This window comes from Meles meles, chromosome 9, assembly GCF_922984935.1.
Source record: "Meles meles chromosome 9, mMelMel3.1 paternal haplotype, whole genome shotgun sequence".
In the NCBI taxonomy this organism is placed as follows: Eukaryota; Metazoa; Chordata; class Mammalia; order Carnivora; family Mustelidae; genus Meles; species Meles meles.
The window spans coordinates 116,085,377-116,154,851 of record NC_060074.1 but is presented as its reverse complement, the minus strand read 5'-3'; positions in this window follow the sequence as shown (position 1 = coordinate 116,154,851).

Genomic DNA, 69,475 nt, shown 5'->3' with positions numbered 1-69,475 from the left:
ACTCGGTGTAGCCAACAGGCTTCTAGTCCGCCCCTGTTCTAAGGTCTTTCCTCCCCTGGGATCTCACGGCCCCCCCCCCCCAGGAGACGTCACCTGAGGAGCGAAGATACGTTTTGGAAGCAAAAGGGGACCTGGGGTGCCCTGCCCTGAGAGTGTCCAACTTGCCTCCAGTGCGGCCTTGCTCTAAATTCTTTCCGCAGCAGGGAACACGCTGCCACATAGGAAACTTCACTTCAGGTCGAGTTTACGTTGTGGAAGCCTAAGGGTCTGGGCCTGCACTTAACTCGCAGTGTGCAACTTGCCTAGGGTGGGCCCCAGGTTCCAACTTCTTTCCACAGCCGGGAGCAAACTGCCCCTTGGGAATCCTCCCTTTGAAGGTCGCGTTCACGTTTTGGAAGCCGCAGCGTCTTTGCGTGCCCTTAACTCGGAGTATCCAAGAAGCTTCTAGTACGCCCTTATTCTCAAGTCTTCCCTTCGCTTGGGAACACACTGCCACTGAGGAGACTTCACCTGAAGCGCGATGACACGCTTTGCAGCCCAAGGGACTGGACGGGCAACTTAACTCAGAAGCTCCAACTGCCTTCTAGTCGGCCTTGGTTCTAAGTTCTTTCCTTCCTGCAATGGGAACACACGGCCGCATAGGCCTCTTGGCCTTCGGAGCGTTTCTACGTGTTGGAAGCAGCAGGGCCTTAGCCTGCACTTTACGTAGAGCTTGCAACTTGGCGTAGAGTCCGCCTTGGTTCTAAGTTCTTGCCTGAGCTGCGAACACGCTGCCGCTTATGAGGCTTCACCTGAAGAGCGAGGCTACCTTTTGGAAGCCTAATAGACTTGGCGTGCACTTGACACAGAGAGTCCAAGTCGGCTTCAGGCCGCCCCTGTTCTCACTTCTTTCCTCACCTGCGAAAACACGGCCCGAAGGCGGTTGCGTCGTACGCGGCGCTTGGCGTTTTGGACGCAGAGGCGCATTGGCGAGCACTTCCCTCAGAGTCTCCAACCTGCCTTGGCGTCCGCCTTTGTTCTAACCCCTTTCCGCAACTGGGAGAACACTGCCCTCTAGCAGTGTTCGTCTTCGCTGCGTCTGTAGGTTTGGGAAGCCTAAGGGCCTTCCCTGGAACTCAACTCGGTGTAGCCAACAGGCTTCTAGTCCGCTCCTGTTCTCAGGTCTTTCCTCCCCTGGGATCTCACGCCCCCCCCCCCCAGGAGACGTCACCTTAGGAGCGATGATACGTTTTGGAAGCAAAAGGGGACCTGGGGTGCCCTGCCCTGAGAGTGTCCAACTTGCCTCCAGTGCGGCCTTGCTCTAACTTCTTTCCGCAGCAGGGAACACGCTGCCACATAGGAAACTTCACTTCAGGTCGAGTTTACGTTGTGGAAGCCTAAGGGTCTGGGCCTGCACTTAACTCGCAGTGTGCAACTTGCCTAGGGTGCGCCCCAGGTTCCAACTTCTTTCCACAGCCGGGAGCAAACTGCCCCTTGGGAATCCTCCCTTTGAAGGTCGCGTTCACGTTTTGGAAGCCGCAGCGTCTTTGCGTGCCCTTAACTCGGAGTATCCAACAAGCTTCTAGCACGCCCTTCTTCTCAAGTCTTCCCTTTGCTTGGGAACACACTGCCACTGAGGAGACTTCACCTGAAGCGCGATGACACGCTTTGCAGCCCAAGGGACTGGACGGGCAACTTAACTCAGAAGCTCCAACTGCCTTCTAGTCGGCCTTGGTTCTAAGTTCTTTCCTTCCTGCAATGGGAACACACGGCCGCATAGGCCTCTTGGCCTTCGGAGCGTTTCTACGTGTTGGAAGCAGCAGGGCCTTAGCCTGCACTTTACGTAGAGCTTGCAACTTGGCGTAGAGTCCGCCTTGGTTCTAAGTTCTTGCCTGAGCTGCGAACACGATGCCGCTTATGAGGCTTCACCTGAAGAATGAGGCTAACTTTTGGAAGCCTAATGGACTTGGCGTGCACTTCACACAGAGAGTCCAAGTCGGCTTCAGGCCGCCCTTGTTCTCACTTCTTTCCTCACCTGCGAGAACACGGCCAGAAGGCGGTTGCCTCGTACGCGGCGCTTGGCGTTTTGGACGCAGAGGCGCATTGGCGAGCACTTCACTCAGAGTCTCCAACCTGCCTTGGCGTCCGCCTTTGTTCTAACACCTTTCCGCAACTGGGAGAACACTGCCCTCTAGTAGTGTTCGTCTTCGCTGCGTTTGTAGGTTTGGGAAGCCTAAGGGCCTTCCCAGGAACTCAACTCGGTGTAGCCAACAGGCTTCTAGTCCGCCCCTGTTCTAAGGTCTTTCCTCCCCTGGGATCTCACACCCCCCCCCCAGGAGACGTCACCTTAGGAGCGATGATACGTTTTGGAAGCAAAAGGGGACCTGGGGTGCCCTGCCCTGAGAGTGTCCAACTTGCCTCCAGTGCGGCCTTGCTCTAACTTCTTTCCGCAGCAGGGAACACGCTGCCACATAGGAAACTTCACTTCAGGTCGAGTTTACGTTGTGGAAGCCTAAGGGTCTGGGCCTGCACTTAACTCGCAGTGTGCAACTTGCCTAGGGTGCGCCCCAGGTTCCAACTTCTTTCCACAGCCGGGAGCCAACTGCCCCTTGGGAATCCTCCCTTTGAAGGTCGCGTTCACGTTTTGGAAGCCGCAGCGTCTTTGCATGCCCTTAACTCGGAGTATCCAAGAAGCTTCTAGTACGCCCTTATTCTCAAGTCTTCCCTTCGCTTGGGAACACACTGCCACTGAGGAGACTTCACCTGAAGCGCGATGACACACTTTGCAGCCCAAGGGACTGGACGGGCAACTTCACTCAGAAGCTCCAACTGCCTTCTAGTCGGCCTTGGTTCTAAGTTCTTTCCTTCCTGCAATGGGAACACACGGCCGCATAGGCCTCTTGGCCTTCGGAGCGTTTCTACGTGTTGGAAGCAGCAGGGCCTTAGCCTGCACTTTACGTAGAGCTTGCAACTTGGCGTAGAGTCCGCCTTGGTTCTAAGTTCTTGCCTGAGCTGCGAACACGCTGCCGCTTATGAGGCTTCACCTGAAGAGCGAGGCTACCTTTTGGAAGCCTAATGGACTTGGCGTGCACTTCACACAGAGAGTCCAAGTCGGCTTCAGGCCGCCCTTGTTCTCACTTCTTTCCTCACCTGCGAGAACACGGCCAGAAGGCGGTTGCGTCGTACGCGGCGCTTGGCGTTTTGGACGCAGAGGCGCATTGGCGAGCACTTCACTCAGAGTCTCCAACCTGCCTTGGCGTCCGCCTTTGTTCTAACACCTTTCCGCAACTGGGAGAACACTGCCCTCTAGTAGTGTTCGTCTTCGCTGCGTTTGTAGGTTTGGGAAGCCTAAGGGCCTTCCCTGGAACTCAACTCGGTGTAGCCAACAGGCTTCTAGTCCGCCCCTGTTCTAAGGTCTTTCCTCCCCTGGGATCTCACGGCCCCCCACCCAGGAGACGTCACCTGAGGAGCGAAGATACGTTTTGGAAGCAAAAGGGGACCTGGGGTGCCCTGCCCTGAGAGTGTCCAACTTGCCTCCAGTGCGGCCTTGTTATAACTTCTTTCCGCAGCAGGGAACACGCTGCCACATAGGAAACTTCACTTCAGGTCGAGTTTACGTTGTGGAAGCCTAAGGGTCTGGGCCTGCACTTAACTCGCAGTGTGCAACTTGCCTAGGGTGCGCCCCAGGTTCCAACTTCTTTCCACAGCCGGGAGCAAACTGCCCCTTGGGAATCCTCCCTTTGAAGGTCGCGTTCACGTTTTGGAAGCCGCAGCGTCTTTGCGTGCCCTTAACTCGGAGTATCCAAGAAGCTTCTAGTACGCCCTTATTCTCAAGTCTTCCCTTCGCTTGGGAACACACTGCCACTGAGGAGACTTCACCTGAAGCGCGATGACACGCTTTGCAGCCCAAGGGACTGGACGGGCAACTTAACTCAGAAGCTCCAACTGCCTTCTAGTCGGCCTTGGTTCTAAGTTCTTTCCTTCCTGCAATGGGAACACACGGCCGCATAGGCCTCTTGGCCTTCGGAGCGTTTCTACGTGTTGGAAGCAGCAGGGCCTTAGCCTGCACTTTACGTAGAGCTTGCAACTTGGCGTAGAGTCCGCCTTGGTTCTAAGTTCTTGCCTGAGCTGCGAACACGCTGCCGCTTATGAGGCTTCACCTGAAGAGCGAGGCTACCTTTTGGAAGCCTAATAGACTTGGCGTGCACTTGACACAGAGAGTCCAAGTCGGCTTCAGGCCGCCCCTGTTCTCACTTCTTTCCTCACCTGCGAGAACACGGCCCGAAGGCGGTTGCGTCGTACGCGGCGCTTGGCGTTTTGGACGCAGAGGCGCATTGGCGAGCACTTCACTCAGAGTCTCCAACCAGCCTTGGCGTCCGCCTTTGTTCTAACCCCTTTCCGCAACTGGGAGAACACTGCCCTCTAGCAGTGTTCGTCTTCGCTGCGTCTGTAGGTTTGGGAAGCCTAAGGGCCTTCCCTGGAACTCAACTCGGTGTAGCCAACAGGCTTCTAGTCCGCTCCTGTTCTCAGGTCTTTCCTCCCCTGGGATCTCACGCCCCCCCCCCCCCCCCAGGAGACGTCACCTTAGGAGCGATGATACGTTTTGGAAGCAAAAGGGGACCTGGGGTGCCCTGCCCTGAGAGTGTCCAACTTGCCTCCAGTGCGGCCTTGCTCTAACTTCTTTCCGCAGCAGGGAACACGCTGCCACATAGGAAACTTCACTTCAGGTCGAGTTTACGTTGTGGAAGCCTAAGGGTCTGGGCCTGCACTTAACTCGCAGTGTGCAACTTGCCTAGGGTGCGCCCCAGGTTCCAACTTCTTTCCACAGCCGGGAGCAAACTGCCCCTTGGGAATCCTCCCTTTGAAGGTCGCGTTCACGTTTTGGAAGCCGCAGCGTCTTTGCGTGCCCTTAACTCGGAGTATCCAACAAGCTTCTAGCACGCCCTTCTTCTCAAGTCTTCCCTTTGCTTGGGAACACACTGCCACTGAGGAGACTTCACCTGAAGCGCGATGACACGCTTTGCAGCCCAAGGGACTGGACGGGCAACTTCACTCAGAAGCTCCAACTGCCTTCTAGTCGGCCTTGGTTCTAAGTTCTTTCCTTCCTGCAATGGGAACACACGGCCGCATAGGCCTCTTGGCCTTCGGAGCGTTTCTACGTGTTGGAAGCAGCAGGGCCTTAGCCTGCACTTTACGTAGAGCTTGCAACTTGGCGTAGAGTCCGCCTTGGTTCTAAGTTCTTGCCTGAGCTGCGAACACGATGCCGCTTATGAGGCTTCACCTGAAGAAGGAGGCTAACTTTTGGAAGCCTAATGGACTTGGCGTGCACTTCACACAGAGAGTCCAAGTCGGCTTCAGGCCGCCCTTGTTCTCACTTCTTTCCTCACCTGCGAGAACACGGCCAGAAGGCGGTTGCGTTGTCCGCGGCGCTTGGCGTTTTGGACGCAGAGGCGCATTGGCGAGCACTTCACTCAGAGTCTCCAACCTGCCTTGGCGTCCGCCTTTGTTCTAACCCCTTTCCGCAACTGGGAGAACACTGCCCTCTAGCAGTGTTCGTCTTCGCTGCGTCTGTAGGTTTGGGAAGCCTAAGGGCCTTCCCTGGAACTCAACTCGGTGTAGCCAACAGGCTTCTAGTCCGCTCCTGTTCTCAGGTCTTTCCTCCCCTGTGATCTCACGCCCCCCCCCCCCCCAGGAGACGTCACCTTAGGAGCGATGATTCGTTTTGGAAGCAAAAGGGGACCTGGGGTGCCCTGCCCTGAGAGTGTCCAACTTGCCTCCAGTGCGGCCTTGCTCTAACTTCTTTCCGCAGCAGGGAACACGCTGCCACATAGGAAACTTCACTTCAGGTCGAGTTTACGTTGTGGAAGCCTAAGGGTCTGGGCCTGCACTTAACTCGCAGTGTGCAACTTGCCTAGGGTGCGCCCCAGGTTCCAACTTCTTTCCACAGCCGGGAGCAAACTGCCCCTTGGGAATCCTCCCTTTGAAGGTCGCGTTCACGTTTTGGAAGCCGCAGCGTCTTTGCGTGCCCTTAACTCGGAGTATCCAACAAGCTTCTAGCACGCCCTTCTTCTCAAGTCTTCCCTTTGCTTGGGAACACACTGCCACTGAGGAGACTTCACCTGAAGCGCGATGACACGCTTTGCAGCCCAAGGGACTGGACGGGCAACTTCACTCAGAAGCTCCAACTGCCTTCTAGTCGGCCTTGTTTCTAAGTTCTTTCCTTCCTGCAATGGGAACACACGGCCGCATAGGCCTCTTGGCCTTCGGAGCGTTTCTACGTGTGGAAGCAGCAGGGCCTTAGCCTGCACTTTACGTAGAGCTTGCAACTTGGCGTAGAGTCCGCCTTGGTTCTAAGTTCTTGCCTGAGCTGCGAACACGCTGCCGCTTATGAGGCTTCACCTGAAGAGCGAGGCTAACTTTTGGAAGCCTAATGGACTCGGCGTGCGCTTCACACAGAGAGTCCAAGTCGGCTTCAGGCCGCCCTCGTTCTCACTTCTTTCCTCACCTGCGAGAACACGGCCAGAAAGCGGTTGCGTCGTACGCGGCGCTTGGCGTTTTGGACGCAGAGGCTCATTGGCGAGCACTTCACTCAGAGTCTCCAACCTGCCTTGGCGTATGCCTTTGTTCTAACACCTTTCCGCAACTGGGAGAACACTGCCCTCTAGTAGTGTTCGTCTTCGCTGCGTTTGTAGGTTTGGGAAGCCTAAGGGCCTTCCCTGGAACTCAACTCGGTGTAGCCAACAGGCTTCTAGTCCAACCCTGTTCTAAGGTCTTTCCTCCCCTGGGATCTCACGCCCCCCCCCAGGAGACGTCACCTGAGGAGCGATGATACGTTTTGGAAACAAAAGGGGACCTGGGGTGCCCTGCCCTGAGAGTGTCCAACTTGCCTCCAGTGCGGCCTTGCTCTAACTTCTTTCCGCAGCAGGGAACACGCTGCCACATAGGAAACTTCACTTCAGGTCGAGTTTACGTTGTGGAAGCCTAAGGGTCTGGGCCTGCACTTAACTCGCAGTGTGCAACTTGCCTAGGGTGCGACCCAGGTTCCAACTTCTTTCCACAGCCGGGAGCAAACTGCCCCTTGGGAATCCTCCCTTTGAAGGTCGCGTTCACGTTTTGGAAGCCGCAGCGTCTTTGCGTGCCCTTAACTCGGAGTATCCAACAAGCTTCTAGTACGCCCTTCTTCTCAAGTCTTCCCTTCGCTTGGGAACACACTGCCACTGAGGAGACTTCACCTGAAGCGCGATGACACGCTTTGCAGCCCAAGGGACTGGACGGGCAACTTAACTCAGAAGCTCCAACTGCCTTCTAGTCGGCCTTGGTTCTAAGTTCTTTCCTTCCTGCAATGGGAACACACGGCCGCAGAGGCCTCTTGGCCTTCGGAGCGTTTTTATGTGTTGGAAGCAGCAGGGCCTTAGCCTGCACTTTACGTAGAGCTTGCAACTTGGCGTAGAGTCCGCCTTGGTTCTAAGTTCTTGCCTGAGCTGCGAACACGCTGCCGCTTATGAGGCTTCACCTGAAGAGCGAGGCTACCTTTTGGAAGCCTAATGGATTTGGCGTGCACTTCACACAGAGAGTCCAAGTCGGCTTCAGGCCGCCCTTGTTCTCACTTCTTTCCTCACCTGCGAGAACACGGCCCGAAGGCGGTTGCGTCGTACGCGGCGCTTGGCGTTTTGGACGCCGAGGCGCATTGGCGAGCACTACACTCAGAGTTTCCAACCTGCCTTGGCGTCCGCCTTTGTTCTAACACCTTTCCACAATGGGAGAACACTGCCCTCTAGTAGTGTTCGTCTTCGCTGCCTTTGTAGGTTTGGGAAGCCTAAGGGCCTTCACTGGAACTCAACTCGGTGTAGCCAACAGGCTTCTAGTCCGCTCCTGTTCTCAGGTCTTTCCTCCCCTGTGATCTCACGCCCCCCCCCCCCCCCCAGGAGACGTCACCTTAGGAGCGATGATTCGTTTTGGAAGCAAAAGGGGACCTGGGGTGCCCTGCCCTGAGAGTGTCCAACTTGCCTCCAGTGCGGCCTTGCTCTAACTTCTTTCCGCAGCAGGGAACACGCTGCCACATAGGAAACTTCACTTCAGGTCGAGTTTACGTTGTGGAAGCCTAAGGGTCTGGGCCTGCACTTAACTCGCAGTGTGCAACTTGCCTAGGGTGCGCCCCAGGTTCCAACTTCTTTCCACAGCCGGGAGCAAACTGCCCCTTGGGAATCCTCCCTTTGAAGGTCGCGTTCACGTTTTGGAAGCCGCAGCGTCTTTGCGTGCCCTTAACTCGGAGTATCCAACAAGCTTCTAGCACGCCCTTCTTCTCAAGTCTTCCCTTTGCTTGGGAACACACTGCCACTGAGGAGACTTCACCTGAAGCGCGATGACACGCTTTGCAGCCCAAGGGACTGGACGGGCAACTTCACTCAGAAGCTCCAACTGCCTTCTAGTCGGCCTTGTTTCTAAGTTCTTTCCTTCCTGCAATGGGAACACACGGCCGCATAGGCCTCTTGGCCTTCGGAGCGTTTCTACGTGTTGGAAGCAGCAGGGCCTTAGCCTGCACTTTACGTAGAGCTTGCAACTTGGCGTAGAGTCCGCCTTGGTTCTAAGTTCTTGCCTGAGCTGCGAACACGCTGCCACTTATGAGGCTTCACCTGAAGAGCGAGGCTAACTTTTGGAAGCCTAATGGACTCGGCGTGCGCTTCACACAGAGAGTCCAAGTCGGCTTCAGGCCGCCCTCGTTCTCACTTCTTTCCTCACCTGCGAGAACACGGCCAGAAAGCGGTTGCGTCGTACGCGGCGCTTGGCGTTTTGGACGCAGAGGCTCATTGGCGAGCACTTCACTCAGAGTCTCCAACCTGCCTTGGCGTATGCCTTTGTTCTAACACCTTTCCGCAACTGGGAGAACACTGCCCTCTAGTAGTGTTCGTCTTCGCTGCGTTTGTAGGTTTGGGAAGCCTAAGGGCCTTCCCTGGAACTCAACTCGGTGTAGCCAACAGGCTTCTAGTCCAACCCTGTTCTAAGGTCTTTCCTCCCCTGGGATCTCACGCCCCCCCCCAGGAGACGTCACCTGAGGAGCGATGATACGTTTTGGAAACAAAAGGGGACCTGGGGTGCCCTGCCCTGAGAGTGTCCAACTTGCCTCCAGTGCGGCCTTGCTCTAACTTCTTTCCGCAGCAGGGAACACGCTGCCACATAGGAAACTTCACTTCAGGTCGAGTTTACGTTGTGGAAGCCTAAGGGTCTGGGCCTGCACTTAACTCGCAGTGTGCAACTTGCCTAGGGTGCGCCCCAGGTTCCAACTTCTTTCCACAGCCGGGAGCAAACTGCCCCTTGGGAATCCTCCCTTTGAAGGTCGCGTTCACGTTTTGGAAGCCGCAGCGTCTTTGCGTGCCCTTAACTCGGAGTATCCAACAAGCTTCTAGTACGCCCTTCTTCTCAAGTCTTCCCTTCGCTTGGGAACACACTGCCACTGAGGAGACTTCACCTGAAGCGCGATGACACGCTTTGCAGCCCAAGGGACTGGACGGGCAACTTAACTCAGAAGCTCCAACTGCCTTCTAGTCGGCCTTGGTTCTAAGTTCTTTCCTTCCTGCAATGGGAACACACGGCCGCAGAGGCCTCTTGGCCTTCGGAGCGTTTTTATGTGTTGGAAGCAGCAGGGCCTTAGCCTGCACTTTACGTAGAGCTTGCAACTTGGCGTAGAGTCCGCCTTGGTTCTAAGTTCTTGCCTGAGCTGCGAACACGCTGCCGCTTATGAGGCTTCACCTGAAGAGCGAGGCTACCTTTTGGAAGCCTAATGGATTTGGCGTGCACTTCACACAGAGAGTCCAAGTCGGCTTCAGGCCGCCCTTGTTCTCACTTCTTTCCTCACCTGCGAGAACACGGCCAGAAGGCGGTTGCGTCGTACGCGGCGCTTGGCGTTTTGGACGCCGAGGCGCATTGGCGAGCACTTCACTCAGAGTTTCCAACCTGCCTTGGCGTCCGCCTTTGTTCTAACACCTTTCCACAATGGGAGAACACTGCCCTCTAGTAGTGTTCGTCTTCGCTGCCTTTGTAGGTTTGGGAAGCCTAAGGGCCTTCCCTGGAACTCAACTCGGTGTGGCCAACAGGCTTCTAGTCCGCCCCTGTTCTAAGGTCTTTCCTCCCCTGGGATCTCACGCCCCCCCCCCCCAGGAGACGTCACCTTAGGAGCGATGATACGTTTTGGAAGCAAAAGGGGACCTGGGGTGCCCTGCCCTGAGAGTGTCCAACTTGCCTCCAGTGCGGCCTTGTTCTAACTTCTTTCCGCAGCAGGGAACACGCTGCCACATAGGAAACTTCACTTCAGGTCGAGTTTCCGTTGTGGAAGCCTAAGGGTCTGGGCCTGCACTTAACTCGCAGTGTGCAACTTGCCTAGGGTGCGCCCCAGGTTCCAACTTCTTTCCACAGCCGGGAGCAAACTGCCCCTTGGGAATCCTCCCTTTGAAGGTCGCGTTCACGTTTTGGAAGCCGCAGCGTCTTTGCGTGCCCTTAACTCGGAGTATCCAACAAGCTTCTAGTACGCCCTTCTTCTCAAGTCTTCCCTTCGCTTGGGAACACACTGCCACTGAGGAGACTTCACCTGAAGCGCGATGACACGCTTTGCAGCCCAAGGGACTGGACGGGCAACTTAACTCAGAAGCTCCAACTGCCTTCTAGTCGGCCTTGGTTCTAAGTTCTTTCCTTCCTGCAACGGGAACACACGGCCGCATAGGCCTCTTGGCCTTCGGAGCGTTTCTACGTGTTGGAAGCAGCAGGGCCTTAGCCTGCACTTTACGTAGAGCTTGCAACTTGGCGTAGAGTCCGCCTTGGTTCTAAGTTCTTGCCTGAGCTGCGAACACGCTGCCGCTTATGAGGCTTCACCTGAAGAGCGAGGCTACCTTTTGGAAGCTTAATGGACTTGGCGTGCACTTCACACAGAGAGTCCAAGTCGGCTTCAGGCCGCCCTTGTTCTTACTTCTTTCCTCACCTGCGAGAACACGGCCAGAAGGCGGTTGCGTTGTCCGCGGCGCTTGGCGTTTTGGACGCAGAGGCGCATTGGCGAGCACTTCACTCAGAGTCTCCAACCTGCCTTGGCGTCCGCCTTTGTTCTAACACCTTTCCGCAACTGGCAGAACACTGCCCTCTAGTAGTGTTCGTCTTCGCTGCGTTTGTAGGTTTGGGAAGCGTAAGGGCCTTCCCTGGAACTCAACTCGGTGTAGCCAACAGGCTTCTAGTCCGCCCCTGTTCTAAGGTCTTTCCACCCCTGGGATCTCACGGCCCCCCCCAGGAGACGTCACCTGAGGAGCGATGATACGTTTTGGAAGCAAAAGGGGACCTGGGGTGCCCTGCCCTGAGAGTGTCCAACTTGCCTCCAGTGCGGCCTTGCTCTAACTTCTTTCCGCAGCAGGGAACACGCTGCCACATAGGAAACTTCACTTCAGGTCGAGTTTACGTTGTGGAAGCCTAAGGGTCTGGGCCTGCACTTAACTCGCAGTGTGCAACTTGCCTAGGGTGCGCCCCAGGTTCCAACATCTTTCCACAGCCGGGAGCAAACTGCCCCTTGGGAATCCTCCCTTTGAAGGTCGCGTTCACGTTTTGGAAGCCGCAGCGTCTTTGCGTGCCCTTAACTCGGAGTATCCAAGAAGCTTCTAGTACGCCCTTCTTCTCAAGTCTTCCCTTCGCTTGGGAACACACTGTCACTGAGGAGACTTCACCTGAAGCGCGATGACACGCTTTGCAGCCCAAGGGACTGGACGGGCAACTTCACTCAGAAGCTCCAGCTGCCTTCTAGTCGGCCTTGGTTCTAAGTTCTTTCCTTCCTGCAATGGGAACACACGGCCGCATAGGCCTCTTGGCCTTCGGAGCGTTTCTACGTGTTGGAAGCAGCAGGGCCTTAGCCTGCACTTTACGTAGAGCTTGCAACTTGGCGTAGAGTCCGCCTTGGTTCTAAGTTCTTGCCTGAGCTGCGAACACGATGCCGCTTATGAGGCTTCACCTGAAGAGCGAGGCTACCTTTTGGAAGCCTAATGGACTTGGCGTGCACTTCACACAGAGTGTCCAAGTCGGCTTCAGGTCGCCCCTGTTCTCACTTCTTTCCTCACCTGCGAGAACACGGCCTGAAGGCGGTTGCGTCGTAGGCGGCGCTTGGCGTTTTGGACGCAGAGGCGCATTGGCGAGCACTTCACTCAGAGTCTCCAACCTGCCTTGGCGACCGCCTTTGTTCTAACACCTTTCCACAACTGGGAGAACACTGCCCTCTAGTAGTGTTCGTCTTCGCTGCGTCTGTAGGTTTGGGAAGCCTAAGGGCCTTCCCTGGAACTCAACTCGGTGTAGCCAACAGGCTTCTAGTCCGCTCCTGTTCTAAGGACTTTCCTCCCCTGGGATCTCACGCCCCCCCCCCAGGAGACGTCACCTTAGGAGCGATGATACGTTTTGGAAGCAAAAGGGGACCTGGGGTGCCCTGCCCTGAGAGTGTCCAACTTGCCTCCAGTGCGGCCTTGCTCTAACTTCTTTCCGCAGCAGGGAACACGCTGCCACATAGGAAACTTCACTTCAGGTCGAGTTTACGTTGTGGAAGCCTAAGGGTCTGGGCCTGCACTTAACTCGCAGTGTGCAACTTGCCTAGGGTGCGCCCCAGGTTCCAACTTCTTTCCACAGCCGGGAGCAAACTGCCCCTTGGAAATCCTCCCTTTGAAGGTCGCGTTCACGTTTTGGAAGCCGCAGCGTCTTTGCGTGCCCTTAACTCGGAGTATCCAAGAAGCTTCTAGTACGCCCTTATTCTCAAGTCTTCCCTTCGCTTGGGAACACACTGCCACTGAGGAGACTTCACCTGAAGCGCGATGACACACTTTGCAGCCCAAGGGACTGGACGGGCAACTTCACTCAGAAGCTCCAACTGCCTTCTAGTCGGCCTTGTTTCTAAGTTCTTTCCTTCCTGCAATGGGAACACACGGCCGCATAGGCCTCTTGGCCTTCGGAGCGTTTCTACGTGTTGGAAGCAGCAGGGCCTTAGCCTGCACTTTACGTAGAGCTTGCAACTTGGCGTAGAGTCCGCCTTGTTTCTAAGTTCTTGCCTGAGCTGCGAACACGCTGCCGCTTATGAGGCTTCACCTGAAGAGCGAGGCTACCTTTTGGAAGCCTAATGGACTTGGCGTGCACTTCACACAGAGAGTCCAAGTCGGCTTCAGGCCGCCCTTGTTCTCACTTCTTTCCTCACCTGCGAGAACACGGCCAGAAGGCGGTTGCGTCGTACGCGGCGCTTGGCGTTTTGGACGCAGAGGCGCATTGGCGAGCACTTCACTCAGAGTCTCCAACCTGCCTTGGCGTCCGCCTTTGTTCTAACACCTTTCCGCAACTGGGAGAACACTGCCCTCTAGTAGTGTTCGTCTTCGCTGCGTTTGTAGGTTTGGGAAGCCTAAGGGCCTTCCCTGGAACTCAACTCGGTGTAGCCAACAGGCTTCTAGTCCGCCCCTGTTCTAAGGTCTTTCCTCCCCTGGGATCTCACGGCCCCCCCCCCCAGGAGACGTCACCTGAGGAGCGAAGATACGTTTTGGAAGCAAAAGGGGACCTGGGGTGCCCTGCCCTGAGAGTGTCCAACTTGCCTCCAGTGCGGCCTTGTTATAACTTCTTTCCGCAGCAGGGAACACGCTGCCACATAGGAAACTTCACTTCAGGTCGAGTTTACGTTGTGGAAGCCTAAGGGTCTGGGCCTGCACTTAACTCGCAGTGTGCAACTTGCCTAGGGTGCGCCCCAGGTTCCAACTTCTTTCCACAGCCGGGAGCAAACTGCCCCTTGGGAATCCTCCCTTTGAAGGTCGCGTTCACGTTTTGGAAGCCGCAGCGTCTTTGCGTGCCCTTAACTCGGAGTATCCAAGAAGCTTCTAGTACGCCCTTATTCTCAAGTCTTCCCTTCGCTTGGGAACACACTGCCACTGAGGAGACTTCACCTGAAGCGCGATGACACGCTTTGCAGCCCAAGGGACTGGACGGGCAACTTAACTCAGAAGCTCCAACTGCCTTCTAGTCGGCCTTGGTTCTAAGTTCTTTCCTTCCTGCAATGGGAACACACGGCCGCATAGGCCTCTTGGCCTTCGGAGCGTTTCTACGTGTTGGAAGCAGCAGGGCCTTAGCCTGCACTTTACGTAGAGCTTGCAACTTGGCGTAGAGTCCGCCTTGGTTCTAAGTTCTTGCCTGAGCTGCGAACACGCTGCCGCTTATGAGGCTTCACCTGAAGAGCGAGGCTACCTTTTGGAAGCCTAATAGACTTGGCGTGCACTTGACACAGAGAGTCCAAGTCGGCTTCAGGCCGCCCCTGTTCTCACTTCTTTCCTCACCTGCGAGAACACGGCCCGAAGGCGGTTGCGTCGTACGCGGCGCTTGGCGTTTTGGACGCAGAGGCGCATTGGCGAGCACTTCCCTCAGAGTCTCCAACCTGCCTTGGCGTCCGCCTTTGTTCTAACCCCTTTCCGCAACTGGGAGAACACTGCCCTCTAGCAGTGTTCGTCTTCGCTGCGTCTGTAGGTTTGGGAAGCCTAAGGGCCTTCCCTGGAACTCAACTCGGTGTAGCCAACAGGCTTCTAGTCCGCTCCTGTTCTCAGGTCTTTCCTCCCCTGGGATCTCACGCCCCCCCCCCCCAGGAGACGTCACCTTAGGAGCGATGATACGTTTTGGAAGCAAAAGGGGACCTGGGGTGCCCTGCCCTGAGAGTGTCCAACTTGCCTCCAGTGCGGCCTTGCTCTAACTTCTTTCCGCAGCAGGGAACACGCTGCCACATAGGAAACTTCACTTCAGGTCGAGTTTACGTTGTGGAAGCCTAAGGGTCTGGGCCTGCACTTAACTCGCAGTGTGCAACTTGCCTAGGGTGCGCCCCAGGTTCCAACTTCTTTCCACAGCCGGGAGCAAACTGCCCCTTGGGAATCCTCCCTTTGAAGGTCGCGTTCACGTTTTGGAAGCCGCAGCGTCTTTGCGTGCCCTTAACTCGGAGTATCCAACAAGCTTCTAGCACGCCCTTCTTCTCAAGTCTTCCCTTCGCTTGGGAACACACTGCCCCTGAGGAGACTTCACCTGAAGCGCGATGACACGCTTTGCAGCCCAAGGGACTGGACGGGCAACTTAACTCAGAAGCTCCAACTGCCTTCTAGTCGGCCTTGGTTCTAAGTTCTTTCCTTCCTGCAATGGGAACACACGGCCGCATAGGCCTCTTGGCCTTCGGAGCGTTTCTACGTGTTGGAAGCAGCAGGGCCTTAGCCTGCACTTTACGTAGAGCTTGCAACTTGGCGTAGAGTCCGCCTTGGTTCTAAGTTCTTGCCTGAGCTGCGAACACGATGCCGCTTATGAGGCTTCACCTGAAGAGCGAGGCTACCTTTTGGAAGCCTAATGGCCTTGGCGTGCACTTCACACAGAGAGTCCAAGTCGGCTTCAGGCCGCCCTTGTTCTCACTTTTTTTCCTCACCTGCGAGAACACGGCCAGAAGGCGGTTGCGTCGTACGCGGCGCTTGGCGTTTTGGACGCAGAGGCGCATTGGCGAGCACTTCACTCAGAGTCTCCAACCTGCCTTGGCATCCGCCTTTGTTCTAACACCTTTCCGCAACTGGGAGAACACTGCCCTCTAGTAGTGTTCGTCTTCGCTGCGTTTGTAGGTTTGGGAAGCCTACGGGCCTTCCGTGGAACTCAACTCGGTGTAGCCAACAGGCTTCTAGTCCGCCCCTGTTCTAAGGTCTTTCCTCCCCTGGGATCTCACGGCCCCACCCCCCAGGAGACGTCACCTGAGGAGCGAAGATACGTTTTGGAAGCAAAAGGGGACCTGGGGTGCCCTGCCCTGAGAGTGTCCAACTTGCCTCCAGTGCGGCCTTGTTCTAACTTCTTTCCGCAGCAGGGAACACGCTGCCACATAGGAAACTTCACTTCAGGTCGAGTTTACGTTGTGGAAGCCTAAGGGTCTGGGCCTGCACTTAACTCGCAGTGTGCAACTTGCCTAGGGTGCGCCCCAGGTTCCAACTTCTTTCCACAGCCGGGAGCAAACTGCCCCTTGGGAATCCTCCCTTTGAAGGTCGCGTTCACGTTTTGGAAGCCGCAGCGTCTTTGCGTGCCCTTAACTCGGAGTATCCAAGAAGCTTCTAGTACGCCCTTCTTCTCAAGTCTTCCCTTCGCTTGGGAACACACTGCCACTGAGGAGACTTCACCTGAAGCGCGATGACGCACTTTGCAGCCCAAGGGACTGGACGGGCAACTTAACTCAGAAGCTCCAACTGCCTTCTAGTCGGCCTTGGTTCTAAGTTCTTTCCTTCCTGCAATGGGAACACACGGCCGCATAGGCCTCTTGGCCTTCGGATCGTTTCTACGTGTTGGAAGCAGCAGGGCCTTAGCCTGCACTTTACGTAGAGCTTGCAACTTGGCGTAGAGTCCGCCTTGGTTCTAAGTTCTTGCCTGAGCTGCGAACACGATGCCGCTTATGAGGCTTCACCTGAAGAGCGAGGCTACCTTTTGGAAGCCTAATGGACTTGGCGTGCACTTCACACAGAGAGTCCAAGTCGGCTTCAGGCCGCCCTTGTTCTCACTTCTTTCCTCACCTGCGAGAACACGGCCAGAAGGCGGTTGCGTCGTACGCGGCGCTTGGCGTTTTGGACGCAGAGGCGCATTGGCGAGCACTTCACTCAGAGTCTCCAACCTGCCTTGGCGTCCGCCTTTGTTCTAACACCTTTCCGCAACTGGGAGAACACTGCCCTCTAGTAGTGTTCGTCTTCGCTGCGTTTGTAGGTTTGGGAAGCCTAAGGGCCTTCCCTGGAACTCAACTCGGTGTAGCCAACAGGCTTCTAGTCTGCCCCTGTTCTAAGGTCTTTCCTCCCCTGGGATCTCACGCCCCCCCCCCCCCAGGAGACGTCACCTTAGGAGCGATGATACGTTTTGGAAGCAAAAGGGGACCTGGGGTGCCCTGCCCTGAGAGTGTCCAACTTGCCTCCAGTGCGGCCTTGCTCTAACTTCTTTCCGCAGCAGGGAACACGCTGCCACATAGGAAACTTCACTTCAGGTCGAGTTTACGTTGTGGAAGCCTAAGGGTCTGGGCCTGCACTTAACTCGCAGTGTGCAACTTGCCTAGGGTACGCCCCAGTTTCCAACTTCTTTCCACAGCCGGGAGCAAACTGCCCCTTGGGAATCCTTCCTTTGAAGGTCGCGTTCACGTTTTGGAATCCGCAGCGTCTTTGCGTGCCCTTAACTCGGAGTATCCAACAAGCTTCTAGTACGCCCTTCTTCTCAAGTCTTCCCTTCGCTTGGGAACACACTGCCACTGAGGAGACTTCACCTGAAGCGCGATGACACGCTTTGCAGCCCAAGGGACTGGACGGGCAACTTAACTCAGAAGCTCCAACTGCCTTCTAGTCGGCCTTGGTTCTAAGTTCTTTCCTTCCTGCAATGGGAACACACGGCCGCATAGGCCTCTTGGCCTTCGGAGCGTTTCTACGTGTTGGAAGCAGCAGGGCCTTAGCCTGCACTTTACGTAGAGCTTGCAACTTGGCGTAGAGTCCGCCTTGGTTCTAAGTTCTTGCCTGAGCTGCGAACACGCTGCCGCTTATGAGGCTTCACCTGAAGAGCGAGGCTACCTTTTGGAAGCCTAATGGACTTGGCGTGCACTTCACACAGAGAGTCCAAGTCGGCTTCAGGCCGCCCTTGTTCTCACTTCTTTCCTCACCTGCGAGAACACGGCCAGAAGGCGGTTGCGTCGTACGCGGCGCTTGGCGTTTTGCACGCCGAGGCGCATTGGCGAGCACTTCACTCAGAGTTTCCAACCTGCCTTGGCGTCCGCCTTTGTTCCAACACCTTTCCGCAATGGGAGAACACTGCCCTCTATTAGTGTTCGTCTTCGCTGCCTTTGTAGGTTTGGGAAGCCTAAGGGCCTTCCCTGGAACTCAACTCGGTGTAGCCAACAGGCTTCTAGTCCGCCCCTGTTCTAAGGTCTTTCCTCCCCTGGGATCTCACGCCCCCCCCACCCAGGAGACGTCACCTTAGGAGCGATGATACGTTTTGGAAGCAAAAGGGGACCTGGGGTGCCCTGCCCTGAGAGTGTCCAACTTGCCTCCAGTGCGGCCTTGCTCGAACTTCTTTCCGCAGCAGGGAACACGCTGCCACATAGGAAACTTCACTTCAAGTCGAGTTTACGTTGTGGAAGCCTAAGGGTCTGGGCCTGCACTTAACTCGCAGTGTGCAACTTGCCTAGGGTGCGCCCCAGGTTCCAACTTCTTTCCACAGCCGGGAGCAAACTGCCCCTTGGGAATCCTCCCTTTGAAGGTCGCGTTCACGTTTTGGAAGCCGCAGCGTCTTTGCGTGCCCTTAACTCGGAGTATCCAACAAGCTTGTAGTACGCCCTTCTTCTCAAGTCTTCCCTTCGCTTGGGAACACACTGCCACTGAGGAGACTTCACCTGAAGCGCGATGACACGCTTTGCAGCCCAAGGGACTGGACGGGCAACTTAACTCAGAAGCTCCAACTGCCTTCTAGTCGGCCTTGGTTCTAAGTTCTTTCCTTCCTGCAATGGGAACACATGGCCGCATAGGCCTCTTGGCCTTCGGAGCGTTTCTACGTGTTGGAAGCAGCAGGGCCTTAGCCTGCACTTTACGTAGAGCTTGCAACTTGGCGTAGAGTCCGCCTTGGTTCTAAGTTCTTGCCTGAGCTGCGAACACGATGCCGCTTATGAGGCTTCACCTGAAGAGCGAGGCTTCCTTTTGGAAGCCTAATGGACTTGGCGCGCACTTCACACAGAGTCCATGTCGGCTTCAGGCCGCCCCTGTTCTCACTTCTTTCCTCCCCTGCGAGAACACGGCCCGAAGGCGGTTGCGTCGTACGCGGCGCTTGGCGTTTTGGACGCAGAGGCGCATTGGCGAGCACTTCCCTCAGAGTCTCCAACCTGCCGTGGCGTCCGCCTTTGTTCTAACACTTTTCCACACCTGGGAGAACACTGCCCTCTAGTAGTGTTCGTCTTCGCTGCGTCTGTAGGTTTGGGAAGCCTAAGGGCCTTCCCTGGAACTCAACTCGGTGTAGCCAACAGGCTTCTAGTCCGCCCCTGTTCTAAGGTCTTTCCTCCCCTGGGATCTCACGGCCCCCCCCCCCCAGGAGACGTCACCTTAGGAGCGATGATACGTTTTGGAAGCAAAAGGGGACCTGGGGTGCCCTGCCCTGAGAGTGTCCAACTTGCCTCCAGTGCGGCCTTGCTCTAACTTCTTTCCGAAGCAGGGAACACGCTGCCACATAGGAAACTTCACTTCAGGTCGAGTTTACGTTGTGGAAACCTAAGGGTCTGGGCCTGCCCTTAACTCGCAGTGTGCAACTTGCCTAGGGTGCGCCCAAGGTTCCAACTTCTTTCCACAGCCGGGAGCAAACTGCCCCTTGGGAATCCTCCCTTTGAAGGTCGCGTTCACGTTTTGGAAGCCGCAGCGTCATGGCGTGCCCTTAACTCGGAGTATCCAACAAGCTTCTAGTACGCCCTTCTTCTCAAGTCTTCCCTTCGCTTGGGAACACACTGCCACTGAGGAGACTTCACCTGAAGCGCGATGACACGCTTTGCAGCCCAAGGTACTGTACGGGCAACTTAACTCAGAAGCTCCAACTGCCTTCTAGTCGGCCTTGGTTCTAAGTTCTTTCCTTCCTGCCATGGGAACACACGGCCGCATAGGCCTCTTGGCCTTCGGAGCGTTTCTACGTGTTGGAAGCAGCAGGGCCTTAGCCTGCACTTTACGTAGAGCTTGCAACTTGGCGTAGAGTCCGCCTTGGTTCTAAGTTCTTGCCTGAGCTGCTAACACGCTGCCGCTTATGAGGCTTCACCTGAAGAGCGAGGCTACCTTTTGGAAGCCTAATGGACTTGGCGTGCACTTCACACAGAGAGTCCAAGTCGGCTTCAGGCCGCCCTTGTTCTCACTTCTTTCCTCACCTGCGAGAACACGGCCAGAAGGCGGTTGCGTCGTACGCGGCGCTTGGCGTTTAGGACGCAGAGGCGCATTGGCGAGCACTTCACTCAGAGTCTCCAACCTGCCTTGGCGTCCGCCTTTGTTCTAACACCTTTCCGCAACTGGGAGAACACTGCCCTCTAGTAGTGTTCGTCTTCGCTGCGTTTGTAGGTTTGGGAAGCCTACGGGCCTTCCCTGGAACTCAACTCGGTGTAGCCAACAGGCTTCTAGTCCGCCCCTGTTCTAAGGTCTTTCCTCCCCTGGGATATCACGGCCCCCCCCCCCAGGAGACGTCACCTGAGGAGCGAAGATACGTTTTGGAAGCAAAAGGGGACCTGGGGTGCCCTGCCCTGAGAGTGTCCAACTTGCCTCCAGTGCGGCCTTGTTCTAACTTCTTTCCGCAGCAGGGAACACGCTGCCACATAGGAAACTTCACTTCAGGTCGAGTTTACGTTGTGGAAGCCTAAGGGTCTGGGCCTGCACTTAACTCGCAGTGTGCAACTTGCCTAGGGTGCGCCCCAGGTTCCAACTTCTTTCCACAGCCGGGAGCAAACTGCCCCTTGGGAATCCTCCCTTTGAAGGTCGCGTTCACGTTTTGGAAGCCGCAGCGTCTTTGCGTGCCCTTAACTCAGAGTATCCAAGAAGCTTCTAGTACGCCCTTCTTCTCAAGTCTTCCCTTCGCTTGGGAACACACTGCCACTGAGGAGTCTTCACCTGAAGCGCGATGACACAGTTTGCAGCCCAAGGGACTGGACGGGCAACTTAACTCAGAAGCTCCAACTGCCTTCTAGTCGGCCTTGGTTCTAAGTTCTTTCCTTCCTGCCATGGGAACACACGGCCGCATAGGCCTCTTGGCCTTCGGAGCGTTTCTACGTGTTGGAAGCAGCAGGGCCTTAGCCTGCACTTTACGTAGAGCTTGCAACTTGGCGTAGAGTCCGCCTTGGTTCTAAGTTCTTGCCTGAGCTGCTAACACGCTGACGCTTATGAGGCTTCACCTGAAGAGCGAGGCTACCTTTTGGAAGCCTAATGGTCTTGGCGTGCACTTCACACAGAGAGTCCAAGTCGGCTTCAGGCCGCCCTTGTTCTCACTTCTTTCCTCACCTGCGAGAACACGGCCAGAAGGCGGTTGCGTCGTACGCGGCGCTTGGCGTTTAGGACGCAGAGGCGCATTGGCGAGCACTTCACTCAGAGTCTCCAACCTGCCTTGGCGTCCGACTTTGTTCTAACACCTTTCCGCAACTGGGAGAACACTGCCCTCTAGTAGTGTTCGTCTTCGCTGCGTTTGTAGGTTTGGGAAGCCTACGGGCCTTCCCTGGAACTCAACTCGGTGTAGCCAACAGGCTTCTAGTCCGCCCCTGTACTAAGGTCTTTCCTCCCCTGGGATCTCACGGCCCCCCCCCCCAGGAGACGTCACCTGAGGAGCGAAGATACGTTTTGGAAGCAAAAGGGGACCTGGGGTGCCCTGCCCTGAGAGTGTCCAACTTGCCTCCAGTGCGGCCTTGTTCTAACTTCTTTCCGCAGCAGGGAACACGCTGCCACATAGGAAACTTCACTTCAGGTCGAGTTTACGTTGTGGAAGCCTAAGGGTCTGGGCCTGCACTTAACTCGCAGTGTGCAACTTGCCTAGGGTGCGCGCCAGGTTCCAACTTCTTTCCACAGCCGGGAGCAAACTGCCCCTTGGGAATCCTCCCTTTGAAGGTCGCGTTCACGTTTTGGAAGCCGCAGCGTCTTTGCGTGCCCTTAACTCGGAGTATCCAAGAAGCTTCTAGTACGCCCTTCTTCTCAAGTCTTCCCTTCGCTTGGGAACACACTGCCACTGAGGAGTCTTCACCTGAAGCGCGATGACACACTTTGCAGCCCAAGGGACTGGACGGGCAACTTAACTCAGAAGCTCCAACTGCCTTCTAGTCGGCCTTGGTTCTAAGTTCTTTCCTTCCTGCAATGGGAACACACGGCCGCATAGGCCTCTTGGCCTTCGGAGCGTTTCTACGTGTTGGAAGCAGCAGGGCCTTAGCCTGCACTTTACGTAGAGCTTGCAACTTGGCGTAGAGTCCGCCTTGGTTCTAAGTTCTTGCCTGAGCTGCGAACACGATGCCGCTTATGAGGCTTCACCTGAAGAGCGAGGCTACCTTTTGGAAGCCTAATGGACTTGGCGTGCACTTCACACAGAGAGTCCAAGTCGGCTTCAGGCCGCCCTTGTACTCACTTCTTTCCTCACCTGCGAAAACACGGCCAGAAGGCGGTTGCGTCGTACGCGGCGCTTGGCGTTTTGGACGCAGAGGCGCATTGGCGAGCACTTCACTCAGAGTCTCCAACCTGCCTTGGCATCCGCCTTTGTTCTAACACCTTTCCGCAACTGGGAGAACACTGCCCTCTAGTAGTGTTCGTCTTCGCTGCGTTTGTAGGTTTGGGAAGCCTACGGGCCTTCCGTGGAACTCAACTCGGTGTAGCCAACAGGCTTCTAGTCCGCCCCTGTTCTAAGGTCTTTCCTCCCCTGGGATCTCACGGCCCCCCCCCCCCAGGAGACGTCACCTGAGGAGCGAAGATACGTTTTGGAAGCAAAAGGGGACCTGGGGTGCCCTGCCCTGAGAGTGTCCAACTTGCCTCCAGTGCGGCCTTGTTCTAACTTCTTTCCGCAGCACGGAACACGCTGCCACATAGGAAACTTCACTTCAGGTCGAGTTTACGTTGTGGAAGCCTAAGGGTCTGGGCCTGCACTTAACTCGCAGTGTGCAACTTGCCTAGGGTGCGCCCCAGGTTCCAACTTCTTTCCACAGCCGGGAGCAAACTGCCCCTTGGGAATCCTCCCTTTGAAGGTCGCGTTCACGTTTTGGAAGCCGCAGCGTCTTTGCGTGCCCTTAACTCGGAGTATCCAAGAAGCTTCTAGTACGCCCTTCTTCTCAAGTCTTCCCTTCGCTTGGGAACACACTGCCACTGAGGAGACTTCACCTGAAGCGCGATGACGCACTTTGCAGCCCAAGGGACTGGACGGGCAACTTAACTCAGAAGCTCCAACTGCCTTCTAGTCGGCCTTGGTTCTAAGTTCTTTCCTTCCTGCAATGGGAACACACGGCCGCATAGGCCTCTTGGCCTTCGGAGCGTTTCTACGTGTTGGAAGCAGCAGGGCCTTAGCCTGCACTTTACGTAGAGCTTGCAACTTGGCGTAGAGTCCGCCTTGGTTCTAAGTTCTTGCCTGAGCTGCGAACACGATGCCGCTTATGAGGCTTCACCTGAAGAGCGAGGCTACCTTTTGGAAGCCTAATGGACTTGGCGTGCACTTCACACAGAGAGTCCAAGTCGGCTTCAGGCCGCCCTTGTTCTCACTTCTTTCCTCACCTGCGAGAACACGGCCAGAAGGCGGTTGCGTCGTACGCGGCGCTTGGCGTTTTGGACGCAGAGGCGCATTGGCGAGCACTTCACTCAGAGTCTCCAACCTGCCTTGGCGTCCGCCTTTGTTCTAACACCTTTCCGCAACTGGGAGAACACTGCCCTCTAGTAGTGTTCGTCTTCGCTGCGTTTGTAGGTTTGGGAAGCCTAAGGGCCTTCCCTGGAACTCAACTCGGTGTAGCCAACAGGCTTCTAGTCTGCCCCTGTTCTAAGGTCTTTCCTCCCCTGGGATCTCACGCCCCCCCCCCCCCCAGGAGACGTCACCTTAGGAGCGATGATACGTTTTGGAAGCAAAAGGGGACCTGGGGTGCCCTGCCCTGAGAGTGTCCAACTTGCCTCCAGTGCGGCCTTGCTCTAACTTCTTTCCGCAGCAGGGAACACGCTGCCACATAGGAAACTTCACTTCAGGTCGAGTTTACGTTGTGGAAGCCTAAGGGTCTGGGCCTGCACTTAACTCGCAGTGTGCAACTTGCCTAGGATACGCCCCATTTTCCAACTTCTTTCCACAGCCGGGAGCAAACTGCCCCTTGGGAATCCTTCCTTTGAAGGTCGCGTTCACGTTTTGGAAGCCGCAGCGTCTTTGCGTGCCCTTAACTCGGAGTATCCAACAAGCTTCTAGTACGCCCTTCTTCTCAAGTCTTCCCTTCGCTTGGGAACACACTGCCACTGAGGAGACTTCACCTGAAGCGCGATGACACGCTTTGCAGCCCAAGGGACTGGACGGGCAACTTAACTCAGAAGCTCCAACTGCCTTCTAGTCGGCCTTGGTTCTAAGTTCTTTCCTTCCTGCAATGGGAACACACGGCCGCATAGGCCTCTTGGCCTTCGGAGCGTTTCTACGTGTTGGAAGCAGCAGGGCCTTAGCCTGCACTTTACGTAGAGCTTGCAACTTGGCGTAGAGTCCGCCTTGGTTCTAAGTTCTTGCCTGAGCTGCGAACACGCTGCCGCTTATGAGGCTTCACCTGAAGAGCGAGGCTACCTTTTGGAAGCCTAATGGACTTGGCGTGCACTTCACACAGAGAGTCCAAGTCGGCTTCAGGCCGCCCTTGTTCTCACTTCTTTCCTCACCTGCGAGAACACGGCCAGAAGGCGGTTGCGTCGTACGCGGCGCTTGGCGTTTTGGACGCCGAGGCGCATTGGCGAGCACTTCACTCAGAGTTTCCAACCTGCCTTGGCGTCCGCCTTTGTTCCAACACCTTTCCGCAATGGGAGAACACTGCCCTCTATTAGTGTTCGTCTTCGCTGCCTTTGTAGGTTTGGGAAGCCTAAGGGCCTTCCCTGGAACTCAACTCGGTGTAGCCAACAGGCTTCTAGTCCGCCCCTGTTCTAAGGTCTTTCCTCCCCTGGGATCTCACGCCCCCCCCACCCAGGAGACGTCACCTTAGGAGCGATGATACGTTTTGGAAGCAAAAGGGGACCTGGGGTGCCCTGCCCTGAGAGTGTCCAACTTGCCTCCAGTGCGGCCTTGCTCGAACTTCTTTCCGCAGCAGGGAACACGCTGCCACATAGGAAACTTCACTTCAAGTCGAGTTTACGTTGTGGAAGCCTAAGGGTCTGGGCCTGCACTTAACTCGCAGTGTGCAACTTGCCTAGGGTGCGCCCCAGGTTCCAACTTCTTTCCACAGCCGGGAGCAAACTGCCCCTTGGGAATCCTCCCTTTGAAGGTCGCGTTCACGTTTTGGAAGCCGCAGCGTCTTTGCGTGCCCTTAACTCGGAGTATCCAACAAGCTTGTAGTACGCCCTTCTTCTCAAGTCTACCCTTCGCTTGGGAACACACTGCCACTGAGGAGACTTCACCTGAAGCGCGATGACACGCTTTGCAGCCCAAGGGACTGGACGGGCAACTTAACTCAGAAGCTCCAACTGCCTTCTAGTCGGCCTTGGTTCTAAGTTCTTTCCTTCCTGCAATGGGAACACACGGCCGCATAGGCCTCTTGGCCTTCGGAGCGTTTCTACGTGTTGGAAGCAGCAGGGCCTTAGCCTGCACTTTACGTAGAGCTTGCAACTTGGCGTAGAGTCCGCCTTGGTTCTAAGTTCTTGCCTGAGCTGCGAACACGATGCCGCTTATGAGGCTTCACCTGAAGAGCGAGGCTTCGTTTTGGAAGCCTAATGGACTTGGCGTGCACTTCACACAGAGTCCATGTCGGCTTCAGGCCGCCCCTGTTCTCACTTCTTTCCTCCCCTGCGAGAACACGGCCCGAAGGCGGTTGCGTCGTTCGCGGCGCTTGGCGTTTTGGACGCAGAGGCGCATTGGCGAGCACTTCCCTCAGAGTCTCCAACCTGCCGTGGCGTCCGCCTTTGTTCTAACACTTTTCCACACCTGGGAGAACACTGCCCTCTAGTAGTGTTCGTCTTCGCTGCGTCTGTAGGTTTGGGAAGCCTAAGGGCCTTCCCTGGAACTCAACTCGGTGTAGCCAACAGGCTTCTAGTCCGCCCCTGTTCTAAGGTCTTTCCTCCCCTGGGATCTCACGGCCCCCCCCCCCCAGGAGACGTCACCTTAGGAGCGATGATACGTTTTGGAAGCAAAAGGGGACCTGGGGTGCCCTGCCCTGAGAGTGTCCAACTTGCCTCCAGTGCGGCCTTGCTCTAACTTCTTTCCGAAGCAGGGAACACGCTGCCACATAGGAAACTTCACTTCAGGTCGAGTTTACGTTGTGGAAACCTAAGGGTCTGGGCCTGCCCTTAACTCGCAGTGTGCAACTTGCCTAGGGTGCGCCCCAGGTTCCAACTTCTTTCCACAGCCGGGAGCAAACTGCCCCTTGGGAATCCTCCCTTTGAAGGTCGCGTTCACGTTTTGGAAGCCGCAGCGTCATGGCGTGCCCTTAACTCGGAGTATCCAACAAGCTTCTAGTACGCCCTTCTTCTCAAGTCTTCCCTTCGCTTGGGAACACACTGCCACTGAGGAGACTTCACCTGAAGCGCGATGACACGCTTTGCAGCCCAAGGTACTGTACGGGCAACTTAACTCAGAAGCTCCAACTGCCTTCTAGTCGGCCTTGGTTCTAAGTTCTTTCCTTCCTGCCATGGGAACACACGGCCGCATAGGCCTCTTGGCCTTCGGAGCGTTTCTACGTGTTGGAAGCAGCAGGGCCTTAGCCTGCACTTTACGTAGAGCTTGCAACTTGGCGTAGAGTCCGCCTTGGTTCTAAGTTCTTGCCTGAGCTGCTAACACGCTGCCGCTTATGAGGCTTCACCTGAAGAGCGAGGCTACCTTTTGGAAGCCTAATGGACTTGGCGTGCACTTCACACAGAGAGTCCAAGTCGGCTTCAGGCCGCCCTTGTTCTCACTTCTTTCCTCACCTGCGAGAACACGGCCAGAAGGCGGTTGCGTCGTACGCGGCGCTTGGCGTTTAGGACGCAGAGGCGCATTGGCGAGCACTTCACTCAGAGTCTCCAACCTGCCTTGGCGTCCGCCTTTGTTCTAACACCTTTCCGCAACTGGGAGAACACTGCCCTCTAGTAGTGTTCGTCTTCGCTGCGTTTGTAGGTTTGGGAAGCCTACGGGCCTTCCCTGGAACTCAACTCGGTGTAGCCAACAGGCTTCTAGTCCGCCCCTGTTCTAAGGTCTTTCCTCCCCTGGGATATCACGGCCCCCCCCCCAGGAGACGTCACCTGAGGAGCGAAGATACGTTTTGGAAGCAAAAGGGGACCTGGGGTGCCCTGCCCTGAGAGTGTCCAACTTGCCTCCAGTGCGGCCTTGTTCTAACTTCTTTCCGCAGCAGGGAACACGCTGCCACATAGGAAACTTCACTTCAGGTCGAGTTTACGTTGTGGAAGCCTAAGGGTCTGGGCCTGCACTTAACTCGCAGTGTGCAACTTGCCTAGGGTGCGCCCCAGGTTCCAACTTCTTTCCACAGCCGGGAGCAAACTGCCCCTTGGGAATCCTCCCTTTGAAGGTCGCGTTCACGTTTTGGAAGCCGCAGCGTCTTTGCGTGCCCTTAACTCAGAGTATCCAAGAAGCTTCTAGTACGCCCTTCTTCTCAAGTCTTCCCTTCGCTTGGGAACACACTGCCACTGAGGAGTCTTCACCTGAAGCGCGATGACACAGTTTGCAGCCCAAGGGACTGGACGGGCAACTTAACTCAGAAGCTCCAACTGCCTTCTAGTCGGCCTTGGTTCTAAGTTCTTTCCTTCCTGCCATGGGAACACACGGCCGCATAGGCCTCTTGGCCTTCGGAGCGTTTCTACGTGTTGGAAGCAGCAGGGCCTTAGCCTGCACTTTACGTAGAGCTTGCAACTTGGCGTAGAGTCCGCCTTGGTTCTAAGTTCTTGCCTGAGCTGCTAACACGCTGACGCTTATGAGGCTTCACCTGAAGAGCGAGGCTACCTTTTGGAAGCCTAATGGTCTTGGCGTGCACTTCACACAGAGAGTCCAAGTCGGCTTCAGGCCGCCCTTGTTCTCACTTCTTTCCTCACCTGCGAGAACACGGCCAGAAGGCGGTTGCGTCGTACGCGGCGCTTGGCGTTTAGGACGCAGAGGCGCATTGGCGAGCACTTCACTCAGAGTCTCCAACCTGCCTTGGCGTCCGACTTTGTTCTAACACCTTTCCGCAACTGGGAGAACACTGCCCTCTAGTAGTGTTCGTCTTCGCTGCGTTTGTAGGTTTGGGAAGCCTACGGGCCTTCCCTGGAACTCAACTCGGTGTAGCCAACAGGCTTCTAGTCCGCCCCTGTTCTAAGGTCTTTCCTCCCCTGGGATCTCACGGCCCCCCCCCCAGGAGACGTCACCTGAGGAGCGAAGATACGTTTTGGAAGCAAAAGGGGACCTGGGGTGCCCTGCCCTGAGAGTGTCCAACTTGCCTCCAGTGCGGCCTTGTTCTAACTTCTTTCCGCAGCAGGGAACACGCTGCCACATAGGAAACTTCACTTCAGGTCGAGTTTACGTTGTGGAAGCCTAAGGGTCTGGGCCTGCACTTAACTCGCAGTGTGCAACTTGCCTAGGGTGCGCCCCAGGTTCCAACTTCTTTCCACAGCCGGGAGCAAACTGCCCCTTGGGAATCCTCCCTTTGAAGGTCGCGTTCACGTTTTGGAAGCCGCAGCGTCTTTGCGTGCCCTTAACTCGGAGTATCCAAGAAGCTTCTAGTACGCCCTTCTTCTCAAGTCTTCCCTTCGCTTGGGAACACACTGCCACTGAGGAGTCTTCACCTGAAGCGCGATGACACACTTTGCAGCCCAAGGGACTGGACGGGCAACTTAACTCAGAAGCTCCAACTGCCTTCTAGTCGGCCTTGGTTCTAAGTTCTTTCCTTCCTGCAATGGGAACACACGGCCGCATAGGCCTCTTGGCCTTCGGAGCGTTTCTACGTGTTGGAAGCAGCAGGGCCTTAGCCTGCACTTTACGTAGAGCTTGCAACTTGGCGTAGAGTCCGCCTTGGTTCTAAGTTCTTGCCTGAGCTGCGAACACGCTGCCGCTTATGAGGCTTCACCTGAAGAGCGAGGCTACCTTTTGGAAGCCTAATGGACTTGGCGTGCACTTCACACAGAGAGTCCAAGTCGGCTTCAGGCCGCCCTTGTTCTCACTTCTTTCCTCACCTGCGAGAACACGGCCAGAAGGCGGTTGCGTCGTACGCGGCGCTTGGCGTTTTGGACGCCGAGGCGCATTGGCGAGCACTTCACTCAGAGTTTCCAACCTGCCTTGGCGTCCGCCTTTGTTCCAACACCTTTCCGCAATGGGAGAACACTGCCCTCTATTAGTGTTCGTCTTCGCTGCCTTTGTAGGTTTGGGAAGCCTAAGGGCCTTCCCTGGAACTCAACTCGGTGTAGCCAACAGGCTTCTAGTCCGCCCCTGTTCTAAGGTCTTTCCTCCCCTGGGATCTCACGCCCCCCCCACCCAGGAGACGTCACCTTAGGAGCGATGATACGTTTTGGAAGCAAAAGGGGACCTGGGGTGCCCTGCCCTGAGAGTGTCCAACTTGCCTCCAGTGCGGCCTTGCTCGAACTTCTTTCCGCAGCAGGGAACACGCTGCCACATAGGAAACTTCACTTCAAGTCGAGTTTACGTTGTGGAAGCCTAAGGGTCTGGGCCTGCACTTAACTCGCAGTGTGCAACTTGCCTAGGGTGCGCCCCAGGTTCCAACTTCTTTCCACAGCCGGGAGCAAACTGCCCCTTGGGAATCCTCCCTTTGAAGGTCGCGTTCACGTTTTGGAAGCCGCAGCGTCTTTGCGTGCCCTTAACTCGGAGTATCCAACAAGCTTGTAGTACGCCCTTCTTCTCAAGTCTTCCCTTCGCTTGGGAACACACTGCCACTGAGGAGACTTCACCTGAAGCGCGATGACACGCTTTGCAGCCCAAGGGACTGGACGGGCAACTTAACTCAGAAGCTCCAACTGCCTTCTAGTCGGCCTTGGTTCTAAGTTCTTTCCTTCCTGCAATGGGAACACATGGCCGCATAGGCCTCTTGGCCTTCGGAGCGTTTCTACGTGTTGGAAGCAGCAGGGCCTTAGCCTGCACTTTACGTAGAGCTTGCAACTTGGCGTAGAGTCCGCCTTGGTTCTAAGTTCTTGCCTGAGCTGCGAACACGATGCCGCTTATGAGGCTTCACCTGAAGAGCGAGGCTTCCTTTTGGAAGCCTAATGGACTTGGCGCGCACTTCACACAGAGTCCATGTCGGCTTCAGGCCGCCCCTGTTCTCACTTCTTTCCTCCCCTGCGAGAACACGGCCCGAAGGCGGTTGCGTCGTACGCGGCGCTTGGCGTTTTGGACGCAGAGGCGCATTGGCGAGCACTTCCCTCAGAGTCTCCAACCTGCCGTGGCGTCCGCCTTTGTTCTAACACTTTTCCACACCTGGGAGAACACTGCCCTCTAGTAGTGTTCGTCTTCGCTGCGTCTGTAGGTTTGGGAAGCCTAAGGGCCTTCCCTGGAACTCAACTCGGTGTAGCCAACAGGCTTCTAGTCCGCCCCTGTTCTAAGGTCTTTCCTCCCCTGGGATCTCACGGCCCCCCCCCCCAGGAGACGTCACCTTAGGAGCGATGATACGTTTTGGAAGCAAAAGGGGACCTGGGGTGCCCTGCCCTGAGAGTGTCCAACTTGCCTCCAGTGCGGCCTTGCTCTAACTTCTTTCCGAAGCAGGGAACACGCTGCCACATAGGAAACTTCACTTCAGGTCGAGTTTACGTTGTGGAAACCTAAGGGTCTGGGCCTGCCCTTAACTCGCAGTGTGCAACTTGCCTAGGGTGCGCCCAAGGTTCCAACTTCTTTCCACAGCCGGGAGCAAACTGCCCCTTGGGAATCCTCCCTTTGAAGGTCGCGTTCACGTTTTGGAAGCCGCAGCGTCATGGCGTGCCCTTAACTCGGAGTATCCAACAAGCTTCTAGTACGCCCTTCTTCTCAAGTCTTCCCTTCGCTTGGGAACACACTGCCACTGAGGAGACTTCACCTGAAGCGCGATGACACGCTTTGCAGCCCAAGGTACTGTACGGGCAACTTAACTCAGAAGCTCCAACTGCCTTCTAGTCGGCCTTGGTTCTAAGTTCTTTCCTTCCTGCCATGGGAACACACGGCCGCATAGGCCTCTTGGCCTTCGGAGCGTTTCTACGTGTTGGAAGCAGCAGGGCCTTAGCCTGCACTTTACGTAGAGCTTGCAACTTGGCGTAGAGTCCGCCTTGGTTCTAAGTTCTTGCCTGAGCTGCTAACACGCTGCCGCTTATGAGGCTTCACCTGAAGAGCGAGGCTACCTTTTGGAAGCCTAATGGACTTGGCGTGCACTTCACACAGAGAGTCCAAGTCGGCTTCAGGCCGCCCTTGTTCTCACTTCTTTCCTCACCTGCGAGAACACGGCCAGAAGGCGGTTGCGTCGTACGCGGCGCTTGGCGTTTAGGACGCAGAGGCGCATTGGCGAGCACTTCACTCAGAGTCTCCAACCTGCCTTGGCGTCCGCCTTTGTTCTAACACCTTTCCGCAACTGGGAGAACACTGCCCTCTAGTAGTGTTCGTCTTCGCTGCGTTTGTAGGTTTGGGAAGCCTACGGGCCTTCCCTGGAACTCAACTCGGTGTAGCCAACAGGCTTCTAGTCCGCCCCTGTTCTAAGGTCTTTCCTCCCCTGGGATATCACGGCCCCCCCCCCAGGAGACGTCACCTGAGGAGCGAAGATACGTTTTGGAAGCAAAAGGGGACCTGGGGTGCCCTGCCCTGAGAGTGTCCAACTTGCCTCCAGTGCGGCCTTGTTCTAACTTCTTTCCGCAGCAGGGAACACGCTGCCACATAGGAAACTTCACTTCAGGTCGAGTTTACGTTGTGGAAGCCTAAGGGTCTGGGCCTGCACTTAACTCGCAGTGTGCAACTTGCCTAGGGTGCGCCCCAGGTTCCAACTTCTTTCCACAGCCGGGAGCAAACTGCCCCTTGGGAATCCTCCCTTTGAAGGTCGCGTTCACGTTTTGGAAGCCGCAGCGTCTTTGCGTGCCCTTAACTCAGAGTATCCAAGAAGCTTCTAGTACGCCCTTCTTCTCAAGTCTTCCCTTCGCTTGGGAACACACTGCCACTGAGGAGTCTTCACCTGAAGCGCGATGACACAGTTTGCAGCCCAAGGGACTGGACGGGCAACTTAACTCAGAAGCTCCAACTGCCTTCTAGTCGGCCTTGGTTCTAAGTTCTTTCCTTCCTGCCATGGGAACACACGGCCGCATAGGCCTCTTGGCCTTCGGAGCGTTTCTACGTGTTGGAAGCAGCAGGGCCTTAGCCTGCACTTTACGTAGAGCTTGCAACTTGGCGTAGAGTCCGCCTTGGTTCTAAGTTCTTGCCTGAGCTGCTAACACGCTGACGCTTATGAGGCTTCACCTGAAGAGCGAGGCTACCTTTTGGAAGCCTAATGGTCTTGGCGTGCACTTCACACAGAGAGTCCAAGTCGGCTTCAGGCCGCCCTTGTTCTCACTTCTTTCCTCACCTGCGAGAACACGGCCAGAAGGCGGTTGCGTCGTACGCGGCGCTTGGCGTTTAGGACGCAGAGGCGCATTGGCGAGCACTTCACTCAGAGTCTCCAACCTGCCTTGGCGTCCGACTTTGTTCTAACACCTTTCCGCAACTGGGAGAACACTGCCCTCTAGTAGTGTTCGTCTTCGCTGCGTTTGTAGGTTTGGGAAGCCTACGGGCCTTCCCTGGAACTCAACTCGGTGTAGCCAACAGGCTTCTAGTCCGCCCCTGTACTAAGGTCTTTCCTCCCCTGGGATCTCACGGCCCCCCCCCCAGGAGACGTCACCTGAGGAGCGAAGATACGTTTTGGAAGCAAAAGGGGACCTGGGGTGCCCTGCCCTGAGAGTGTCCAACTTGCCTCCAGTGCGGCCTTGTTCTAACTTCTTTCCGCAGCAGGGAACACGCTGCCACATAGGAAACTTCACTTCAGGTCGAGTTTACGTTGTGGAAGCCTAAGGGTCTGGGCCTGCACTTAACTCGCAGTGTGCAACTTGCCTAGGGTGCGCGCCAGGTTCCAACTTCTTTCCACAGCCGGGAGCAAACTGCCCCTTGGGAATCCTCCCTTTGAAGGTCGCGTTCACGTTTTGGAAGCCGCAGCGTCTTTGCGTGCCCTTAACTCGGAGTATCCAAGAAGCTTCTAGTACGCCCTTCTTCTCAAGTCTTCCCTTCGCTTGGGAACACACTGCCACTGAGGAGTCTTCACCTGAAGCGCGATGACACACTTTGCAGCCCAAGGGACTGGACGGGCAACTTAACTCAGAAGCTCCAACTGCCTTCTAGTCGGCCTTGGTTCTAAGTTCTTTCCTTCCTGCAATGGGAACACACGGCCGCATAGGCCTCTTGGCCTTCGGAGCGTTTCTACGTGTTGGAAGCAGCAGGGCCTTAGCCTGCACTTTACGTAGAGCTTGCAACTTGGCGTAGAGTCCGCCTTGGTTCTAAGTTCTTGCCTGAGCTGCGAACACGATGCCGCTTATGAGGCTTCACCTGAAGAGCGAGGCTACCTTTTGGAAGCCTAATGGACTTGGCGTGCACTTCACACAGAGAGTCCAAGTCGGCTTCAGGCCGCCCTTGTACTCACTTCTTTCCTCACCTGCGAAAACACGGCCAGAAGGCGGTTGCGTCGTACGCGGCGCTTGGCGTTTTGGACGCAGAGGCGCATTGGCGAGCACTTCACTCAGAGTCTCCAACCTGCCTTGGCATCCGCCTTTGTTCTAACACCTTTCCGCAACTGGGAGAACACTGCCCTCTAGTAGTGTTCGTCTTCGCTGCGTTTGTAGGTTTGGGAAGCCTACGGGCCTTCCGTGGAACTCAACTCGGTGTAGCCAACAGGCTTCTAGTCCGCCCCTGTTCTAAGGTCTTTCCTCCCCTGGGATCTCACGGCCCCCCCCCCCAGGAGACGTCACCTGAGGAGCGAAGATACGTTTTGGAAGCAAAAGGGGACCTGGGGTGCCCTGCCCTGAGAGTGTCCAACTTGCCTCCAGTGCGGCCTTGTTCTAACTTCTTTCCGCAGCACGGAACACGCTGCCACATAGGAAACTTCACTTCAGGTCGAGTTTACGTTGTGGAAGCCTAAGGGTCTGGGCCTGCACTTAACTCGCAGTGTGCAACTTGCCTAGGGTGCGCCCCAGGTTCCAACTTCTTTCCACAGCCGGGAGCAAACTGCCCCTTGGGAATCCTCCCTTTGAAGGTCGCGTTCACGTTTTGGAAGCCGCAGCGTCTTTGCGTGCCCTTAACTCGGAGTATCCAAGAAGCTTCTAGTACGCCCTTCTTCTCAAGTCTTCCCTTCGCTTGGGAACACACTGCCACTGAGGAGACTTCACCTGAAGCGCGATGACGCACTTTGCAGCCCAAGGGACTGGACGGGCAACTTAACTCAGAAGCTCCAACTGCCTTCTAGTCGGCCTTGGTTCTAAGTTCTTTCCTTCCTGCAATGGGAACACACGGCCGCATAGGCCTCTTGGCCTTCGGAGCGTTTCTACGTGTTGGAAGCAGCAGGGCCTTAGCCTGCACTTTACGTAGAGCTTGCAACTTGGCGTAGAGTCCGCCTTGGTTCTAAGTTCTTGCCTGAGCTGCGAACACGATGCCGCTTATGAGGCTTCACCTGAAGAGCGAGGCTACCTTTTGGAAGCCTAATGGACTTGGCGTGCACTTCACACAGAGAGTCCAAGTCGGCTTCAGGCCGCCCTTGTTCTCACTTCTTTCCTCACCTGCGAGAACACGGCCAGAAGGCGGTTGCGTCGTACGCGGCGCTTGGCGTTTTGGACGCAGAGGCGCATTGGCGAGCACTTCACTCAGAGTCTCCAACCTGCCTTGGCGTCCGCCTTTGTTCTAACACCTTTCCGCAACTGGGAGAACACTGCCCTCTAGTAGTGTTCGTCTTCGCTGCGTTTGTAGGTTTGGGAAGCCTAAGGGCCTTCCCTGGAACTCAACTCGGTGTAGCCAACAGGCTTCTAGTCTGCCCCTGTTCTAAGGTCTTTCCTCCCCTGGGATCTCACGCCCCCCCCCCCCCAGGAGACGTCACCTTAGGAGCGATGATACGTTTTGGAAGCAAAAGGGGACCTGGGGTGCCCTGCCCTGAGAGTGTCCAACTTGCCTCCAGTGCGGCCTTGCTCTAACTTCTTTCCGCAGCAGGGAACACGCTGCCACATAGGAAACTTCACTTCAGGTCGAGTTTACGTTGTGGAAGCCTAAGGGTCTGGGCCTGCACTTAACTCGCAGTGTGCAACTTGCCTAGGATACGCCCCATTTTCCAACTTCTTTCCACAGCCGGGAGCAAACTGCCCCTTGGGAATCCTTCCTTTGAAGGTCGCGTTCACGTTTTGGAAGCCGCAGCGTCTTTGCGTGCCCTTAACTCGGAGTATCCAACAAGCTTCTAGTACGCCCTTCTTCTCAAGTCTTCCCTTCGCTTGGGAACACACTGCCACTGAGGAGACTTCACCTGAAGCGCGATGACACGCTTTGCAGCCCAAGGGACTGGACGGGCAACTTAACTCAGAAGCTCCAACTGCCTTCTAGTCGGCCTTGGTTCTAAGTTCTTTCCTTCCTGCAATGGGAACACACGGCCGCATAGGCCTCTTGGCCTTCGGAGCGTTTCTACGTGTTGGAAGCAGCAGGGCCTTAGCCTGCACTTTACGTAGAGCTTGCAACTTGGCGTAGAGTCCGCCTTGGTTCTAAGTTCTTGCCTGAGCTGCGAACACGCTGCCGCTTATGAGGCTTCACCTGAAGAGCGAGGCTACCTTTTGGAAGCCTAATGGACTTGGCGTGCACTTCACACAGAGAGTCCAAGTCGGCTTCAGGCCGCCCTTGTTCTCACTTCTTTCCTCACCTGCGAGAACACGGCCAGAAGGCGGTTGCGTCGTACGCGGCGCTTGGCGTTTTGGACGCCGAGGCGCATTGGCGAGCACTTCACTCAGAGTTTCCAACCTGCCTTGGCGTCCGCCTTTGTTCCAACACCTTTCCGCAATGGGAGAACACTGCCCTCTATTAGTGTTCGTCTTCGCTGCCTTTGTAGGTTTGGGAAGCCTAAGGGCCTTCCCTGGAACTCAACTCGGTGTAGCCAACAGGCTTCTAGTCCGCCCCTGTTCTAAGGTCTTTCCTCCCCTGGGATCTCACGCCCCCCCCACCCAGGAGACGTCACCTTAGGAGCGATGATACGTTTTGGAAGCAAAAGGGGACCTGGGGTGCCCTGCCCTGAGAGTGTCCAACTTGCCTCCAGTGCGGCCTTGCTCGAACTTCTTTCCGCAGCAGGGAACACGCTGCCACATAGGAAACTTCACTTCAAGTCGAGTTTACGTTGTGGAAGCCTAAGGGTCTGGGCCTGCACTTAACTCGCAGTGTGCAACTTGCCTAGGGTGCGCCCCAGGTTCCAACTTCTTTCCACAGCCGGGAGCAAACTGCCCCTTGGGAATCCTCCCTTTGAAGGTCGCGTTCACGTTTTGGAAGCCGCAGCGTCTTTGCGTGCCCTTAACTCGGAGTATCCAACAAGCTTGTAGTACGCCCTTCTTCTCAAGTCTACCCTTCGCTTGGGAACACACTGCCACTGAGGAGACTTCACCTGAAGCGCGATGACACGCTTTGCAGCCCAAGGGACTGGACGGGCAACTTAACTCAGAAGCTCCAACTGCCTTCTAGTCGGCCTTGGTTCTAAGTTCTTTCCTTCCTGCAATGGGAACACACGGCCGCATAGGCCTCTTGGCCTTCGGAGCGTTTCTACGTGTTGGAAGCAGCAGGGCCTTAGCCTGCACTTTACGTAGAGCTTGCAACTTGGCGTAGAGTCCGCCTTGGTTCTAAGTTCTTGCCTGAGCTGCGAACACGATGCCGCTTATGAGGCTTCACCTGAAGAGCGAGGCTTCGTTTTGGAAGCCTAATGGACTTGGCGTGCACTTCACACAGAGTCCATGTCGGCTTCAGGCCGCCCCTGTTCTCACTTCTTTCCTCCCCTGCGAGAACACGGCCCGAAGGCGGTTGCGTCGTACGCGGCGCTTGGCGTTTTGGACGCAGAGGCGCATTGGCGAGCACTTCCCTCAGAGTCTCCAACCTGCCGTGGCGTCCGCCTTTGTTCTAACACTTTTCCACACCTGGGAGAACACTGCCCTCTAGTAGTGTTCGTCTTCGCTGCGTCTGTAGGTTTGGGAAGCCTAAGGGCCTTCCCTGGAACTCAACTCGGTGTAGCCAACAGGCTTCTAGTCCGCCCCTGTTCTAAGGTCTTTCCTCCCCTGGGATCTCACGGCCCCCCCCCCCCAGGAGACGTCACCTTAGGAGCGATGATACGTTTTGGAAGCAAAAGGGGACCTGGGGTGCCCTGCCCTGAGAGTGTCCAACTTGCCTCCAGTGCGGCCTTGCTCTAACTTCTTTCCGAAGCAGGGAACACGCTGCCACATAGGAAACTTCACTTCAGGTCGAGTTTACGTTGTGGAAACCTAAGGGTCTGGGCCTGCCCTTAACTCGCAGTGTGCAACTTGCCTAGGGTGCGCCCCAGGTTCCAACTTCTTTCCACAGCCGGGAGCAAACTGCCCCTTGGGAATCCTCCCTTTGAAGGTCGCGTTCACGTTTTGGAAGCCGCAGCGTCATGGCGTGCCCTTAACTCGGAGTATCCAACAAGCTTCTAGTACGCCCTTCTTCTCAAGTCTTCCCTTCGCTTGGGAACACACTGCCACTGAGGAGACTTCACCTGAAGCGCGATGACACGCTTTGCAGCCCAAGGTACTGTACGGGCAACTTAACTCAGAAGCTCCAACTGCCTTCTAGTCGGCCTTGGTTCTAAGTTCTTTCCTTCCTGCCATGGGAACACACGGCCGCATAGGCCTCTTGGCCTTCGGAGCGTTTCTACGTGTTGGAAGCAGCAGGGCCTTAGCCTGCACTTTACGTAGAGCTTGCAACTTGGCGTAGAGTCCGCCTTGGTTCTAAGTTCTTGCCTGAGCTGCTAACACGCTGCCGCTTATGAGGCTTCACCTGAAGAGCGAGGCTACCTTTTGGAAGCCTAATGGACTTGGCGTGCACTTCACACAGAGAGTCCAAGTCGGCTTCAGGCCGCCCTTGTTCTCACTTCTTTCCTCACCTGCGAGAACACGGCCAGAAGGCGGTTGCGTCGTACGCGGCGCTTGGCGTTTAGGACGCAGAGGCGCATTGGCGAGCACTTCACTCAGAGTCTCCAACCTGCCTTGGCGTCCGCCTTTGTTCTAACACCTTTCCGCAACTGGGAGAACACTGCCCTCTAGTAGTGTTCGTCTTCGCTGCGTTTGTAGGTTTGGGAAGCCTACGGGCCTTCCCTGGAACTCAACTCGGTGTAGCCAACAGGCTTCTAGTCCGCCCCTGTTCTAAGGTCTTTCCTCCCCTGGGATATCACGGCCCCCCCCCCAGGAGACGTCACCTGAGGAGCGAAGATACGTTTTGGAAGCAAAAGGGGACCTGGGGTGCCCTGCCCTGAGAGTGTCCAACTTGCCTCCAGTGCGGCCTTGTTCTAACTTCTTTCCGCAGCAGGGAACACGCTGCCACATAGGAAACTTCACTTCAGGTCGAGTTTACGTTGTGGAAGCCTAAGGGTCTGGGCCTGCACTTAACTCGCAGTGTGCAACTTGCCTAGGGTGCGCCCCAGGTTCCAACTTCTTTCCACAGCCGGGAGCAAACTGCCCCTTGGGAATCCTCCCTTTGAAGGTCGCGTTCACGTTTTGGAAGCCGCAGCGTCTTTGCGTGCCCTTAACTCAGAGTATCCAAGAAGCTTCTAGTACGCCCTTCTTCTCAAGTCTTCCCTTCGCTTGGGAACACACTGCCACTGAGGAGTCTTCACCTGAAGCGCGATGACACAGTTTGCAGCCCAAGGGACTGGACGGGCAACTTAACTCAGAAGCTCCAACTGCCTTCTAGTCGGCCTTGGTTCTAAGTTCTTTCCTTCCTGCCATGGGAACACACGGCCGCATAGGCCTCTTGGCCTTCGGAGCGTTTCTACGTGTTGGAAGCAGCAGGGCCTTAGCCTGCACTTTACGTAGAGCTTGCAACTTGGCGTAGAGTCCGCCTTGGTTCTAAGTTCTTGCCTGAGCTGCTAACACGCTGACGCTTATGAGGCTTCACCTGAAGAGCGAGGCTACCTTTTGGAAGCCTAATGGTCTTGGCGTGCACTTCACACAGAGAGTCCAAGTCGGCTTCAGGCCGCCCTTGTTCTCACTTCTTTCCTCACCTGCGAGAACACGGCCAGAAGGCGGTTGCGTCGTACGCGGCGCTTGGCGTTTAGGACGCAGAGGCGCATTGGCGAGCACTTCACTCAGAGTCTCCAACCTGCCTTGGCGTCCGACTTTGTTCTAACACCTTTCCGCAACTGGGAGAACACTGCCCTCTAGTAGTGTTCGTCTTCGCTGCGTTTGTAGGTTTGGGAAGCCTACGGGCCTTCCCTGGAACTCAACTCGGTGTAGCCAACAGGCTTCTAGTCCGCCCCTGTTCTAAGGTCTTTCCTCCCCTGGGATCTCACGGCCCCCCCCCCAGGAGACGTCACCTGAGGAGCGAAGATACGTTTTGGAAGCAAAAGGGGACCTGGGGTGCCCTGCCCTGAGAGTGTCCAACTTGCCTCCAGTGCGGCCTTGTTCTAACTTCTTTCCGCAGCAGGGAACACGCTGCCACATAGGAAACTTCACTTCAGGTCGAGTTTACGTTGTGGAAGCCTAAGGGTCTGGGCCTGCACTTAACTCGCAGTGTGCAACTTGCCTAGGGTGCGCCCCAGGTTCCAACTTCTTTCCACAGCCGGGAGCAAACTGCCCCTTGGGAATCCTCCCTTTGAAGGTCGCGTTCACGTTTTGGAAGCCGCAGCGTCTTTGCGTGCCCTTAACTCGGAGTATCCAAGAAGCTTCTAGTACGCCCTTCTTCTCAAGTCTTCCCTTCGCTTGGGAACACACTGCCACTGAGGAGTCTTCACCTGAAGCGCGATGACACACTTTGCAGCCCAAGGGACTGGACGGGCAACTTAACTCAGAAGCTCCAACTGCCTTCTAGTCGGCCTTGGTTCTAAGTTCTTTCCTTCCTGCAATGGGAACACACGGCCGCATAGGCCTCTTGGCCTTCGGAGCGTTTCTACGTGTTGGAAGCAGCAGGGCCTTAGCCTGCACTTTACGTAGAGCTTGCAACTTGGCGTAGAGTCCGCCTTGGTTCTAAGTTCTTGCCTGAGCTGCGAACACGATGCCGCTTATGAGGCTTCACCTGAAGAGCGAGGCTACCTTTTGGAAGCCTAATGGACTTGGCGTGCACTTCACACAGAGAGTCCAAGTCGGCTTCAGGCCGCCCTTGTACTCACTTCTTTCCTCACCTGCGAAAACACGGCCAGAAGGCGGTTGCGTCGTACGCGGCGCTTGGCGTTTTGGACGCAGAGGCTCATTGGCGAGCACTTCACTCAGAGTCTCCAACCTGCCTTGGCGTCCGCCTTTGTTCTAACACCTTTCCGCAACTGGGAGAACACTGCCCTCTAGTAGTGTTCGTCTTCGCTGCGTTTGTAGGTTTGGGAAGCCTAAGGGCCTTCCCTGGAACTCAACTCGGTGTAGCCAACAGGCTTCTAGTCCGCCCCTGTTCTAAGGTCTTTCCTCCCCTGGGATCTCACGCCCCCCCCCCCCCCCGGAGACGTCACCTTAGGAGCGATGATACGTTTTGGAAGCAAAAGGGGACCTGGGGTGCCCTGCCCTGAGAGTGTCCAACTTGCCTCCAGTGCGGCCTTGCTCTAACTTCTTTCCGCAGCAGGGAACACGCTGCCACATAGGAAACTTCACTTCAGGTCGAGTTTACGTTGTGGAAGCCTAAGGGTCTGGGCCTGCACTTAACTCGCAGTGTGCAACTTGCCTAGGGTGCGCCCCAGGTTCCAACTTCTTTCCACAGCCGGGAGCCAACTCCCCCTTGGGAATCCTCCCTTTGAAGGTCGCGTTCACGTTTTGGAAGCCGCAGCGTCTTTGCGTGCCCTTAACTCGGAGTATCCAACAAGCTTCTAGTACGCCCTTCTTCTCAAGTCTTCCCTTCGCTTGGGAACACACTGCCACTGAGGAGACTTCACCTGAAGCGCGATGACACGCTTTGCAGCCCAAGGGACTGGACGGGCAACTTAACTCAGAAGCTCCAACTGCCTTCTAGTCAGCCTTGGTTCTAAGTTCTTTCCTTCCTGCAATGGGAACACACGGCCGCACAGGCCTCTTGGCCTTCGGAGCGTTTCTACGTGTTGGAAGCAGCAGGGCCTTAGCCTGCACTTTACGTAGAGCTTGCAACTTGGCGTAGAGTCCGCCTTGGTTCTAAGTTCTTGCCTGAGCTGCGAACACGCTGCCGCTTATGAGGCTTCACCTGAAGAGCGAGGCTACCTTTTGGAAGCCTAATGGACTTGGCGTGCACTTCACACAGAGAGTCCAAGTCGGCTTCAGGCCGCCCTTGTTCTCACTTCTTTCCTCACCTGCGAGAACACGGCCAGAAGGCGGTTGCGTCATACGCGGCGCTTGGCGTTTTGGACGCAGAGGCGCATTGGCGAGCACTTCACTCAGAGTCTCCAACCTGCCTTGGCGTCCGCCTTTGTTCTAACACCTTTCCGCAACTGGGAGAACACTGCCCTCTAGTAGTGTTCGTCTTCGCTGCGTTTGTAGGTGTGGGAAGCCTAAGGGCCTTCCCTGGAACTCAATTCGGTGTAGCCAACAGGCTTCTAGTCCGCCTCTGTTCTAAGATCTTTCCTCCCCTGGGATCTCACGCCCCCCCCCCCAGGAGACGTCACCTGAGGAGCGATGATACGTTTTGGAAGCAAAAGGGGACCTGGGGTGCCCTGCCCTGAGAGTGTCCAACTTGCCTCCAGTGCGGCCTTGCTCTAACTTCTTTCCGAAGCAGGGAACACGCTGCCACATAGGAAACTTCACTTCAAGTCGAGTTTACGTTGTGGAAGCCGAAGGGTCTGGGCCTGCACTTAACTCGCAGTGTGCAACTTGCCTAGGGTGCGCCCCAGGTTCCAACTTCTTTCCACAGCCGGGAGCAAACTGCCCCTTGGGAATCCTCCCTTTGAAGGTCGCGTTCACGTTTTGGAAGCCGCAGCGTCTTTGCGTGCCCTTAACTCGGAGTATCCAACAAGCTTCTAGTACGCCCTTCTTCTCAAGTCTTCCCTTCGCTTGGGAACACACTGCCACTGAGGAGACTTCACCTGAAGCGCGATGACACGCTTTGCAGCCCAAGGGACTGGACGGGCAACTTAACTCAGAAGCTCCAACTGCCTTCTAGTCGGCCTTGGTTCTAAGTTCTTTCCTTCCTGCAATGGGAACACACGGCCGCACAGGCCTCTTGGCCTTCGGAGCGTTTCTACGTGTTGGAAGCAGCAGGGCCTTAGCCTGCACTTTACGTAGAGCTTGCAACATGGCGTAGAGTCCGCCTTGGTTCTAAGTTCTTGCCTGAGCTGCGAACACGCTGCCGCTTATGAGGCTTCACCTGAAGAGCGAGGCTACCTTTTGGAAGCCTAATGGACTTGGCGTGCACTTCACACAGAGAGTCCAAGTCGGCTTCAGGCCGCTCTTGTTCTCACTTCTTTCCTCACCTGCGAGAACACGGCCAGAAGGCGGTTGCGTCGTACGTGGCGCTTGGCGTTTTGGACGCAGAGGCGCATTGGCGAGCACTTCCCTCAGAGTCTCCAACCTGCCTTGGCGTCCGCCTTTGTTCTAACACCTTTCCGCAACTGGGAGAACACTGCCCTCTAGTAGTGTTCGTCTTTGCTGCGTTTGTAGGTTTGGGAAGCCTAAGGGCCTTCCCTGGAACTCAACTCGGTGTAGCCAACAGGCTTCTAGTCCGCCCCTGTTCTAAGGTCTTTCCTCCCCTGGGATCTCACGCCCCACCCGCCCAGGAGACGTCACCTGAGGAGCGATGATACGTTTTGGAAGCAAAAGGGGACCTGAGGTGCCCTGCCCTGAGAGTGTCCAACTTGCCTCCAGTGCGGCCTTGCTCTAACTTCTTTCCGCAGCAGGGAACACGCTGCCACATAGGAAACTTCACTTCAGGTCGAGTTTACGTTGTGGAAGCCTAAGGGTCTGCTCCTGCACTTAACTCGCAGTGTGCAACTTGCCTAGGGTGCGCCCCAGGTTCCAACTTCTTTCCACAGCCGGGAGCAAACTGCCCCTTGGGAATCCTCCCTTTGAAGGTCGCGTTCACGTTTTGGAAGCCGCAGCGTCTTTGCGTGCCCTTCACTCGGAGTATCCAACAAGCTTCTAGTACGCCCTTCTTCTCAAGTCTTCCCTTCGCTTGGGAACACACTGCCACTGAGGAGACTTCACCTGAAGCGCGATGACACGCTTTGCAGCCCAAGGGACTGGACGGGCAACTTAACTCAGAAGCTCCAACTGCCTTCTAGTCGGCCTTGGTTCTAAGTTCTTTCCTTCCTGCAATGGGAACACACGGCCGCACAGGCCTCTTGGCCTTCGGAGCGTTTCTACGTGTTGGAAGCAGCAGGGCCTTAGCCTGCACTTTACGTAGAGCTTGCAACATGGCGTAGAGTCCGCCTTGGTTCTAAGTTCTTGCCTGAGCTGCGAACACGCTGCCGCTTATGAGGCTTCACCTGAAGAGCGAGGCTACCTTTTGGAAGCCTAATGGACTTGGCGTGCACTTCACACAGAGAGTCCAAGTCGGCTTCAGGCCGCTCTTGTTCTCACTTCTTTCCTCACCTGCGAGAACACGGCCAGAAGGCGGTTGCGTCGTACGTGGCGCTTGGCGTTTTGGACGCAGAGGCGCATTGGCGAGCACTTCCCTCAGAGTCTCCAACCTGCCTTGGCGTCCGCTTTGTTCTAACACCTTTCCGCAACTGGGAGAACACTGCCCTTTAGTAGTGTTCGTCTTTGCTGCGTTTGTAGGTTTGGGAAGCCTAAGGGCCTTCCCTGGAACTCAACTCGGTGTAGCCAACAGGCTTCTAGTCCGCCCCTGTTCTAAGGTCTTTCCTCCCCTGGGATCTCACGCCCCACCCGCCCAGGAGACGTCACCTGAGGAGCGATGATACGTTTTGGAAGCAAAAGGGGACCTGAGGTGCCCTGCCCTGAGAGTGTCCAACTTGCCTCCAGTGCGGCCTTGCTCTAACTTCTTTCCGCAGCAGGGAACACGCTGCCACATAGGAAACTTCACTTCAGGTCGAGTTTACGTTGTGGAAGCCTAAGGGTCTGCTCCTGCACTTAACTCGCAGTGTGCAACTTGCCTAGGGTGCGCCCCAGGTTCCAACTTCTTTCCACAGCCGGGAGCAAACTGCCCCTTGGGAATCCTCCCTTTGAAGGTCGCGTTCACGTTTTGGAAGCCGCAGCGTCTTTGCGTGCCCTTAACTCGGAGTATCCAACAAGCTTCTAGTACGCCCTTCTTCTCAAGTCTTCCCTTCGCTTGGGAACACACTGCGACTGAGGAGACTTCACCTGAAGCGCGATGACACGCTTTGCAGCCCAAGGGACTGGACGGGCAACTTCACTCAGAAGCTCCAACTGCCTTCTAGTCGGCCTTGGTTCTAAGTTCTTTCCTTCCTGCAATGGGAACACACGGCCGCACAGGCCTCTTGGCCTTCGGAGCGTTTCTACGTGTTGGAAGCAGCAGGGCCTTAGCCTGCACTTTACGTAGAGCTTGCAACTTGGCGTAGAGTCCGCCTTGGTTCTAAGTTCTTGCCTGAGCTGCGAACACGCTGCCGCTTATGAGGCTTCACCTGAAGAGCGAGGCTACCTTTTGGAAGCCTAATGGACTTGGCGTGCACTTCACACAGAGAGTCCAAGTCGGCTTCAGGCCGCCCTTGTTCTCACTTCTTTCCTCACCTGCGAGAACACGGCCAGAAGGCGGTTGCGTCGTACGCGGCGCTTGGCGTTTTGGACGCAGAGGCGCATTGGCGAGCACTTCCCTCAGAGTCTCCAACCTGCCTTGGCGTCCGCCTTTGTTCTAACACCTTTCCGCAACTGGGAGAACACTGCCCTCTAGTAGTGTTGGTCTTTGCTGCGTTTCTAGGTTTGGGAAGCCTAAGGGCCTTCCCTGGATCTCAACTCGGTGTAGCCAACAGGCTTCTAGTCCGCCCCTGTTCTAAGGTCTTTCCTCCCCTGGGATCTCACGCCCCACCCCCCCAGGAGACGTCACCTGAGGAGCGATGATACGTTTTGGAAGCAAAAGGGGACCTGGGGTGCCCTGCCCTGAGAGTGTCCAACTTGCCTCCAGCGCGGCCTTGCTCTAACTTCTTTCCGCAGCAGGGAACACGCTGCCACATAGGAAACTTCACTTCAGGTCGAGTTTACGTTGTGGAAGCCTAAGGGTCTGGGCCTGCACTTAACTCGCAGTGTGCAACTTGCCTAGGGTGCGCCCCAGGTTCCAACTTCTTTCCACAGCCGGGAGCAAACTGCCCCTTGGGAATCCTCCCTTTGAAGGTCGCGTTCACGTTTTGGAAGCCGCAGCGTCTTTGCGTGCCCTTAACTCGGAGTATCCAACAAGCTTCTAGTACGCCCTTCTTCTCAAGTCTTCCCTTCGCTTGGGAACACACTGCCACTGAGGAGACTTCACCTGAAGCGCGATGACACGCTTTGCAGCCCAAGGGACTGGACGGGCAACTTAACTCAGAAGCTCCAACTGCCTTCTAGTCGGCCTTGGTTCTAAGTTCTTTCCTTCCTGCAATGGGAACACACGGCCGCACAGGCCTCTTGGCCTTCGGAGCGTTTCTACGTGTTGGAAGCAGCAGGGCCTTAGCCTGCACTTTACGTAGAGCTTGCAACTTGGCGTAGAGTCCGCCTTGGTTCTAAGTTCTTGCCTGAGCTGCGAACACGCTGCCGCTTATGAGGCTTCACCTGAAGAGCGAGGCTACCTTTTGGAAGCCTAATGGACTTGGCGTGCACTTCACACAGAGAGTCCAAGTCGGCTTCAGGCCGCCCTTGTTCTCACTTCTTTCCTCACCTGCGAGAACACGGCCAGAAGGCGGTTGCGTCGTACGCGGCGCTTGGCGTTTTGGACGCAGAGGCGCATTGGCGAGCACTTCACGCAGAGTCTCCAACCTGCCTTGGCGTCCGCCTTTGTTCTAACACCTTTCCGCAACTGGGAGAACACTGCCCTCTAGTAGTGTTCGTCTTCGCTGCGTTTGTAGGTTTAGGAAGCCTAAGGGCCTTCCCTGGAACTCAACTCGGTGTAGCCAACAGGCTTCTAGTCCGCCCCTGTTCTAAGGTCTTTCCTCCCCTGGGATCTCACGCCCCACCCCCCCAGGAGACGTCACCTGAGGAGCGATGATACGTTTTGGAAGCAAAAGGGGACCTGAGGTGCCCTGCCCTGAGAGTGTCCAACTTGCCTCCAGTGCGGCCTTGCTCTAACTTCTTTCCGCAGCAGGGAACACGCTGCCACATAGGAAACTTCACTTCAGGTCGAGTTTCCGTTGTGGAAGCCTAAGGGTCTGGGCCTGCACTTAACTCGCAGTGTGCAACTTGCCAAGGGTGCGCCCCAGGTTCCAACATCTTTCCACAGCCGGGAGCAAACTGCCCCTTGGGAATCCTCCCTTTGAAGGTCACGTTCACGTTTTGGAAGCCGCAGCGTCTTTGCGTGCCCTTAACTCGGAGTATCCAACAAGCTTCTAGTACGCCCTTCTTCTCAAGTCTTCCCTTCGCTTGGGAACACACTGCCACTGAGGAGACTTCCCCTGAAGCGCGATGACACGCTTTGCAGCCCAAGGGACTGGACGGGCAACTTGACTCAGAAGCTCCAACTGCCTTCTAGTCGGCCTTGGTTCTAAGTTCTTTCCTTCCTGCAATGGGAACACACGGCCGCATAGGCCTCTTGGCCTTCGGAGCGTTTCTACGTGATGGAAGCAGCAGGGCCTTAGCCTGCACTTTACGTAGAGCTTGCAACTTGGCGTATGTCCGCCTTGGTTCTAAGTTCTTGCCTGAGCTGCGAACACGCTGCCGCTTATGAGGCTTCACCTGAAGAGCGAGGCTACCTTTTGGAAGCCTAATGGACTTGGCGTGCACTTCACACAGAGAGTCCAAGTCGGCTTCAGGCCGCCCTTGTTCTCACTTCTTTCCTCACCTGCGAGAACACGGCCAAAAGGCGGTTGCGTCGTACGCGGCGCTTGGCGTTTTGGACGCAGAGGCGCATTGGCGAGCACTTCACTCAGAGTCTCCAACCTGCCTTGGCGTCCGCCTTTGTTCTAACCCATTTCCGCAACTGGGAGAACACTGCCCTCTAGTAGTGTTCGTCTTCGCTGCGTTTGTAGGTTTTGGAAGCCTAAGGGCCTTCCCTGGAACTCAACTCGGTGTAGCCAACAGGCTTCTAGTCCGCCCCTGTTCTAAGGTCTTTCCTCCCCTGGGATCTCACGGCCCCCCCCCCAGGAGACGTCACCTGAGGAGCGATGATACGTTTTGGAAGCAAAAGGGGACCTGGGGTGCCCTGCCCTGAGAGTGTCCAACTTGCCTCCAGTGCGGCCTTGTTCTAACTTCTTTCCGCAGCAGGGAACACGCTGCCACATAGGAAACTTCACTTCAGGTCGAGTTTACGTTGTGGAAGCCTAAGGGTCTGGGCTTGCACTTAACTCGCAGTGTGCAACTTGCCTAGGGTGCGCCCCAGGTTCCAACTTCTTTCCACAGCCGGGAGCCAACTGCCCCTTGGGAATCCTCCCTTTGAAGGTCGCGTTCACGTTTTGGAAGCCGCAGCGTCTTTGCGTGCCCTTAACTCGGAGTATCCAACAAGCTTCTAGTACGCCCTTCTTCTCAAGTCTTCCCTTCGCTTGGGAACACACTGCCACTGAGGAGACTTCACCTGAAGCGCGATGACACGCTTTGCAGCCCAAGGGACTGGACGGGCAACTTAACTCAGAAGCTCCAACTGCCTTCTAGTCGGCCTTGGTTCTAAGTTCTTTCCTTCCTGCAATGGGAACACACGGCCGCATAGGCCTCTTGGCCTTCGGAGCGTTTCTACGTGATGGAAGCAGCAGGGCCTTAGCCTGCACTTTACGTAGAGCTTGCAACTTGGCGTAGAGTCCGCCTTGGTTCTAAGTTCTTGCCTGAGCTGCGAACACGCTGCCGCTTATGTGGCTTCACCTGAAGAGCGAGGCTACCTTTTGGAAGCGTAATGGGCTTGGCGTGCGCTTCACACAGAGAGTCCAAGTCGGCTTCAGGCCGCCCTTGTTCTCACTTCTTTCCTCACCTGCGAGAACACGGCCAGAAGGCGGTTGCGTCGTACGCGGTGCTTGGCATTTTGGACGCAGAGGCGCATTGGCGAGCACTTCACTCAGAGTCTCCAACCTGCCTTGGCGTCCGCCTTTGTTCTAACACCTTTCCGCAACTGGGAGAACACTGCCCTCTAGTAGTGTTCGTCTTCGCTGCGTTTGTAGGTTTGGGAAGCCTAAGGGCCTTCCCTGGAACTCAACTCGGTGTAGCCAACAGGCTTCTAGTCCGCCCCTGTTCTAAGGACTTTCCTCCCCTGGGATCTCACGCCCCCCCCCCCCAGGAGACGTCACCTGAGGAGCGATGATACGTTTTGGAAGCAAAAGGGGACCTGGGGTGCCCTGCCCTGAGAGTGTCCAACTTGCCTCCAGTGCGGCCTTGCTCTAACTTCTTTCCGCAGCAGGGAACACGCTGCCACATAGGAAACTTCACTTCAGGTCGAGTTTACGTTGTGGAAGCCTAAGGGTCTGGGCCTGCACTTAACTCGCAGTGTGCAACTTGCCTAGGGTGCGCCCCAGGTTCCAACTTCTTTCCACAGCCGGGAGCAAACTGCCCCTTGGGAATCCTCCCTTTGAAGGTCGCGTTCACGTTTTGGAAGCCGCAGCGTCTTTGCGTGCCCTTAACTCGGAGTATCCAACAAGCTTCTAGTACGCCCTTCTTCTCAAGTCTTCCCTTCGCTTGGGAACACACTGCCACTGAGGAGACTTCACCTGAAGCGCGATGACACGCTTTGCAGCCCAAGGGACTGGACGGGCAACTTAACTCAGAAGCTCCAACTGCCTTCTAGTCGGCCTTGGTTCTAAGTTCTTTCCTTCCTGCAATGGGAACACACGGCCGCATAGGCCTCTTGGCCTTCGGAGCGTTTCTACGTGTTGGAAGCAGCAGGGCCTTAGCCTGCACTTTACGTAGAGCTTGCAACTTGGCGTAGAGTCCGCCTTGGTTCTAAGTTCTTGGCTGAGCTGCGAACACGCTGCCGCTTATGAGGCTTCACCTGAAGAGCGAGGCTACCTTTTGGAAGCCTAATGGACTTGGCGTGCACTTCACACAGAGAGTCCTAGTCGACTTCAGGCCGCCCTTGTTCTCACTTCTTTCCTCACCTGCGAGAACACGGCCAGAAGGCGGTTGCGTCGTACGCGGCGCTTGGCGTTTTGGACGCAGAGGCGCATTGGCAAGCACTTCACTCAGAGTCTCCAACCTGCCTTGGCGTCCGCCTTTGTTCTAACACCTTTCCGCAACTGGGAGAACACTGCCCTCTAGTACTATTCGTCTTCGCTGCGTTTGTAGTTTTGGGGAGCCTAAGAGGCTTCCCTGGAACTCAACTCGGTGTAGCCAACAGGCCTCTAGTCCGCCCCTGTTCTAAGGTCTTTCCTCCCCTGGGAACTCACGGCTCCCCCCCCCCCCGGAGACGTCACCTTAGGAGCTATGATACGTTTTGGAAGCAAAAGGGGACCTGGGGTGCCCTGCCCTGAGAGTGTCCAACTTGCCTCCAGTGCGGCCTTGTTCTAACTTCTTTCCGAAGCGGGGAACACGCTGCCACATAGGAAACTTCACTTCAGGTCGAGTTTACATTGTTGAAGACTAAGGGTCTGGGCCTGCACTTAACTCGCAGTGTGCAACTTGCCTAGGGTGCGCCCCAGGTTCCAACTTCTTTCCACAGCCGGGAGCAAACTGCCCCTTGGGAATCCTCCCTTTGAAGGTCGCGTTCACGTTTTGGAAGCCGCAGCGTCTTTGCGTGCCCTTAACTCGGAGTATCCAACAAGCTTCTAGTACGCCCTTCTTCTCAAGTCTTCCCTTCGCTTGGGAACACACTGCCACTGAGGAGACTTCACCTGAAGCGCGATGACACGCTTTGCAGCCCAAGGGACTGGACGGGCAACTTAACTCAGAAGCTCCAACTGCCTTCTAGTCGGCCTTGGTTCTAAGTTCTTTCCTTCCTGCAATGGGAACACACGGCCGCATAGGCCTCTTGGCCTTCGGAGCGTTTCTACGTGTTGGAAGCAGCAGGGCCTTAGCCTGCACTTTACGTAGAGCTTGCAACTTGGCGTAGAGTCCGCCTTGGTTCTAAGTTCTTGCCTGAGCTGCGAACACGCTGCCGCTTATGAGGCTTCACCTGAAGAGCGAGGCTACCTTTTGGAAGCCTAATGGACTTGGCGTGCACTTCACACAGAGAGTCCAAGTCGGCTTCAGGCCGCCCTTGTTCTCACTTCTTTCCTCACCTGCGAGAACACGGCCAGAAGGCGGTTGCGTCGTACGCGGCGCTTGGCCTTTTGGACGCAGAGGCGCATTGGCGAGCACTTCACTCAGAGTCTCCAACCTGCCTTGGCGTCCGCCTTTGTGCTAACACCTTTCCGCAACTGGGAGAACACTGCCCTCTAGTAGTGTTCGTCTTCGCTGCGTTTGTAGGTTTGGGAAGCCTAAGGGCCTTCCCTGGAACTCAACTCGGTGTAGCCAACAGGCTTCTAGTCCGCCCCTGTTCTTAAGGTCTTTCCTCCCCTGGGATCTCACGCCCCCCCCCCCCCAGGAGACGTCACCTTAGGAGCGATGATACGTTTTGGAAGCAAAAGGGGACCTGGGGTGCCCTGCCCTGAGAGTGTCCAACTTGCCTCCAGTGCGGCCTTGCTCTAACTTCTTTCCGCAGCAGGGAACACGCTGCCACATAGGAAACTTCACTTCAGGTCGAGTTTACGTTGTGGAAGCCTAAGGGTCTGGGCCTGCACTTAACTCGCAGTGTGCAACTTGCCTAGGGTGCGCCCCAGGTTCCAACTTCTTTCCACAGCCGGGAGCAAACTGCCCCTTGGGAATCCTCCCTTTGAAGGTCGCGTTCACGTTTTGGAAGCCGCAGCGTCTTTGCGTTCCCTTAACTCGGAGTATCCAACAAGCTTCTAGTACGCCCTTCTTCTCAAGTCTTCCCTTCGCTTGGGAACACACTGCCACTGAGGAGACTTCACCTGAAGCGCGATGACACGCTTTGCAGCCCAAGGGACTGGACGGGCAACTTCACTCAGAAGCTCCAACTGCCTTCTAGTCGGCCTTGGTTCTAAGTTCTTTCCTTCCTGCAATGGGAACACACGGCCGCATAGGCCTCTTGGCCTTCGGAGCGTTTCTACGTGTTGGAAGCAGCAGGGCCTTAGCCTGCATTTTACGTAGAGCTTGCAACTTGGCGTAGAGTCCGCCTTGGTTCTAAGTTCTTGCCTGAGCTGCGAACACGCTGCCGCTTATGAGGCTTCACCTGAAGAGCGAGGCTACCTTTTGGAAGCCTAACGGACTTGGCGTGCACTTCACACAGAGAGTCCAAGGCGGCTTCAGGCCGCCCTTGTTCTCACTTCTTTCCTCACCTGCGAGAACACGGCCAGAAGGCGGTTGCGTCGTACGCGGCGCTTGGCGTTTTGGACGCAGAGGCGCATTGGCGAGCACTTCACTCAGAGTCTCCAACCTGCCTTGGCGTCCGCCTTTGTTCTAACAACTTTCCGCAACTGGGAGAACACTGCCCTCTAGTAGTGTTCGTCTTCGCTGCGTTTTTGGTTTGGGAAGCCTAAGGGCCTTCCCTGGAACTCAACTCGGTGTAGCCAACAGGCTTCTAGTCCGCCCCTGTTCTTAAGGTCTTTCCTCCCCTGGGATCTCACGGGCCCCCGTTCCCAAAACAGACGTCACCTGAGGAGCGATGATACGTTTTGGAAGCAAAAGGGGACCTGGGGTGCCCTGCCCTGAGAGTGTCCAACTTGCCTCCAGTGCGGCCTTTCTCTAACTTCTTTCCGCAGCAGGGAACACGCTGCCACATAGGAAACTTCACTTCAGGTCGAGTTTACGTTGTGGAAGCCTAAGGGTCTGGGCCTGCACTTAACTCGCAGTGTGCAACTTGCCTAGGGTGCACCCCAGGTTCCAACTTCTTTCCAAAGCCGGGAGCAAACAGCCCCTTGGGAATCCTCCCTTTGAAGGTCGCGTTCACGTTTTGGAAGCCGCAGCGTCTTTGCGTGCCCTTAACTCGGAGTATCCAACAAGCTTCTAGTACGCCCTTCTTCTCAAGTCTTCCCTTCGCTTGGGAACACACTGCCACTGAGGAGACTTCACCTGAAGCGCGATGACACGCTTTGCAGCCCAAGGGACTGGACGGGCAACTTAACTCAGAAGCTCCAACTGCCTTCTAGTCGGCCTTGGTTCTAAGTTCTTTCCTTCCTGCAATGGGAACCCACGGCCGCATAGGCCTCTTGGCCTTCGGAGCGTTTCTACGTGTTGGAAGCAGCAGGGCCTTAGCCTGCACTTTACGTAGAGCTTGCAACTTGGCGTAGAGTCCGCCTTGGTTCTAAGTTCTTGTCTGAGCTGCGAACACGCTGCCGCATATGAGGCTTCACCTGAAGAGCGAGGCTACCTTTTGGAAGCCTAATGGACTTGGCGTGCACTTCACACAGAGAGTCCAAGTCGGCTTCAGGCCGCCCTTGTTCTCACTTCTTTCCTCACCTGCGAGAACACGGCCAGAAGGCGGTTGCGTCGTACGCGGCGCTTGGCGTTTTGGACGCAGAGGCGCATTGGCGAGCACTTCACTCAGAGTCTCCAACCTGCCTTGGCGTCCGCCTTTGTTCTAACACCTTTCCGCAACTGGGAGAACACTGCCCTCTAGTAGTGTTCGTCTTCGTCGCGTTTGTAGGTTTGGGAAGCCTAAGGGCCTTCCCTGGAACTCAACTCGGTGTAGCCAACAGGCTTCTAGTCCGCCCCTATTCTTAAGGACTTTCCTCCCCTGGGATCTCACGGGCCCCCCCTCCCCCAGGAGACGTCACCTGAGGAGCGATGATACGTTTTGGAAGCAAAAGGGGACCTGGGGTGTCCTGCCCTGAGAGTGTCCAACTTGCCTCCAGTGCGGCCTTGCTCTAACTTCTTTCCGCAGCAGGGAACACGCTGCCACATAGGAAACTTCACTTCAGGTCGAGTTTACGTTGTGGAAGCCTAAGGGTCTGGGCCTGCACTTAACTCGCAGTGTGCAACTTGCCTAGGGTGCGCCCCAGGTTCCAACTTCTTTCCACAGCCGGGAGCAAACTGCCCCTTGGGAATCCTCCCTTTGAAGGTCGCGTTCACGTTTTGGAAGCCGCAGCGTCTTTGCGTGCCCTTAACTCGGAGTATCCAACAAGCTTCTAGTACGCCCTTCTTCTCAAGTCTTCCCTTCGCTTGGGAACACACTGCCACTGAGGAGACTTCACCTGAAGCGCGATGACACGCTTTGCAGCCCAAGGGACTGGACGGGCAACTTCACTCAGAAGCTCCAACTGCCTTCTAGTCGGCCTTGGTTCTAAGTTCTTTCCTTCCTGCAATGGGAACACACGGCCGCATAGGCCTCTTGGACTTCGGAGCGTTTCTACGTGTTGGAAGCAGCAGGGCCTTAGCCTGCACTTTACGTGGAGCTTGCAACTTGGCGTAGAGTCCGCCTTGGTTCTAAGTTCTTGCCTGAGCTGCGAACACGCTGCCGCTTATGAGGCTTCACCTGAAGAGCGAGGCTACCTTTTGGAAGCCTAATGGACTTGGCGTGCACTTCACACAGAGAGTCCAAGTCGGCTCAGGCCGCCCTTGTTCTCACTTCTTTCCTCACCTGCGAGAACACGGCCTGAAGGCGGTTGCGTCGTACGCGGCGCTTGGCGTTTTGGACGCAGAGGCGCATTGGCGAGCACTTCCCTCAGAGTCTCCAACCTGCCTTGGCGTCCGCCTTTGTTCTAACACATTTCCGCAACTGGGAGAACACTGCCCTCTAGTAGTGTTCGCCTTCGCTGCGTTTGTAGGTTTGGGAAGCCTAAGGGCCTTCCCTGGAACTCAACTCGGTGTAGCCAACAGGCTTCTAGTCCGCCCCTGTTCTTAAGGACTTTCCTCCCCTGGGATCTCACGCCCCCCCCCCCGCAGGGAGACGTCACCTTAGGAGCGATGATACGTTTTGGAAGCAAAAGGGGACCTGGGGTGCCCTGCCCTGAGAGTGTCCAACTTGCCTCCAGTGCGGCCTTGTTCTAACTTCTTTCCACAGCAGGGAACACGCTGCCCCATAGGAAACTTCACTTCAGGTCGAGTTTACGTTGTGGAAGCCTAAGGGTCTCGGCCTGCACTTATCTCGCAGTGTGCAACTTGCCTAGGGTTCGCCCCAGGTTCCAACTTCTTTCCACAGCCGGGAGCAAACTGCCCTTTGGGAATCCTCCCTTGAAGGTCACGTTCACGTTTTGGAAGCCGCAGCGTCTTTGCGTGCCCTTAACTCGGAGTATCCAACAAGCTTCTAGTACGCCCTTCTTCTCAAGTCTTCCCTTCGCTTGGGAACACACTGCCACTGAGGAGACTTCACCTGAAGCGCGATGACACGCTTTGCAGCCCAAGGGACTGGACGGGCAACTTAACTCAGAAGCTGCAACAGGCTTCTAGTCGGCCTTGGTTCTAAGTTCTTTCCTGCAATGGGAACACACGGCCGCATAGGCCTCTTGGCCTTCAGAGCGTTTCTACGTTTTGGAAGCAGAAGGGCCTTAGCCTGCACTTTACTCAGAGCTTGCAACTTGGCGTAGAGGCGCATTGGCGAGCACTTCACTCAGAGTCTCCAACCTGCCTTAGAGTCCGCCTTTGTTCTAACACATTTCCGCAACTGGGAAAACACTGCCCTCTTGTAGTGTTCGTCTTCGCTGCGTTTGTAGGTTTGGGGAGCCTAAGGGGCTTCCCTGGAACTCAACTCGGTGTAGCCAACAGGCCTCTAGTCCGCCCCTGTTCTAAGGTCTTTCCTCCCCTGGGATCTCACGCCCCTCCCCAGAGACGTCACCTTAGGAGCGATGATACGTTCTAGAAGCAAAAGGGGACCTGGGATGCCCTGCCCTGAGAGTGTCCAACTTGCCTCCAGTGCGGCCTTGTTCTAACTTCTTTCCACAGTAGGGAACACGCTGCCCCATAGGAAACATCACTTCAGGTCGAGTTTACGTTGTAGAAGCCTAAGGGTCTGGGCCTGCACTTAACTCGCAGTGTGCAACTTGCCTAGGGTGCGCCCCAGGTTCCAACTTCTTTGAACAGCCGGGAGCAATCTGCCCTTTGGGAATCCTCCCTTGAAGGTCGCGTTCACGTTTTGGAAGCCGCAGCGTCTTTGCGTGCCCTTAACTCGGAGTATCCAACAAGCTTCTAGTACGCCCTTCTTCTCAAGTCTTCCCTTCGCTTGGGAACACACTGCCACTGAGGAGACTTCACCTGAAGCGTGTGACACGCTTTGCAGCCCAAGGAACTGGACGGGCAACTTAACTCAGAAGCTCCTACTGCCTTCTAGTCGGCCTTGGTTCTAAGTTCTTTCCTTCTTGCAATGGGAACACACGGCCGCATAGGCCTCTTGGCCTTCGGAGCGTTTCTACGTGTTGGAAGCAGCAGGGCCTTAGCCTGCACTTTACGTAGAGCTTGCAACTTGGCGTAGAGTCCGCCTTGGTTCTAAGTTCTTGCCTGAGCTGCGAACACGCTGCCGCTTATGAGGCTTCACCTGAAGAGCGAGGCTAACTTTTGGAAGCCTAATGGACTTGGCGTGCACTTCACACAGAGAGTCCAAGTCGGCTTCAGGCCGCCCTTGTTCTCACTTTTTCCTCACCTGCGAGAACACGGCCAGAAGGCGGTTGCGTCGTACGCGGCGCTTGGCGTTTTGGACGCAGAGGCGCATTGGCGAGCACTTCCCTAAGAGTCTCCAACCTGCCTTGGCGTCCGCCTTTGTTCTAACACCTTTCCGCAACTGGGAGAACACTGCCCTCTAGTAGTGTTCGTCTACGCTGCGTTTGTACGTTTGGGAAGCCTAAGGGCCTTCCCTGGAACTCAACTCGGTGTAGCCAACAGGCTTCTAGTCCGCCCCTGTTCTTAAGGTCTTTCCTCCCCTGGGATCTCACGGGCCCCCCCTCCCCCAGGAGACGTCACCTGAGGAGCGATGATACGTTTTGGAAGCAAAAGGGGACCTGGGGTGACCTGCCCTGAGAGTGTCCAACTTGCCTCCAGTGCCGCCTTGTTCTAACTTCTTTCCGCAGCAGGGAACACGCTGCCACATAGGAAACTTCACTTCAGGTCGAGTTTACGTTGTGGAAGCCTAAGGGTCTGGGCCTGCACTTAACTCGCAGTGTGCAACTTGCCTAGGGTGCGCCCCAGGTTCCAACTTCTTTCCACAGCCGGGAGCCAACTGCCCCTTGGGAATCCTCCCTTTGAAGGTCGCGTTCACGTTTTGGAAGCCGCAGCGTCTTTGCGTGCCCTTAACTCGGAGTATCCAACAAGCTTCTAGTACGCCCTTCTTCTCAAGTCTTCCCTTCGCTTGGGAACACACTGCCACTGAGGAGACTTCACCTGACGCGCGATGACACGCATTGCAGCCCAAGGGACTGGACGGGCAACTTAACTCAGAAGCTCCAACTGCCTTCTAGTCGGCCTTGGTTCTAAGTTCTTTCCTTCCTGCAATGGGAACACACGGCCGCATAGGCCTCTTGGCCTTCGGAGCGTTTCTACGTGTTGGAAGCAGCAGGGCCTTAGCCTGCACTTTACGTAGAGCTTGCAACTTGGCATAGAGTCCGCCTTGGTTCTAAGTTCTTGCCTGAGTTGCGAACACGCTGCCGCTTATGAGGCTTCACCTGAAGAGCGAGGCTACCTTTTGGAAGCCTAATGGACTTGGCGTGCACTTCACACAGAGAGTCCAAGTCGGCTTCAGGCCGCCCTTGTTCTCACTTCTTTCCTCACCTGCGAGAACACGGCCAGAAGGCGGTTGCGTCGTACGCGGCGCTTGGCGTTTTGGACGCAGAGGCGCATTGGCGAGCACTTCACTCAGAGTCTCCAACCTGCCTTGGCGTCCGCCTTTGTTCTAACACCTTTCCGCAACTGGGAGAACACTGCCCTCTAGTAGTGTTCGCCTTCGCTGCGTTTGTATGTTTGGGAAGCCTAAGGGCCTTCCCTGGAACTCAACTCGGTGTAGCCAACAGGCTTCTAGTCCGCCCCTGTTCGTAAGGTCTTTCCTCCCCTGGGATCTCACGGGCCCCCCCTCCCCCAGGAGACGTCACCTGAGGAGCCATGATACGTTTTGGAAGCAAAAGGGGACCTGGGGTGCCCTGCCCTGAGAGTGTCCAACTTGCCTCCAGTGCGGCCTTGCTCTAACTTCTTTCCGCAGCAGGGAACACGCTGCCACATAGGAAACTTCACTTCAGGTCGAGTTTACGTTGTGGAAGCCTAAGGGTCTGGGCCTGCACTTAACTCGCAGTGTGCAACCTGCCTAGGGTGCGCCCCAGGTTCCAACTTCTTTCCACAGCCGGGAGCCAACTGCCCCTTGGGAATCCTCCCTTTGAAGGTCGCGTTCACGTTTTGGAAGCCGCAGCGTCTTTGCGTGCCCTTCACTCGGAGTATCCAACAAGCTTCTAGTACGCCCTTCTTCTCAAGTCTTCCCTTCGCTTGGGAACACACTGCCACTGAGGAGACTTCACCTGAAGTGCGATGACACGCTTTGCAGCCCAAGGGACTGGACGGGCAACTTAACTCAGAAGCTCCAACTGCCTTCTAGTCGGCCTTGGTTCTAAGTTCTTTCCTTCTTGCAATGGGAACACACGGCCGCATAGGCCTCTTGGCCTTCGGAGCGTTTCTACGTGTTGGAAGCAGCAGGGCCTTAGCCTGCACTTTACGTAGAGCTTGCAACTTGGCGTAGAGTCCGCCTTGGTTCTAAGTTCTTGCCTGAGCTGCGAACACGCTGCCGCTTATGAGGCTTCACCTGAAGAGCGAGGCTAACTTTTGGAAGCCTAATGGACTTGGCGTGCACTTCACACAGAGAGTCCAAGTCGGCTTCAGGCCGCCCTTGTTCTCACTTTTTCCTCACCTGCGAGAACACGGCCAGAAGGCGGTTGCGTCGTACGCGGCGCTTGGCGTTTTGGACGCAGAGGCGCATTGGCGAGCACTTCCCTAAGAGTCTCCAACCTGCCTTGGCGTCCGCCTTTGTTCTAACACCTTTCCGCAACTGGGAGAACACTGCCCTCTAGTAGTGTTCGTCTACGCTGCGTTTGTACGTTTGGGAAGCCTAAGGGCCTTCCCTGGAACTCAACTCGGTGTAGCCAACAGGCTTCTAGTCCGCCCCTGTTCTTAAGGTCTTTCCTCCCCTGGGATCTCACGGGCCCCCCCTCCCCCAGGAGACGTCACCTGAGGAGCGATGATACGTTTTGGAAGCAAAAGGGGACCTGGGGTGACCTGCCCTGAGAGTGTCCAACTTGCCTCCAGTGCCGCCTTGTTCTAACTTCTTTCCGCAGCAGGGAACACGCTGCCACATAGGAAACTTCACTTCAGGTCGAGTTTACGTTGTGGAAGCCTAAGGGTCTGGGCCTGCACTTAACTCGCAGTGTGCAACTTGCCTAGGGTGCGCCCCAGGTTCCAACTTCTTTCCACAGCCGGGAGCCAACTGCCCCTTGGGAATCCTCCCTTTGAAGGTCGCGTTCACGTTTTGGAAGCCGCAGCGTCTTTGCGTGCCCTTAACTCGGAGTATCCAACAAGCTTCTAGTACGCCCTTCTTCTCAAGTCTTCCCTTCGCTTGGGAACACACTGCCACTGAGGAGACTTCACCTGACGCGCGATGACACGCATTGCAGCCCAAGGGACTGGACGGGCAACTTAACTCAGAAGCTCCAACTGCCTTCTAGTCGGCCTTGGTTCTAAGTTCTTTCCTTCCTGCAATGGGAACACACGGCCGCATAGGCCTCTTGGCCTTCGGAGCGTTTCTACGTGTTGGAAGCAGCAGGGCCTTAGCCTGCACTTTACGTAGAGCTTGCAACTTGGCATAGAGTCCGCCTTGGTTCTAAGTTCTTGCCTGAGTTGCGAACACGCTGCCGCTTATGAGGCTTCACCTGAAGAGCGAGGCTACCTTTTGGAAGCCTAATGGACTTGGCGTGCACTTCACACAGAGAGTCCAAGTCGGCTTCAGGCCGCCCTTGTTCTCACTTCTTTCCTCACCTGCGAGAACACGGCCAGAAGGCGGTTGCGTCGTACGCGGCGCTTGGCGTTTTGGACGCAGAGGCGCATTGGCGAGCACTTCACTCAGAGTCTCCAACCTGCCTTGGCGTCCGCCTTTGTTCTAACACCTTTCCGCAACTGGGAGAACACTGCCCTCTAGTAGTGTTCGCCTTCGCTGCGTTTGTATGTTTGGGAAGCCTAAGGGCCTTCCCTGGAACTCAACTCGGTGTAGCCAACAGGCTTCTAGTCCGCCCCTGTTCGTAAGGTCTTTCCTCCCCTGGGATCTCACGGGCCCCCCCTCCCCCAGGAGACGTCACCTGAGGAGCCATGATACGTTTTGGAAGCAAAAGGGGACCTGGGGTGCCCTGCCCTGAGAGTGTCCAACTTGCCTCCAGTGCGGCCTTGCTCTAACTTCTTTCCGCAGCAGGGAACACGCTGCCACATAGGAAACTTCACTTCAGGTCGAGTTTACGTTGTGGAAGCCTAAGGGTCTGGGCCTGCACTTAACTCGCAGTGTGCAACCTGCCTAGGGTGCGCCCCAGGTTCCAACTTCTTTCCACAGCCGGGAGCCAACTGCCCCTTGGGAATCCTCCCTTTGAAGGTCGCGTTCACGTTTTGGAAGCCGCAGCGTCTTTGCGTGCCCTTCACTCGGAGTATCCAACAAGCTTCTAGTACGCCCTTCTTCTCAAGTCTTCCCTTCGCTTGGGAACACACTGCCACTGAGGAGACTTCACCTGAAGCGCGATGACACGCTTTGCAGCCCAAGGGACTGGACGGGCAACTTAACTCAGAAGCTCCAACTGCCTTCTAGTCGGCCTTGGTTCTAAGTTCTTTCCTTCCTGCAATGGGAACACACGGCCGCATAGGCCTCTTGGCCTTCGGAGCGTTTCTACGTGTTGGAAGCAGCAGGGCCTTAGCCTGCACTTTACGTAGAGCTTGCAACTTGGCGTAGAGTCCGCCTTGGTTCTAAGTTCTTGCCTGAGCTGCGAACACGCTGCCGCTTATGAGGCTTCACCTGAAGAGCGAGGCTACCTTTTGGAAGCCTAATGGACTTGGCGTGCACTTCACACAGAGAGTCCAAGTCGGCTTCAGGCCGCCCTTGTTCTCACTTCTTTCCTCACCTGCGAGAACACGGCCAGAAGGCGGTTGCGTCGTACGCGGCGCTTGGCGTTTTGGACGCAGAGGCGCATTGGCGAGCACTTCCCTCAGAGTCTCCAACCTGCCTTGGCGTCCGCCTTTGTTCTAACACCTTTCCGCAACTGGGAGAACACTGCCCTCTAGTAGTGTTCGTCTTCGCTGCGTTTGTAGGTTTGGGAAGCCTAAGGGCCTTCCCTGGAACTCAACTCGGTGTAGCCAACAGGCTTCTAGTCCGCCCCTATTCTTAAGGACTTTCCTCCCCTGGGATCTCACGGGCCCCCCCTCCCCCAGGAGACGTCACCTGAGGAGCGATGATACGTTTTGGAAGCAAAAGGGGACCTGGGGTGTCCTGCCCTGAGAGTGTCCAACTTGCCTCCAGTGCGGCCTTGCTCTAACTTCTTTCCGCAGCAGGGAACACGCTGCCACATAGGAAACTTCACTTCAGGTCGAGTTTACGTTGTGGAAGCCTAAGGGTCTGGGCCTGCACTTAACTCGCAGTGTGCAACTTGCCTAGGGTGCGCCCCAGGTTCCAACTTCTTTCCACAGCCGGGAGCAAACTGCCCCTTGGGAATCCTCCCTTTGAAGGTCGCGTTCACGTTTTGGAAGCCGCAGCGTCTTTGCGTGCCCTTAACTCGGAGTATCCAACAAGCTTCTAGTACGCCCTTCTTCTCAAGTCTTCCCTTCGCTTGGGAACACACTGCCACTGAGGAGACTTCACCTGAAGCGCGATGACACGCTTTGCAGCCCAAGGGACTGGACGGGCAACTTAACTCAGAAGCTCCAACTGCCTTCTAGTCGGCCTTGGTTCTAAGTTCTTTCCTTCCTGCAATGGGAACACACGGCCGCATAGGCCTCTTGGACTTCGGAGCGTTTCTACGTGTTGGAAGCAGCAGGGCCTTAGCCTGCACTTTACGTGGAGCTTGCAACTTGGCGTAGAGTCCGCCTTGGTTCTAAGTTCTTGCCTGAGCTGCGAACACGCTGCCGCTTATGAGGCTTCACCTGAAGAGCGAGGCTACCTTTTGGAAGCCTAATGGACTTGGCGTGCACTTCACACAGAGAGTCCAAGTCGGCTCAGGCCGCCCTTGTTCTCACTTCTTTCCTCACCTGCGAGAACACGGCCTGAAGGCGGTTGCGTCGTACGCGGCGCTTGGCGTTTTGGACGCAGAGGCGCATTGGCGAGCACTTCCCTCAGAGTCTCCAACCTGCCTTGGCGTCCGCCTTTGTTCTAACACATTTCCGCAACTGGGAGAACACTGCCCTCTAGTAGTGTTCGCCTTCGCTGCGTTTGTAGGTTTGGGAAGCCTAAGGGCCTTCCCTGGAACTCAACTCGGTGTAGCCAACAGGCTTCTAGTCCGCCCCTGTTCTTAAGGACTTTCCTCCCCTGGGATCTCACGCCCCCCCCCCCGCAGGGAGACGTCACCTTAGGAGCGATGATACGTTTTGGAAGCAAAAGGGGACCTGGGGTGCCCTGCCCTGAGAGTGTCCAACTTGCCTCCAGTGCGGCCTTGTTCTAACTTCTTTCCACAGCAGGGAACACGCTGCCCCATAGGAAACTTCACTTCAGGTCGAGTTTACGTTGTGGAAGCCTAAGGGTCTCGGCCTGCACTTATCTCGCAGTGTGCAACTTGCCTAGGGTTCGCCCCAGGTTCCAACTTCTTTCCACAGCCGGGAGCAAACTGCCCTTTGGGAATCCTCCCTTGAAGGTCACGTTCACGTTTTGGAAGCCGCAGCGTCTTTGCGTGCCCTTAACTCGGAGTATCCAACAAGCTTCTAGTACGCCCTTCTTCTCAAGTCTTCCCTTCGCTTGGGAACACACTGCCACTGAGGAGACTTCACCTGAAGCGCGATGACACGCTTTGCAGCCCAAGGGACTGGACGGGCAACTTAACTCAGAAGCTGCAACAGCCTTCTAGTCGGCCTTGGTTCTAAGTTCTTTCCTGCAATGGGAACACACGGCCGCATAGGCCTCTTGGCCTTCAGAGCGTTTCTACGTTTTGGAAGCAGAAGGGCCTTAGCCTGCACTTTACTCAGAGCTTGCAACTTGGCGTAGAGGCGCATTGGCGAGCACTTCACTCAGAGTCTCCAACCTGCCTTAGAGTCCGCCTTTGTTCTAACACATTTCCGCAACTGGGAAAACACTGCCCTCTTGTAGTGTTCGTCTTCGCTGCGTTTGTAGGTTTGGGGAGCCTAAGGGGCTTCCCTGGAACTCAACTCGGTGTAGCCAACAGGCCTCTAGTCCGCCCCTGTTCTAAGGTCTTTCCTCCCCTGGGATCTCACGCCCCTCCCCAGAGACGTCACCTTAGGAGCGATGATACGTTCTAGAAGCAAAAGGGGACCTGGGATGCCCTGCCCTGAGAGTGTCCAACTTGCCTCCAGTGCGGCCTTGTTCTAACTTCTTTCCACAGTAGGGAACACGCTGCCCCATAGGAAACATCACTTCAGGTCGAGTTTACGTTGTAGAAGCCTAAGGGTCTGGGCCTGCACTTAACTCGCAGTGTGCAACTTGCCTAGGGTGCGCCCCAGGTTCCAACTTCTTTGAACAGCCGGGAGCAATCTGCCCTTTGGGAATCCTCCCTTGAAGGTCGCGTTCACGTTTTGGAAGCCGCAGCGTCTTTGCGTGCCCTTAACTCGGAGTATCCAACAAGCTTCTAGTACGCCCTTCTTCTCAAGTCTTCCCTTCGCTTGGGAACACACTGCCACTGAGGAGACTTCACCTGAAGTGCGATGACACGCTTTGCAGCCCAAGGGACTGGACGGGCAACTTAACTCAGAAGCTCCAACTGCCTTCTAGTCGGCCTTGGTTCTAAGTTCTTTCCTTCTTGCAATGGGAACACACGGCCGCATAGGCCTCTTGGCCTTCGGAGCGTTTCTACGTGTTGGAAGCAGCAGGGCCTTAGCCTGCACTTTACGTAGAGCTTGCAACTTGGCGTAGAGTCCGCCTTGGTTCTAAGTTCTTGCCTGAGCTGCGAACACGCTGCCGCTTATGAGGCTTCACCTGAAGAGCGAGGCTAACTTTTGGAAGCCTAATGGACTTGGCGTGCACTTCACACAGAGAGTCCAAGTCGGCTTCAGGCCGCCCTTGTTCTCACTTTTTCCTCACCTGCGAGAACACGGCCAGAAGGCGGTTGCGTCGTACGCGGCGCTTGGCGTTTTGGACGCAGAGGCGCATTGGCGAGCACTTCCCTCAGAGTCTCCAACCTGCCTTGGCGTCCGCCTTTGTTCTAACACCTTTCCGCAACTGGGAGAACACTGCCCTCTAGTAGTGTTCGTCTACGCTGCGTTTGTACGTTTGGGAAGCCTAAGGGCCTTCCCTGGAACTCAACTCGGTGTAGCCAACAGGCTTCTAGTCCGCCCCTGTTCTTAAGGTCTTTCCTCCCCTGGGATCTCACGGGCCCCCCCTCCCCCAGGAGACGTCACCTGAGGAGCGATGATACGTTTTGGAAGCAAAAGGGGACCTGGGGTGACCTGCCCTGAGAGTGTCCAACTTGCCTCCAGTGCCGCCTTGTTCTAACTTCTTTCCGCAGCAGGGAACACGCTGCCACATAGGAAACTTCACTTCAGGTCGAGTTTACGTTGTGGAAGCCTAAGGGTCTGGGCCTGCACTTAACTCGCAGTGTGCAACTTGCCTAGGGTGCGCCCCAGGTTCCAACTTCTTTCCACAGCCGGGAGTCAACTGCCCCTTGGGAATCCTCCCTTTGAAGGTCGCGTTCACGTTTTGGAAGCCGCAGCGTCTTTGCGTGCCCTTAACTCGGAGTATCCAACAAGCTTCTAGTACGCCCTTCTTCTCAAGTCTTCCCTTCGCTTGGGAACACACTGCCACTGAGGAGACTTCACCTGACGCGCGATGACACGCATTGCAGCCCAAGGGACTGGACGGGCAACTTAACTCAGAAGCTCCAACTGCCTTCTAGTCGGCCTTGGTTCTAAGTTCTTTCCTTCCTGCAATGGGAACACACGGCCGCATAGGCCTCTTGGCCTTCGGAGCGTTTCTACGTGTTGGAAGCAGCAGGGCCTTAGCCTGCACTTTACGTAGAGCTTGCAACTTGGCATAGAGTCCGCCTTGGTTCTAAGTTCTTGCCTGAGTTGCGAACACGCTGCCGTTTATGAGGCTTCACCTGAAGAGCGAGGCTACCTTTTGGAAGCCTAATGGACTTGGCGTGCACTTCACACAGAGAGTCCAAGTCGGCTTCAGGCCGCCCTTGTTCTCACTTCTTTCCTCACCTGCGAGAACACGGCCAGAAGGCGGTTGCGTCGTACGCGGCGCTTGGCGTTTTGGACGCAGAGGCGCATTGGCGAGCACTTCACTCAGAGTCTCCAACCTGCCTTGGCGTCCGCCTTTGTTCTAACACCTTTCCGCAACTGGGAGAACACTGCCCTCTAGTAGTGTTCGCCTTCGCTGCGTTTGTATGTTTGGGAAGCCTAAGGGCCTTCCCTGGAACTCAACTCGGTGTAGCCAACAGGCTTCTAGTCCGCCCCTGTTCGTAAGGTCTTTCCTCCCCTGGGATCTCACGGGCCCCCCCTCCCCCAGGAGACGTCACCTGAGGAGCCATGATACGTTTTGGAAGCAAAAGGGGACCTGGGGTGCCCTGCCCTGAGAGTGTCCAACTTGCCTCCAGTGCGGCCTTGCTCTAACTTCTTTCCGCAGCAGGGAACACGCTGCCACATAGGAAACTTCACTTCAGGTCGAGTTTACGTTGTGGAAGCCTAAGGGTCTGGGCCTGCACTTAACTCGCAGTGTGCAACCTGCCTAGGGTGCGCCCCAGGTTCCAACTTCTTTCCACAGCCGGGAGCCAACTGCCCCTTGGGAATCCTCCCTTTGAAGGTCGCGTTCACGTTTTGGAAGCCGCAGCGTCTTTGCGTGCCCTTCACTCGGAGTATCCAACAAGCTTCTAGTACGCCCTTCTTCTCAAGTCTTCCCTTCGCTTGGGAACACACTGCCACTGAGGAGACTTCACCTGAAGCGCGATGACACGCTTTGCAGCCCAAGGGACTGGACGGGCAACTTAACTCAGAAGCTCCAACTGCCTTCTAGTCGGCCTTGGTTCTAAGTTCTTTCCTTCCTGCAATGGGAACACACGGCCGCATAGGCCTCTTGGCCTTCGGAGCGTTTCGACGTGTTGGAAGCAGCAGGGCCTTAGCCTGCACTTTACGTAGAGCTTGCAACTTGGCGTAGAGTCCGCCTTGGTTCTAAGTTCTTGCCTGAGCTGCGAACACGCTGCCGCTTATGAGGCTTCACCTGAAGAGCGAGGCTACCTTTTGGAAGCCTAATGGACTTGGCGTGCACTTCACACAGAGAGTCCAAGTCGGCTTCAGGCCGCCCTTGTTCTCACTTCTTTCCTCACCTGCGAGAACACGGCCAGAAGGCGGTTGCGTCGTACGCGGCGCTTGGCGTTTTGGACGCAGAGGCGCATTGGCGAGCACTTCCCTCAGAGTCTCCAACCTGCCTTGGCGTCCGCCTTTGTTCTAACACCTTTCCGCAACTGGGAGAACACTGCCCTCTAGTAGTGTTCGTCTTCGCTGCGTTTGTAGGTTTGGGAAGCCTAAGGGCCTTCCCTGGAACTCAACTCGGTGTAGCCAACAGGCTTCTAGTCCGCCCCTTTTCTTAAGGTCTTTCCTCCCCTGGGATCTCACGGGCCCCCCCTCCCCCAGGAGACGTCACCTGAGGAGCGATGATACGTTTTGGAAGCAAAAGGGGACCTGGGGTGCCCTGCCCTGAGAGTGTCCAACTTGCCTCCAGTGCGGCCTTGCTCTAACTTCTTTCCACAGCAGGGAACACGCTGCCACATAGGAAACTTCACTTCAGGTCGAGTTTACGTTGTGGAAGCCTAAGGGTCTGGGCCTGCACTTAACTCGCAGTGTGCAACTTGCCTAGGGTGCGCCCCAGGTTCCAACTTCTTTCCACAACCGGGAGCAAACTGCCCCTTGGGAATCCTCCCTTTGAAGGTCGCGTTCACGTTTTGGAAGCCGCAGCGTCTTTGCGTGCCCTTAACTCGGAGTATCCAACAAGCTTCTAGTACGCCCTTCTTCTCAAGTCTTCCCTTCGCTTGGGAACACACTGCCACTCAGGAGACTTCACCTGAAGCGCGATGACACGCTTTGCAGCCCAAGGGACTGGACGGGCAACTGAACTCAGAAGCTCCAACTGCCTTCTAGTCGGCCTTGGTTCTAAGTTCTTTCCTTCCTGCAATGGGAACCCACGGCCGCATAGGCCTCTTGGACTTCGGAGCGTTTCTACGTGTTGGAAGCAGCAGGGCCTTAGCCTGCACTTTACGTAGAGCTTGCAACTTGGCGTAGAGTCCGCCTTGGTTCTAAGTTCTTGCCTGAGCTGCGAACTTGCTGCCGCTTATGAGGCTTCACCTGAAGAGCGAGGCGACCTTTTGGAAGCCTAATGGACTTGGCGTGCACTTCACACAGAGAGTCCAAGGCGGCTTCAGGCCGCCCTTGTTCTCACTTTTTCCTCACCTGCGAGAACACGGCCAGAAGGCGGTTGCGTCGTACGCGGCGCTTGGCGTTTTGGACGCAGAGGCGCATTGGCGAGCACTTCACTCAGAGTCTCCAACCTGCCTTGGCTTCCGCCTTTGTTCTAACACCTTTCTGCAACTGGGAGAACACTGCCCTCTAGTAGTGTTCGCCTTCGCTGCGTTTGTAGGTTTGGGAAGCCTAAGGGCCTTCCCTGGAACTCAACTCGGTGTAGCCAACAGGCTTCTAGTCCGCCCCTGTTCTTAAGGACTTTCCTCCCCTGGGATCTCACGGGCCCCCCCTCCCCCAGGAGACGTCACCTAAGGAGCGATGATACGTTTTGGAAGCAAAAGGGGACCTGGGGTGCCCTGTCCTGAGAGTGTCCAACTTGCCTCCAGTGCGGCCTTGCTCTAACTTCTTTCCGCAGCAGGGAACACGCTGCCACATAGGAAACTTCACTTCAGGTCGAGTTTACGTTGTGGAAGCCTAAGGGTCTGGGCCTGCACTTAACTCGCAGTGTGCAACTTGCCTAGGGTGCGCCCCAGGTTCCAACTTCTTTCCAGAGCCGGGAGCAAACTGCCCCTTGGGAATCCTCCCTTTGAAGGTCGCGTTCACGTTTTGGAAGCCGCAGGTTCTTTGCGTGCCCTTAACTCGAAGTATCCAACAAGCTTCTAGTACGCCCTTCTTCTCAAGTCTTCCCTTCTCTTGGGAACACACTGCCACTGAGGAGACTTCACCTGAAGCGCGATGACACGCTTTGCAGCCCAAGGGACTGGACGGGCAACTTAACTCAGAAGCTCCAACTGCCTTCTAGTCGGCCTTGGTTCTAAGTTCTTTCCTTCCTGCAATGGGAACACACGGCCGCATAGGCCTCTTGGACTTCGGAGCGTTTCTACGTGTTGGAAGCAGCAGGGCCTTAGCCTGCACTTTACGTGGAGCTTGCAACTTGGCGTAGAGTCCGCCTTGGTTCTAAGTTCTTGCCTGAGCTGCGAACACGCTGCCGCTTATGAGGCTTCACCTGAAGAGCGAGGCTACCTTTTGGAAGCCTAATGGACTTGGCGTGCACTTCACACAGAGAGTCCAAGTCGGCTTCAGGCCGCCCTTGTTCTCACTTCTTTCCTCACCTGTGAGAACACGGCCAGAAGGCGGTTGCGTCGTACGCGGCGCTTGGCGTTTTGGACGCAGAGGCGCATTGGCGAGCACTTCACTCAGAGTCTCCAACCTGCCTTGGCGTCCGCCTTTGTTCTAACACCTTTCCGCAACTGGGAGAACACTGCCCTCTAGTAGTGTTCGCCTTCGCTGCGTTTGTAGGTTTGGGAAGCCTAAGGGCCTTCCCTGGAACTCAACTCGGTGTAGCCAACAGGCTTCTAGTCCGCCCCTGTACTTAAGGACTTTCCTCCCCTGGGATCTCACGCCCCCCCCCCCCAGGGAGACGTCACCTTAGCAGCGATGATACGTTTTGGAAGCAAAAGGGGACCTGGGGTGCCCTGCCCTGAGAGTGTCCAACTTGCCTCCAGTGCGGCCTTGTTCTAACTTCTTTCCACAGCAGGGAACACGCTGCCCCATAGGAAACTTCACTTCAGGTCGAGTTTACGTTGTGGAAGCATAAGGGTCTGGGCCTGCACTTATCTCGCAGTGTGCAACTTGCCTAGGGTTCGCCCCAGGTTCCAACTTCTTTCCACAGCCGGGAGCAAACTGCCCTTTGGGAATCCTCCCTTGAAGGTCACGTTCACGTTTTGGAAGCCGCAGCGTCTTTGCGTGCCCTTAACTCGGAGTATCCAACAAGCTTCTAGTACGCCCTTTTTCTCAAGTCTTCCCTTCGCTTGGGAACACACTGCCACTGAGGAGACTTCACCTGAAGCTCGATGACACGCTTTGCAGCCCAAGGGACTGGACGGGCAACTTAACTCAGAAGCTCCAACAGCCTTCTAGTCGGCCTTGGTTCTAAGTTCTTTCCTGCAATGGGAACACACGGCCGCATAGGCCTCTTGGCCTTCAGAGCGTTTCTACGTTTTGGAAGCAGAAGGGCCTTAGCCTGCACTTTACTCAGAGCTTGCAACTTGGCGTAGAGGCGCATTGGCGAGCACTTCACTCAGAGTCTCCAACCTGCCTTAGAGTCCGCCTTTGTTCTAACACCTTTCCGCAACTGGGAAAACACTGCTCTCTTGTAGTGTTCGTCTTCGCTGCGTTTGTAGGTTTGGGGAGCCTAAGGGGCTTCCCTGGAACTCAACTCGGTGTAGCCAACAGGCCTCTACTCCGCCCCTGTTCTAAGGTCTTTCCTCCCCTGGGATCTCACGCCCCCCCCCAGAGACGTCACCTTAGGAGCGATGATACGTTTTGGAAGCAAAAGGGGACCTGGGATGCCCTGCCCTGAGAGTGTCCAACTTGCCTCCAGTGTGGCCTTGTTCTAACTTCTTTCCACAGCAGGGAACACGCTGCCACATAGGAAACTTCACTTCAGGTCCAGTTTACGTTGTGGAAGCCTAAGGGTCTGGGCCTGCACTTAACTCGCAGTGTGCAACTTGCCTAGGGTGCGCCCCAGGTTCCAACTTCTTTCCACAGCCGGGAGCAAACTGCCCCTTGGGAATCCTCCCTTTGAAGGTCGCGTTCACGTTTTGGAAGCCGCAGCGTCTTTGCGTGCCCTTAACTCGGAGTATCCAACAAGCTTCTAGTACGCCCTTCTTCTCAAGTCTTCCCTTCGCTTGGGAACACACTGTCACTGAGGAGACTTCACCTGAAGCGCGATGACACGCTTTGCAGCCCAAGGGACTGGACGGGCAACTGAACTCAGAAGCTCCAACTGCCTTCTAGTCGGCCTTGGTTCTAAGTTCTTTCCTTCCTGCAATGGGAACCCACGGCCGCATAGGCCTCTTGGCCTTCGGAGCGTTTCTACGTGTTGGAAGCAGCAGGGCCTTAGCCTGCACTTTACGTAGAGCTTGCAACTTGGCGTAGAGTCCGCCTTGGTTCTAAGTTCTTGCCTGAGCTGCGAACATGCTGCCGCTTATGAGGCTTCACCTGAAGAGCGAGGCGACCTTTTGGAAGCCTGATGGACTTGGCGTGCACTTCACACAGAGAGTCCAAGGCGGCTTCAGGCCGCCCTTGTTCTCACTTTTTCCTCACCTGCGAGAACAGGG